The following is a 72,089-nucleotide window of genomic DNA, read 5'->3' as shown; positions in this document are numbered from 1 at the left end:
GACCTTCCTCACTGGGTCTGTACACATCAGATGGTGTGACCTGAGTAAATGACGTCTGAACCTGGTTGGTTCCCCATCATCCTCAGTAACCCGAGAGCGGGTGGGTGTGGGCTGAGAGATGTCGGGAGGCTAGGTGGGAAAGGGTATGGTGGACTAGGAGGAGCAGCGGGTGGAGGGAGCAGGGGTGGGGTCTTAGGTCAGGTGGCCCGGAGGTCCCTCTCCCTCCTCCTCTCCCTTTGTGACCACCGGCAGTACATTATACATTCTCAGGGAAGAGCAGGCCTGCTTGCCATGGAAATAGATGCAAATGGAATACAACTCTACAGTAAGAGATTTGGTGAACACTACACTAGATACAAAAATATTCCAAGTACCCTTGAAAATAACTGTAATTAAAAATGAATATGTTTTGTATTCAATCTAGAGGAGCTTGATAGTGAACTCAACTTCAACCAGGAATTCAACAAGATTCTATCCCTTCACAAACCACAACACTTATGCATAGTCCCAAGTCCCGATCATATCAACACTAGTAACCCAAATGTACCTTATACACAAGAGGTTGGTGGCACCTTAATTGGGGAGGACGGGCACATGGTTTGGTGTCATTCCATTTACTCCAATCCTGCCATTATTATGAGTCGTCTTCCCCTCAGCAGCCTCCACTGGCCTTATACATATTGTAATTCCAGATTGAATAGCTAACGTATATGGAATAAATTAGATAAATTAGATCAATTCTAAAAGATAGAACACCTATGTGCAACAGTAATTACAGGGTATGGCGTGGCCTTCGATAATTTAATTTTTTTGAGTCATCCTTAAAGCTTTTCTAACTGGGTCCAGATAGGCAACGGAGAGAGTGCCATGATACCAAAAAGCCCAGTTGTGACCGTGGTCATGTCCTTGTGGGTAAACATCCTTAACAGAACAATAAAGAAGAGAGGAAGGAGAGTCAATCTGCAGTGCTAGCGGCACACTGCAGAATACACCTCAATAGGAAGTGGTCGTTTTCTCTGGCTATCTTCAAAACACCTTCCTAACCTTAATCAAATAGATTATATTTTCCTTGAGAAACAGGGTTTATGTGCATGTGGAATTTAAAGTGTTCATTTTCAGACACTGTTGATGAAACATAAATATGAATCTGAGAGGATACAGGCTCTTACTGTAACTAAATATAGATATGTTACATACAGAGCACCAAACTGTTGTGTGGGAAGGTGAAGGATATATTTGATGTAATCTTTTCATCACTTTTTCTGACAGACATTACTAATGAAAAATAAATATGACTATAAATACTTTAAGATGTCCCAATAATAAACAACTTATTACGAATTGATGCATTGCACCATCTTTTTTTTATACATTGTAAATAAAAACATGACTTCTAATCAATGCACTTTCATATCTAATTTAAAAGTCTCCTGAGGCGCAGCATTGCAATTATAAAACATTAAGTGAATCATCCTGGAGGACATATCCATTGACTTTTGATGATTTATAAAGAAAGTTATTTCTCCAAAATAAGGTTGCTGGAGGGAAGAGAAAAGAGAATGGTGTCATTTAAGGATTAAAAGAAAGGGACAAAGGCGAGTGGCATTGTTGAGGACAGATCAGATGAGAGCTCTGCAGGGGTAAAATAGGTCCTTCACTTGGGTGCAAAAAGCTCCCCCCCCGAAACAAGGAACAGTAATTTGGGCCAATCTCTCAGAGGGATTGTATGTTTGACAGGAGTGAATGTATTCCAGAGGTTACTACTCCAAACAGATGATTACTTCCTGCTGTTCCATTTAGGTCATACAGACCCAAAAGACTGAAAGAAAGAGAGAGATGAGAATCAATCAATACAATGTGTTGAAAAAGTGTGTGTGAGCTTTCACAGACTTTGTGTGTGTGTGTGTGTGTGTGTGCATGTGTGCGTGCGTGCTTTCGTGCGTGCGTGCATGTGTGTGTGTGTGTGTGTGGTTGACGCCACTTTTGTGGAAGCAAAAAAAAAATGATGTTGGAAGAAAATGGACAAGAAATTGCCTCCAGGCACACTTGATTGATACTCAATGGCGCATGCACACACACACACAGACAGACAGACAGACAGACAGACAGACAGACAGAAGGGCATGCCTGTCTCCTGCCCTTCATGTAAATAGATGGCTTTGCCTGATGATCCTGACTCTACATCAAAAATAAGTAGAGACGCCCAGATGAGCCCTGTGGAGAAGAGGAGAGGAGAGCTGCCTGGGAGGAAAGGAGATGAGAGAGCAGAGGTTGGGAGGAGAATAGAGAGCTGCCTGGGAGGAGAGATGAGTAGAGAAGAGAGGAGAGAGATGCCTGGGAGGAGAGATGAGTAGAGAGGAGAGGAGATAGCAGCATGGAAGGAGACGAGAGAGCTGCCTGGGAAGAGAGGAGGGAGCTGCCTGGGAGGAGAGGAGAGAGCTGCCTGGAAGGAGAGGAGAGAGCTGCCTGGAAGGAGAGGAGAGAGCTGCCTGGAAGGAGAGGAGAGAGCTGCATGGGAGGAGAGGAGAGAGCTGCCTGGAAGGAGAGGAGATAGCTGCCTGGTAGGAGAGGAGAGAGCTGCCTGGGAGGAGAGGAGAGAGCTGCCTGGAAGGAGAGGAGATAGCTGCCTGGTAGGAGAGGAGAGAGCTGCCTGGGAGGAGAGGAGAGAGCTGCCTGGAAAGAGAGGATAGGAGCTGCCTGGGAGGAGAGAGGACAGGAGACGAGGAGAGATCTGCCTGGTAGGAGAGGAGAACTACACCGGCACACTCATTCGTCATAGGTACATACATAGATGTAGGCCAGCCCAAGCCAGGTGTTGCTTCTCTTATTCTGTGTTGGCCAGGGTGGGCCAAGGTTAGTAATGACCTTACTGCCGGCAGCTAAACTTTGACCTCATGTGTCAGGTGAAGGTGAGTGGAACAGGTCACGTCTGAGAGCTGGAGGGGGGACAAACAAAGAGGCATGGCTCGGGCTAGGGCGGGCTAGAGCGTCAGCGCGTGATCTTTCACTCTGTCACCCCACGGCAGGCAGGTGGCTGAGTGTGTTTACGGAGCTGTCAGTCACACAGCCAGGCAGACCAGCCTCTCTCCCTGGGGAGCTGGGCCACCACGATGGGAAAACAATAGCCTCCTCTGTCAGAGCTCTGCGGGACAGGGCCCTGACAGATACCACAGGGAATTAGAGCCAGCCTCCTGGACCGCCCTGTCCTGTCACACACTTAAACACAGCCAGAATGGACACACAAGCAGGACAGCGGAGTAAAAACACCACATCGCCATTGATTATTTCCAGTGGTGTAAAGTAGTTAAGTACAAATACTTTAAAGTACTACTGAAGTCGTTTTTGGGGTATCTGTACTTGAATTTACTATTTATATTTTTGGCAACTTTCACTTTTACTTCACTACATTCCTAAAGAAAATTCTGTACTTTTTACTCCATACATTTTTCCTGACACCCAAAAGTACTCGTTACATCTTGACAGGAAAATGGTCCAATTCACTCATTTATCAAGAACATCCCTGATCCTCCCTATTGCCTCTGATCTGGCGGCCTCACTAAACACGAATGCTTCACTTGTAAATGATGTCTGAGTGTTGGAGTGTGCCCCTGGCTATCCGTAAATAAATAAAAATATATAAAAAATGGTGCCGTCTGCTTTGTTTAATATAAGAAATTTGAATTGGTTCATACTTTTACTTTTGATACTTAAGTACATTTTAGCAATTCCATTTACTTTTGATATTTAAAGGTATTTAAAACCAAATACTTTTAGACTTTCACTCAAGTAGTATTTTATTGTCATTTTCTATTAAGGTATCTTTACATTTATTCAAGAATGACAATTGAGTACTTTTTCCTCCACTGCTCATTTCTGCCTGTTCGGCGTGAGGTCCTGAAGTAGTAGTCTGATGAGAAAGTCTATACACATTCGCCGTGCTATAGTGGTTCTCTGTCTCCTGACGCAAACCGCATGACGACAGGCTTTTATCTATCTCTCCCTGGCATTGGCCTATATTACTATACAGAGATGGCACTGTCTAACGTACAGCTACTTTATAAATGAGCTATAGCCAGTGGTGATCAGCAGACTAGAGATGAAAACCACTGCTTAGTCAGTAAAACCAGATGTTAAATCAGGCTGGGAGGCCGTTAAAGAGGGTGAAAGATAGCCTGGTAGTGCTTGCCGTCATTAGTATGCTCAGAAATCATGAGGCAGCATCTGTTTTGTGCACATTTGCCCACATCAATCCTTAAAGCCATGCAGCCTGGGGGAGCCACCCCAAGGAGGGCTATTCCCCTGTCCCTCACCATGAATAGCAATCTCTATCTCCAGGTAATTAGAGAGGCAACCGTCATCCACCAGCCAGGCCATACTGAACCATCACTAACACACGCATCGATTGCACGGAGCACGTGGACGCACACCAGCCGATGTAGGTCTGGTCTCACACTGTAACCAGGTCTTTATATCCTTTCTATTACATAGACTCATCTACAGTACGCATGGCTTGTAGCTCTATATACTGTATATGGAGGTCTGTTGTACTTGCCTTGCACCTTTAGTGCTTTTGTCCTTGACTTTGTCTCTGCTGGACGCCAGCCCCCAGGCCACCTCACTGTTGACCTGATCACTGCTACAGCCTCCAGCTGATCCCTCATCCCCAGACAGACGGACAGAGAGACACAGACAGACAGGCAGGCAGACACACATTTTGACTTCTGCATCAGATCTGGTTAATAGAATAGGTCTAAATTATAACACTGTAAGCAACCCTTGCATCTGAGAAGAATGGACAAATTCTGTCTAGAGTCCACTGGTTCTCAATCCTGGTCCTGGGGACATTTTTGTTTTTGCCCTAGCACTACACACCGGATTCCAATCATCAGAGCCTTTTGATGAGTTGATGATTTGAATCAGCTGTGTAATGCTAGGGCAAAAACAAACATGTGCACCCCTTTGGGTTCCCAGGATTGAGAACCAGTGTTCTAGACGACATTGTGTACTCTTCCTAATCCAGTTTGGAGCTAGGTATTGACATCAGACAAGCAGCCACAAGCAGCCACTGCTGACCAGGGACCATATCCTCCTCTGTGTTGGAGGATATCTGGCGAGACAAACATTTACCCACCAAACACAAAGAACAATGCAAACACAGAAGTGTCCATATTGGAAATAGTGAATCCTAGTCAATATGGACGACACAAATGTGACCTTGATGTGACTGTCTCTCTTTGGTTGTTCTTGGTGGATTACTTATCTATTCAAATCCCTATGCTTGTTTTATCAGACTGCTTTGCCGGTGATATTCACCCAGGTATGTGGGAGCTCGTGTCAAGGCTGAAGATTGAGAGCGTGTCTCATCCCATCTCCTTTGTCGTGTTATCATGTGAGAGTCTTTCCCTCTGCACACTGATAAGTAGAGTAGAGCAGGGGTGAGCTAGTGGTGAGCCACCAGCTCTTTGAGAGAGAGGAATGAGGAGAGGGATGAGGAGGAGGAAGAGGAGGAGGATGAGGAAGAGAAGGAAGAAGAGGGTGCTGAGGCAGGAGAGGATGAAGGGCAGGGAAGTCCTCTCCAGGGAGAGATATGGTTCTCTCTGCCACAGAGCAGCCTCAGCCCCTCGCTTCACCCAGTTCCAGGCCGCAGGAAGGACAGTCCCGACTTAAAAGCCTGTATTTAAAAGCGCCGGGCAGGGATGAAAAATACCCCAATTACAGCCCAGCACCCCCGCAGGGACACAAGCTGTTTTATGACATTATAACCTGCTAAATTATGCAGCACCTTGCCGCTTGTAGAAACACAAAATGATAGAGCAAAGATATTTCTCCAAATGCTGGATGTGTTTAGAAAACAGGTGCTGACACAGGAGGTTTGGTCAGTGTGAAATTACACTGTGTGGTATGAAGACAGGCAGCGGTGGAGGGGACAGGATGAGAGCTTCTAACACGATACCAAAACACATGCTGCAGACGGATACACTTTATTACATGTGTTTACTAACCACTTTAACCTGAAACAAATGACTGTAATGACAAAATAATTCAAAGGTGGAAAAAGCTTCAATAACATCCCATATACCAGTACCACCCTGAAGCAGTGATTGAGATAATCAGCAAATAGCTCTGTAATGGTACATTAGATTGATATCTGTGAAATGAAGAGATTACTAGAAGTGGCATGACTGTGTGGGCCGGTGGTTGACAATGAACCTAACACAGTCACAGAGGGAGTAGCATAGAGAGAGCTGGCTGCTGCTAAACAATGAAGATGTGTAACAGAGAGAGGCTGACACACACACACACACACACACACACACACAGTGTTATGTTTTAGGAAGGCAAACTTAAGGTGTTTAAAAACACGGTATTAATCTTCATGTAGTGCTGCTGGCGGATTTTCCCGAGGACTGAATTTCTCCTTGAGAACTAGCAAAGAGATGCCTTCATCCAAGCCTCTGATCACCTCCTTCATTTCATTCACCCTCTTACCTCACTCCTCCATCATCCTCTCTCCTGGCCTCTGATCACCCCCTTCATTTCATTCACCCTCTTACCTCACTCCTCCATCATCCTCTCTTCCCTTTTTCAGCCAATTGTTCATCCAGTTCTCTTCTTCAGTCACTATCAGTCCTTATTCTTCTGCAGGAGTGGTCTGATTAAAAATATATTGTATTCTTCATCACTTTGTTAAGAATTCAGTACAGTGACTAAAGCAGTACAAGACTAAAGCAGTACAAGACTAAAGCAGTACAAGACTAAAGCTTTGATTTCAAAAGGAAACCACAATGATCTCAAAACGTGATGAAGAAAAGCCGGTTGGATTTAACAACACTCTGATAAAAACACCTGACAAGTGGGGGGGGGGGTTTCACCAGACCCCTCTTCGTAAATCCACCCTCCATATAGCTAGAATTGTTGAATATGGCTTTCCATAGTTTTTTTCTAGTTTTTCTAGCATGGCTGCCACCTGCTGTGCAGATGTGTCCGACCAGACCATTCACCCCGGTCCTACTATTCTTGCTCCAGATCTGACTAATTGACTCGCCACAGAGGTTGACATGAAGACAGACATGGCATACACATGGTATTATATAGAAGTAATGAGACCTGCCACCAGCCCCCAAGTACTGGACTCCCTGCAGGAGAGGGTCAGGGGGGTCAAAGTGAACAGGGTCTCCCTCATGTCAGGCCCACAGCCTCAGGGGCGCTATGGTGATGAGCCGTGGAGGACAGGAGACGAAAGGTTTTCAATCAGACAGACCACCTCAGAGGACACATCCTCATCAAGTTCCTATCACAGCAGTACAGCCTTGCAATGAAAAAACAGGATAAATAAATCGGCAGCAGCCTTCAGGCCATTCAAACATCTGGACAGTCATTTGAGGATGAGGAACAATATTCACTTCCCCCATTGTTTCCCCACCTGCACCTGTTGATACAATTTTGTTTTAGGAAAGATGCCGATTGTCAGTGCAGTTTGAGGTATAGTTTTACCAATTCAAGAAATAGAGCATTAACTTCAGGCAATACAATGTTCAATACCAAGTTCCTTCCACACAGATAGAAGACAAATTATACAACAACTTTGTAAAGGCAATGTCCCAACGACAGCTGAAGCTGTAATTGTATGCACCAAACCTTGTATACCTTTCACAGAATCCTTACGGGCAAAGCTCTCATTGTTGTTGGTTTTGCCCAATGAATTCGATATCTAAATCTTTTTAGCTGTCTCTCTTTTCCAAATATCACTAATCCTGCCAGATGAAATCTGCTGATGTTCTCTTTTGGCTGCCACACACCTACATTCCTAGTCGGCCTGATAAGCCTTAGATTTACCATTGAGGTATATCTGGTCTGCCTCTCTGGATCATAGAGATGTACCCAGGCAATGAGAGATACAGCCAGGGCTTCACTGTGGGCACACCCACCAGCCATGTCCAACAATCACACATACGCTTGGCAAGAGAGTAATGTGAGTTTCATTCTCCTCATATCTCTCTCTCTCCCTCTAGCTTCCATCGTGTATCTCTGCTCGTGTTTCGGGACCATTCAGCTCCATTGTGATCCAATATGTTCTGGTTGGAACATCAACAGATTGGGCCTAGAAGCCTGCAGTGGACACAGCCAAGCCACATTGACAGACAGGGCAGAGTAAGAAGACTACACCTGAGAAATATCCTCAGGACAACTAATCTGGCAGCAAATATTTGCACTGACAATAAAATAAGCGGGGGAACAGAAGATTCACATCAATCAATAATGTAATAGAATTATAATTTCTGTGCAACATAGGCTCTCAGTGTTCACACCTTTCATAAAACCATTACAAAAACAGAGAAGCCCTCTCCATTGCAAAAAACCTAATCGCATTATTTTGCCATAAATAATGCATACTCAGACATTATTGGAATTCAATGAGATTCACATGTAGCGGGATGGATATTCCATCACCTTGGTGAGAGCTCTACACCTCACAGCCCGGCAGGCAATAAAGATGAGTCAATTCTATAATCAGATTGATGTCTCATACTTTTTACAGCATATTAAAATGTATAAATATATTCTATTGACTTGGGTCTTTGATAAAACTTTACTTTCCAGTGTAAAAATTGTCTGCACTTCAGAGCTTAATTGCTATTAAGAAATATGTTTTCAGAAAAAGTATTGTCATAGTCTCTAGACAGATGGGTTGCCTACCACAACATAACCAATGTTTCTAGTGCTGTTGAACAAAAAACGATTACTTTTGTTAGTTGTTGTTTTTAGCCAATGAGGGTGAGGGACCTGCAATTCATGGATCACCAGTAAAGTCAACAGAAAAGTAGGAGTTTACAGGCTACTGCTCACAGTCCAGTGGAGAAGGTCATAGCAGCACAGAGAAGGAGAAAGGAGAAAGTGGAGACAGACTGATGGGAAATCAGGATATGGTTGTTCAGGTCTGTAGAAGGCGTGTTTGGATTCGTCAAGAAAGTGTCTCCAAAATGCTGAACTCATTGAAGTGAGTAACATATTCCTCTAAGATCACACCAGAGCTTGATTGCATGAGGAAGCAGAGCAAGGGTAAAAAGTGTGATTTCACAGCAGACTGACTGGTCCACCTGACCACAGAAATCCCTGCAGCCGTGTTTAAATCCTAATCCAGAAGGAATTCAGCCGGTGGGATTAGTAGTGGTCACACTTTGGGGGTCTCAGAGCAGAAGATTCTAAAAGTTTGGCACAAACATGAGACCTCAAATCAAATCAAATTTGATTTGTCACATACGCCGAATACAAGAGGTGTAGGTAGACCTTACCGTGAAATGCTTACTTACAAGCCCTTAACCAACCATGTAGTTTGAGAAATAGAGTTAAGAAAATATTTAGTAAATAAACTCAAGTTAAATTTTTTATAAAAAGTAAAAACTATAAAATAACAATAACGAGGTACCGGTACCCTGTTGGTACCGGTACCTCGTTATTGTTATTTTATTGTTTTTACTTTTTATAAAAAATTTAACTCTATCCTTTTTACATGTAGGTAGGGGTAAAGTGACTATGCATAGATAATAAACAGCGAGTAGCAGCAGTGTAAAAATGTCAATGAAAATAGTCCGGGTGGCCATTTGATTAATTGTTCAGCAGTCTTATGGTTTGGGGGTAGAAGCTGTTAAGGAGCCTTTTGGACCTAGATTTGGTGCTCCGGTACCGCTTGCCATGCAGTAGCAGAGAGAACAGTCTATGACTTGGGTGACTGGAGTCCTTATGGTCGGATGCCGAGCAGTTACCATACCAGGCGGTAATGCAACTGGTCAGGGTGCTCTCAATGGTGTAGCTGTAGATCTTTTTGAGGATCTGGGGACCCATTCCACATCTTTTCAGTCTATTGAGGGGGGAAAGGAGTTGTCGTGCCCTCTTCACGACCGTCTTGGTGTGTTTGGACCATGATAGTTTGTTGGTGATGTGGACAACAAGGAGCTTGAAACTCTTGACCCGCTGGACTATAGCCTCGTCGATGTGAATGGGGGCATGGTAAGCCCTCCTTTTCCTGTAGTCCACAATTAGCTCTTATGTCTTGGTCACGTTGAGGGAGAAGATTTTGTCCAGGCAGACCTCCTCCCTCCCTCATGCTTGTCGGTGATCAGGCCTACCACTGTTGTGTCGTCAGCAAACTTAATGATGGTGTTGGAGTCGTGCTTGGCCACGCAGTCAAGGGTGAACAGAGAGTACAGGACGGGACTTAGCCAGAACCCCTGAGGGACCCCTGTGTTGAGGATCAGCATGGCAGATGTGTTGTTGCCTAGCCTTACCACCTGGGGGCTGGCCGTCAGGAAGTCCAGGATCCAATTGCAGAGGGAACTGTTTAGTCCTATGGTCCTAAGCTTAGTCAATGAAGAGCATTCTCACATACAATTGATGTCGGAATGTTAAATTACACCTTGGCCAAATACATTTAAACTCAGTTTTTCACAATTCCTGACATTTAATCTTAGTAAAAATTCCCTGTCTTAGGTCAGTTAGGATCACCACTTTATTTTAAGAATGTGAAATGTCAGAATAATGGTAGAGAGAATGATTTATTTCAGCTTTTATTTCTGTCATCACATTCCCAGTGGGTCAGAAGTTTACATACACTCAATTAGTATTTGGTAGCATTGACTTTAAAGTGTTTAACTTGGGTAAAACATTTCGAGTAGCCTTCCACAAGCTTCCCACAATAAATTGGGTGAATTTTGGCCCATTCGTCCTGACAGAGCTGGTGTAACTGAGTCAGGTTTGTAGACCTCCTTGCTCGCACACGCTTTTTCAGTTCTGCCCACACATTTTCTATAGGCTTGAGGTCAGGGGTTTGTGATGGCCACTCCAATACCTTGACTTTGTTGTCCTTAAGCCATTTTGCCACAACTTTGGAAGTTTGCTTGGGGTCATTGTACATTTGGAAGACCCATTTGCGACAAAGCTTAAACTCTCTTGATGTTGCTTAAATATATCCACAATTTTGTCTTGAGATATTGCTTCAAAATATCCACATAATTGTTCTTCCTCGTGAGGCCATCTATTTTGTGAAGTGCACCAGTCTGTCCTGCAGTAAAACAACCCACAACATGATGCTGCCACCCCCGTGCTTCACGGTTGGGATGGTGTTCTTCGGCTTGCAAGCATCCCCCTTTTTCCTCCAAACATAATGATGATCATTATGGCCAAACAGTTCTATTTTTGTTTCATCAGACCAGAGGACATTTCTCCAAAAAGTACCATCTTTGTCCCCATGTGCAGTTGCAAACCGTAGTCTGGCTTTTTTATGGCAGTTTTGGAGCAGTGGCTTCTTCCTTGCTGATCGGCCTTTCAGGTTATGTCGATATGGGATTCGTCTTACTGTGGATATAGATACTTTTGTATCCGTTTCCTCCAGCATCTTCACATATTGTTCTGGGATTCATTTGCACTTTTCGCACCAAAGTACATTCATCTCTAGAAGGCAGAACGTATCTCCATCCTGAGTGGTAGGATGGCTGCGTGGTCCCATGGTGTTTATAGTTGCGTACTATTGTTTCTACAGATGGACGTAAAACCTTGAGACGTTTGGAAATCGCTCCCAAGGATGAACCAGACTTGTGGAGCTCTACAATTTTTTTCCTGAGGTCTTGGCTGATTTCTTTTGATTTTCCTGTGATGTCAAACAAAGAGGCACTGAGTTTGAAGGTAGGCATTGAAATACATACACAAATACACCTTCAAATGACTAAAATGATGTCAATTAGCCTATCAGAAGCTTCTAAAGCTTTGACATAATTTTCTCTAATTTCCCAAGCTGTTTAAAGGCACAGTCAACTTAGTGTATGTAAACTTCTGACCCACTGGAATTGTGATACAGTGAATTATAAGTGAAATAATCTGTCTGTAAACAATTGTTGGAAAAATTACTAGTGTCATGCACACAGTAGATGTCCTAACCAACTTTCCAAAATGATAGTTTGTTAACAAGAAATTTGTGGAGTGGTTGAAAATTTAGTTTTAATGACTCCAACCTAAGTGTATGTAAACTTTCAACTGTAGGTATTCCTTTTCTCCAGGTCCGCGCATTCTCAGTACATGTCCTGGTAATCCGTCTGGCCCGCGGCCTTGTGAATGTTGACCTGTTTAAATCTCTTGCTCACATCGGCTACGGAGAGCGCGATCACACAGTCGTCGGGAACAGATGGTGCTCTCATGCATGCTTCAGTGTTGCTTGCCTCGAAACGAGCATAAAAGACAATTAGCCCGTCTGGTAGGCTCGCGTCACTCAGCAGCTCGCGGCTGGGTTTCCCTTTGTAGTCAATAATAGTTTGCCAGCCCTGCCAAATCCGGTGTAGTAGGATTCAATATTAGTACTTTATTGGCGCTTTGCCTGTTTGATGGTTCGTCTGAGGACATAGCATAATTTTTTAGAAGCTTCCGGATTAATGTCCCGCTCCTTAAAAGTGGAAGCTCTAGCCTTTAGCTCGCTGCGGATGTTGCCTGTAATCCATGGCTTCTGGTTGGGATATGTACGAACGGTCATTGTGGGGACGACGGCATCAATGCGCTTATTGATGAAGCCGGTGACTAAGGTGGCATACTCCTCAATGTCATTGGATGAATCCCGGAACATTTTCCAGTTTGTGCTAGCAAAACAGTCCTGTAGCATAGAATCCGCGTCATCTGACCACTTCCGAATTTAGCAAGTCACTGGTACTTCCTGCTTAATCTTTACATGTAAGCAGGAATCAGGAGGATATAATTGTATTTTATTTTTTATTTCACCTTTATTTAACCAGGTAGGCTAGTTGAGAACAAGTTCTCATTTACAACTGCGACCTGGCCAAGATAAAGCATAGCAGTGTAAACAGACAACACAGAGTTACACATGGAGTAAACAATTAACAAGTCAATAACACAGTAGAAAAAGAAAAAAAAAGAGAGAGTCTATATACATTGTGTGCAAAAGGCATGAGGAGGTAGGCGAATAATTACAATTTTGCAGATTAACACTGGAGTGATAAATGATCAGCTGGTCATGTACAGGTAGATATACTGGTGTGCAAAAGAGCAGAAAAGTAAATAAATATAAGCAGTATGGGGATGAGGTAGGTAAATTGGGTGGGCTATTTACCGATAGTCTATGTACAGCTGCAGCGATCGGTTAGCTGCTCAGATAGCAGATGTTTGAAGTTGGTGAGGGAGATAAAAGTCTCCAACTTCAGCGATTTTTGCAATTATGGTCAGCTTTGCCAAACGGAGGGCGAGGGAGAGCTTTGTATGCATCTCTGTGTGTGGAGTAAAGGTGGTCTACAGTTTGTTTCCTCTGGTTGCACATTTGACATGCTGGTAGAAATGAGGTAAAATGGATTTAAGTTTACCTGTATTAAAGTCACCGGCCACTAGGAGTGCCACTCCTGGATGAGCATTTTCTTGTGTGGCCTTATACGTACAGCCTTATACAGCTCATTGAGTGCAGTCTTAGTGTAAGCATTGGTTCGTGGTGGTAAGTTGACGGCTACAAAAAATATAGAAGAAAATTCTCTAGGTAGATAGTGTAGTTTACAGCTTATCATGAGGTACTCTACCTCAGTCGAGCAATACCTCGAGACTTCCTTAATATTAGACATTGGGCACCAGCTGTTATTAACAAATAGACACACACCCACGCCTTGTTTTACCAGATGTAGCTGTTCTGTCCTGCGGATGCACGGAAAACCCAGTCAACTGCATATTATCCATGTCGTCTTTCAGCCACGACTCGGTGAAACATAAGATATAACAGTTGTTAACCTCTCTTGAGTAGGGGGCAGTATTTTCACATCCGGATGAAAAGCGTTACTTAGGCCCAGAAGCTAGGATATGCATATAATTGGTAGATTTGGATAGAAAACACTATATTTTCTAAAACTGTTCAAATTATGTCTGTGAGTATAACAGAACTGAAATGGCAGGGGAAACCCCGAGGACAAACCATCCCAAAAAATAAAATTCAGCCTACCACTGTTTTCAATTGCTGTCACTTTTATTATAAGCCAAAATCCTCCCAGATTGCAGTTCCTAGGGCTTCCACTAGATTCTTTAGAAAGAGTTTCATGCTGGATTTTGGAAAAATGAGCCAGAAATTGTAGTTTTTCTAGGTGGCTCCCATTTTGGCTGTAGTGTTTCCAAGCGCGTGGAAGATATTTTTCTCTGGTAAAGACAATAACGATACTCCGTCTTAAATTTTATCATTTATTTACATATTAGGAAACCTAAGGTTTGATTATAAATGTCGTTTGACTTGTTTGGAAAAGTTTATTAGTAACGTTTGGGATTCATTTTGTATGCATTTTGATGGAGGGAAACTGGGTGGATTATTGACTGAAGCGTGCCAGCTAAACTGAGGTTTTATGGATATAAAGAATGACATTATCGAACAAAGGAACCATTTGTGATGTAACTGGGACCTTTTGGAGTGCCAACAGAAGAAGATCATCAAAGGTAAGGCATTTATTATATCGCTTTTCCTGCTTTTGTATGCGGGACGCTGTCCTCAGATAATCGCATGGTGTGCTTTCGCAGTAAAGCCTTTTTGAAATCTGACATAGCGGCTGGATTAACAAGAAGTTAAGCTTAATTTTGATGTATTACACTTGTGATTTTCTGAAAGTTAAATATTTATAATTCTGTAGTTTGAATTTCGGGCTCTGCAATTTCACTGGATCTTGGTCAGGTGGGACGCTAACGTCCCACCTGCCCATAAGAAGTTAATGTCCCATTGGTAGGATAGTCTCAAACAGAGATCATCAAGTTTATTCTCCAGTGATTGCACGTTGGCCAATAGACTGGATGTACCCACTCGCCGATGAATTCTCAAAAGGTACCCCGATCTTCGCCCCCCTTTTCTTCACCCGATCTTTGCCCGTCTTTTCTTCAGGCAAATCAGGGATTTGGACCTGGTCTTGGAGAAGCAGCATTTACATTGCATCAGACTCATTAAAGAAAAATCTTTGTCCAGTTCGAGGTGAGTTATCGCTGTTCTTATATCCAGAAGCTTTATTCAGTCATAAAAGAAGGTAGCAGCAACATCATGTACAAAATAAGTTACAAACAATGCGAAAAAAAAACACACAAAATAGAACTGTTTGTTAGGAGCCTGTAAAACGGCAGCCATCTCCTCTGACGCCATTATCTACCTCGAGCTGTCCTAATGTCAGCGCAAACAGAATCCACACACACACTCAAACACTTGGATGAATATACGATGTGCCATAGATGAGCCTGATTATACTGTTGTAAACCTCAGTGCCAGTATTATACAGAGCATTCTGAAAGTATTCAGATACCTTGACTTTTTCCACATTTAGTTGCGTTACAACCTTATTCTAAAATGTATTAAATTGTTTTTCCCTCATCAATCTACACACAATACCCCATAATGACAAAGCAAAAATAATTATTTAGAAATATTTGCACATGTACATTTTTTTGTTCCCTTCCATAGATCTTTCATGCATGTTAACATTAGAAGTCCCTAAATGTGTTTTGTTCACAGCTTTAGCACACTCTGACAACCCGGATGTCCTAGCCGTGTCTGAGTCCTGGCTTAGGAAGGCCAGCAAAAATCCAGAAATTTCCATCCCTAACTATAACATTTTCCGACAAGATAGAACTGCCAAAGGGGGCGGAGTTGCAATCTACTGCAGAGATAGCCTGCAGAGTTCTGTCTTTACTATCCAGGTCTGTGCCCAAACAATTCGAGCATCTACTTTACAAAATGTACCTTTCCAGAAACAAGTCTCTCACCACTGCCACTTGTTATAGACCCCCTTCAGCCCCCAGCTGTGCCCTGCACACCGTATGTGAATTGATTGCCCCCCCATCGATCTTCAGAGCTCGTACTGTTAGGTGACCTAAACTGGGAAATCCTTAACACCCCGACCATCCTATAATCTAAGCTAGATGCCCTCAATCTCACACAAATTATCAAGGAACCTACCAGGTACAACCCTAAATCCGTAACCATCGGCACCCTCTTAGATATCATCCTGACCAACTTGCCTACTAAATACACCTCTGCTGTCTTCAACCAGGATCCCAGCGATCATTGCCTCATTGCCTGAGTGTGTGATGGGTCCACTGTCAAATGACCACCCCTCATCACTGTCAAACGCTCCTTAAAACACTTCTGCGATCAGGCATTTCTAATTGACCAGGCCCGGGTATCCTGGAAGGATATTGACCTCATCCTGTCAATAGAGGATGCCTGGTTGCTCTTTAAAAGTGCTTTCCACTCCATCTTAAATAAGCATGCCCCATTCAAAAAAATGCAGAACTAAGAACAGATATAGCCCTATGTTCACCCCAGACTTGACTGTCCTTGACCAGGACAAAAACCTCCTGTGGCGTTCTGCATTAGCATCGAACAGCCCCCGCGATATGCAACTTTTCAGGGAAGTCAGGAACCAATATACTCAGTCAGTTAGGAAAGCTAAGGCTAGCTTTTTCAAACAGAAATTTGCATCCTGTAGCACTAATTCCAAAATGTTTTGGGACACTAAAGTCCATGGAGAATAGGAGCACCTCCTGCCAGCTGCCCACTGCACTGGGGATAGGAAACATTGTCACCATGATAAATCTACGATAATTTATCATTTCAATAACCATTGTTCTACGGCTGGCCATGCTTTCCACCTGGTTATCCCTACCCCGGCCAACATCCCCCTGTAGCAACTTCCCAAGCCCCCCCCCCCCCCCCCCCCCACTTCACATTCACATTCACCCAAATCAAAGACAGCTAAACCAAATCTGGATCTCTACAAATCAGATGGGCTAGACAATCTGGACCCTCTCTTTCTAAAATTATCTGCCGAAATTGTTGCAACCCCTATTACTAGCCTGTTCAATCTCTCTTTCGTATCGTCTGAGATAAGATTGGAAAGCTCCCTCTTCAAAGGGGGAGACACTCTAGACCAAAACTGTTATAGACCTATATCCATCCTGCCTTGCCTTTCTAAAATCTTCGAAAGTGAAGTTAACAAACAGATCACCAAACATTTCGAATCCCATCGTACCTTCTCCACTATGCAATCTGGTTTCCGAGTTTGTCATGATTGCACCTCAGCCATGCTCAAGATCCTAAACGATATCATAACCGCCATTGATAAAAGACAGTACTTTGCAGACGTCTTCATCGAGCTGGCCAAGGATTTAGAGTCTGCCAATCACTGCACTCTCATCGGCAGACTCAAAAGCCTTGGCTTTTCAAATGACTGCCTTGCCTGGTTCACCAACTACTTCTCAGATAGAGTTCAGTGTGTCAAATCGGAGGGCTTGTTGTCCAGACCTCTGGCGGTCTCTATGGGGTTGCCAGAGGGTTCTATTCTCGGGCCGACTCTTTTCTCTGTATATATCAATGATGTCGCTCTTGCTGCGGGTGATTCTCTGATCCAGCTCTACGCAGACGACACCATTCTGTATAATTCTGGCCCTTCTTTGGACACTGTGCTAACAAACATCCAAACAAGCTTCAATGCTATACAACACTCCTTCTGAGGCCTCCAACTGCTTTTAAATGCAAGTACAACTAAGTGCATGCTCTTCAACCGATTGCTGCCTGCACCCTCCCACCCGACTAGCATCACTACTCTGGACGGTTCTGACTTAGAATATGTGGACAACTACAAATACCTAGGTATCTGGCTAGACTGTAAACTCTCCTTCCAGACTCACATTAAGCATCTCCAATCCAAAATTAAATCTAGAATCGTCTTCCTATTTCACAACAAAGCCTCCTTCACTCATGCTGCCAAACATACCCTCGTAAAACTGACTATCCTACCGATCCTTGACTTCGGCGATGTCATTTACAAAATAGCCTCCAACACTCTACTCAGCAATTTGGATGTAGTCTATCACAGTGCCATCCGTTTTGTTACTAAAGCCCCATACACTACCCACCCTTGCGACCTGTACGCTCTCGTTGGCTGGCCCTCGCTTCATATTCGCCACCAAACCCACTGGCTCTAGGTCATCTATAAGTCTATGCTAGGTAATGCCCCGCCTTAGCTCACTGGTCACCACAGCAACACCCACCCGTAGCAAGCACTCCAGCAGGTATATTTCACTGGTCATCCCCAAAGCCAACACTTCCTTTGGCCGACTTCCCTTCCAGTTATCTGATGCCAAAGACTGGAACGAATTGCAAACATTTCTGAAGATGGAGTCTTATATCTCCCTCTCTAACTTTAACCATCAGCTGTCAGAGCAGCACAGAGTAGCACACCCAACTACCTCATCCCCATATTGTTACTTATCCTCTTACTCTTTTGCACCACAGTATCTCTACTTGCACATCACCATCTGCACATCCATCACTCCAGTGTTAATGCTAAATTGTAATTATTTTGCCTCTGTGGCCTATTTATTGCCTACCTCTCTACTCTTCTACATTTGCACACACTGTACATAGATTTTTTCTATTGTGTTATTGACTATATGTTTGTTTATGTGTAACTCTTTGTTGTTTGATTTTGTCACACTGCTTTGCTTTATCTGGGCCAGGTCGCAATTGTAAATAGGAACTTGTTCTCAACTGTCCTACCTGGTTAAATAAAGGTGAAATAAATAAAAATAAAAATCTGTGCCTCGACACAATCTTGTTTCAGAGCTCTACAGAAAATGACTTGGTTTCTGCTGAGAGATGCACTTTCAACTGTGGGACCTTATATAGACAGGTGTGTGCCTTTCCAAATCATGTCCAATCAATTGAATTTACCACAGGTGGACTCTAATCAAACATGTCAAGAATGATCAATGGAAACAGGATGCACCTGATCTCAATTTCAAGTCTTAAAGCAAAGGATCTTAATACATGTAAATAAGGTATTTCTGTTTTTTGTAATATACATTTGCAAAAATGTCTAAAAATCTGTTTTCGCTTTGTCAAAATAGGGTAGTGTGATGAGGAAAAATATGAATTTAATCAATTTTAGAATAAGGCTGTGTCGTGTCTTTGGCTATGCCGGATTAAGTGATATGACATGCTATTCTATAAAATATTTTCTCTGTAATTAATATTACCTGATTAATCTAATCGTGTAAATGTAATTAACTAGAAAGTCAGGGCACCACGAAATAATGTTTATTGAGCTGTTATCTTCCGAATAAACTCTTAAAGACTTGGTAATCGTGGTTATCTTCACGAACCCTGGTTTAACAAGTTGAATCAGCAATACAACATTTGGTTTAATTATTTATTTACTAAATACCTAAATAATCACACCGAATTACATCTACACAGAATGGATCATACATTGATTACAAATTATGTCATAAAGGAAAACGTCCCTAGCAGACTGAACAGATCTGACGGCTGGTTACACAAAGAAAGGGGGTTGGGTTTTAATGAAAGAGCGGGAAGACTGAGGAACAAATAGATTTTGTGTCTCTATCGGGCCGTAGGCAGCTATGCTATTGTAAATACAGCATTCTAAACAACCTCCCATTTGGAAAAGGAAAATGCAATAAATATTTACTCTGAGCTGCACTTTGGTTGTAGATAGAAGGCCGGTTGGTCGTAGATAGAAGGCCGGTTTGTCCAGCATGGATCTCTTGTGGTAGAACTAATACTTTGTAGTACCGTCATCGTGTGGTAGAACAGTTACTTTGTCCGTCCTCTCCTAGCCCACGTTTACAGTTGCTGCGGCTAACTCAATCGGCTAGGAGGTATCACTTCTTTAGTGAATAAGAGTTCAAAGTTCATACCAAGTTGCCATGCTATATGCTCATGCTATATTCTGGCTGGTATAGTCGAAATTCATCCTTTCGGCATGTCGATCGTCATCGTTGAAATTCGATGCTAATTTTGTTAGGTTCTTATCTTAGCCCTTTCAGCGTTTTGACCGTCGTCCTCCCGTCCTCGGAACACGAAGTTTAATTTTCGTCAACGGGCTTATATCGTGGTGAAGAGAAGGGCGTGTTTCATAGTTTACAAACAATGTCTGTTAACTTGGGCGGGGCCTCTGAGTGAGCAGAGTTTTCTCTATGACATACCGTTCTCTCATTAAGAAGCTAAAATTATATTTAATATTTTCACAAATAGTATCATATTTAAACATTTAAATTACACAACAATTCCATGTGATTCTGATAACTAGAATGTGTAGACTTTCCAAAATACAGTTTATGTCATACTATCATTAGTAGTAATGTCTCAGACAACAACTGACCTGACATCATATTCATTAACTTCTCTAGGGTAAGGGGCAGCATTTGGAATTTTGGATGAAAAGCATACCCAAATGAAACGGCCTGCCACTCGGGCCCAAAAGATATGATATGCATTTAACTGGTAGATTGGGATAGAAAACACTCTAACGTTTCCAAAACTGTTACAATAGAGCCTGTGAGTATAACAGAACTGATTTGACAGGCAAAAACCTGAGAAAAATCCATTCAGGAAGTTATTTTTTTTTTGTAGTTTTCTATCAAATTGCAGTTCCTATATGCCTTCCACTAGATGTCAACAGTCTTTAGAAATTGTTTCAGGCTTCTATTCTGATAAATGAGGGAGTAAGACTAGTCTGAATGAGTGGACACGTGTCACAGAGCTTTTTCATGCGCAATCCAGAGAGAGTGCCTTTCTTGTTTACCTTTTATATTGATGACGTTATTGTCCGGTTTAAATATTATAGATCATTTAGACTAAAAACAACCTGAGGATTGAATATAAACATTGTTTGACATGCTTCTATGAACTTTACGGATACAATTTTGATTTTTTTGTCTGCCTGTTTTGACTGCGTTTGAGCCTATGGATTACTGAAGAAAACGCGCGAACAAAACTGAGGTTTTTGGATATAAAGAGACTTTATCGAACAAAAGGAACATTTATTGAGTAAATGAACGTCTTCTGAGTGCAACCATATGAAGATCATCAAAGGTAAGGGATTAATTGTATCTCTATTTCTGACTTGTGTAACTATTCTACTTGGCTGGCTACTGTTTGTAATGATTTGTCTGCTGGGCTATGTTCTCAAATAATCGTAAGGTATGCTTTCGCCATAAAGCATTTTTTAAATCTGACACCGTGGTTGGATTCACAAGAAGTTAATCTTTAAACCTATGTAAAATATGTTTTGTTTTCTGAATTTTTATAATTACTATTTCTGTATTTGAATTTGGCGCTCTGCAATCTCACTGGATGTTGGTCAGGTGGGACGCTAGCCTAGAGAGGTTTTAAGTACCAACACATATTTTCAACTGGTTGGATTACCGAAATATGGTTGCGTTTCCCACCTTCTGATGTTACCAGACTCTATGTTAACAAAGGCTTTCCAAGAGTCAACTCTATAAAGTAGAGAGAGAGAAAGGGGTAAAGGTATTTATGGGGGTCATAAACCTAACAAAATGTGGAAAAGGTCAAGGGGTCTGAATACTTTCCGAATGCACTGTATATCTTTTAATGTAACTGCAATGGCAAGGTTCCCTGAGGGAAGAGAAATATGTCACAGTAGAATTGGCTGCTCTGGAACTTAGTGTTGAGCATTACTTGACAGAAAGACACAGAGAAATGATCTGCCCTTGCTCAGATGACATACAGTACCAGTCAAAAGTTTGAACACACCTATTCATTCAAGGGTTTTTCTGGTTGAGGGAATGCCAAGAGTGTGCAAAGTTGTCATCAAGGCAAAGGGTGGCTACTTTGAAGAATCTCAAATATAACATATATTTTGACTTGTTTTATGTGCTATTATGTGCTATTTCATAGTTTTGATGTCCTCACTATTATTCTATCATTTAGAAAATAGTAAAAATAAAGAAAACCCCTTCAATGAGTAGGTGTGTCCAAACTTTTGACTGGTACTACAAAAATATAAATGCAACATGTAAAGTGTTGGTCCCATGTTTCATGAGCTGAAATAAAAGATGCCGGAAATGTTCCACACGCACAAAAAGCTTATTTCTCTCAAATTTTGTGCACAAATGTGTTTCTCCAAACCCAAAATCATCTATCCACCTGACAGGTGTGGCATATCAATAAGCTTATTAAACAGTATGATCATTACACAGGTGAACTTTGAGCTGGGGACAATAAAAGGCTACTCTAAAATGTGCAGTTTTGTCACACAACACAATGCCACAGATGTCTCAAGTTTTGAGGGAGTGTGCAATTGGCATGCTGACTGCAGGAATGTCCACAAGAGCAGTTGACAGAAAATGTAATGTTATTTTCTCTACCATAAGACGCCTCCAACGTCGTTTTAGAGAATTTGGCAGTGCGTCCAACTGGGCTCACAACCGCAGACCACATGTAACCACGCCAACCCAGGACCTCCATATCTGAATTTTCATCTGCAGGATCGTCTGAGACCAGCCACCCAGACAGCTGATAAAATTCTGGATTTGCAAAACCAAAGAATTTCTGCACCAACTGACAGAAACCATCTCAGGGACGCTCATATGCGAGCTCGTCCTCCTCCCCAGGGTCAGGACCTGACTGCAGTTCCGCATCGTAACCGACTTCTGTGGGCAAATTCTCTCCTTCGATGGCCACTGGCATGCTGGTGAAGTATGCTCTTCACGGATGAATCCTGGTTTCAACTGTACCAGGCAGATGGCATACGGTATGGTATGGTGTTGTGTGGGCGAGCGAGCGGTTTGCTGATGTCAACGTTGTGAACAGAGCGCCCCAATGTTGGCGGTGGGTTTATGGTATGGGCAGGCATAAGCTACGGACAATGAACACAGTTGCATTTTATCGATGGCAATATGAATTAACAGAAATACTGTGATGAGATCCTGAGGTCCATTGTCATGCATCTGTGACCAACATATGCGTCTGTATTCATGTGAAATCCATAGATCTATTTCAATTGACTTATATGAACTGTAACTCAGTAAAGTCTTTGAAATTGTTGCATGTTGCGTTTATATTTTTGTTCAGTGTACATCAACAAAACTCATTGCTCGGTGATACTCAATGCTATGGAGTTCTAGAGTATACACAATCAAATACATCTTATATTGTACATTGCACTCAAAACAAACCACACATTGATGACCTGCAAAGCAACCACATAAAGATGCCATATAGGCTATGGTTATAATGGTAGACACATCTAAGTAAGGTCATTCTTACTGTAGATAGTGGATCAACATCTTGATATTGCATGTGAAATTCAAAGCCTTCTGTAGTAGCTCAATGTATTGATTGTCTCATAGTCCCCAATGCAATACCCTGTATGATCCATGACTTTCAACGCAGCAAGCTACATTGTTGGGATATGGTAATTGCAAATCACCAACGTGCAATGAAAAATGCATGAATTAAATGCATATGACATGAAGACATTTTAAATAAAGCAATACACATATTTGCATAATACAGGCACAGAGTAATATACATCCCCCGGGTATATTTTTATATAAGAAGTGACTCAATATTTGGATATTTTTATTGGAAAATATGTGTCTAAGGACATAGTCATACGCAAAATGAAACATACCAAATCCATTAAATACACGAGAGAATCTTAAAGATAAAGATAAAGCTGGAAATGAGTTAAGTCCAAATAGACCGGAGTCTTTGCTACAATGACAGTCAGTCATACTTCATTCCCTTTCATGACAAGACACTCCAAGCGGACAGTTGAAGAAACTTTCAGCACCTCACCGAGAGGACAGCTCAACTCCTTACACTTTAAACGACGATGGCTATTTGTATTTGGTTCAAATGGACATTCTAGTATACATCCTCGTTTACATGCAGAGGCATCATATAGGCTACCATGGGCACACGGACTGCGGAGGATAGAAAGATGCCAGCTCTGTGCTTTTATGCCAGCTCGTGCTGGCTTCACTAAGAATGATCAATAATGGTTTACATTCACCATTTAACACAGTGATGTAAGATTTCACAAGATTGACAACAAGTGGGAAACTTTACACGCACAATAAATGACATTGGCATCAATGACTACTACAAAACATGTGCTGGGTGTATCAGATTTCACAACAATTAAAGTTTGAAATGAAAGCAAAAGGCCAGAGGATGCATCCGTACAGCCATGATGAGGCTCCAGAACAGTATGCATCTCAAGCTGCTGTTAAAACGGTGTCCACACCTGAATATGTTTTAACCAATATGTATGTAGGCCTATGTACATTTGCCTAGGCTACAGTTCCTTTTGGGACACAGTGAAGTAGCCAATAACTGACAGGCTTATGGTTGCGGTGTGCTTTCTTTTGATTCTTAAAAAAATATAGTTTAAAAATATCGTCTAATTAGGAATATACCTTAAATGTACTGAAATGTTCCGTTTTGGAAAGAACACTAATGTGTAAAAACAAACACCATTAAAACATTGCCCAGACAGGCTACATAGCCGAGCTACAAATGAGGAACGAATGCATCACTAGCTGCATCTCTCATACTGTGAGCAAACCAACAGTGCAGCACACACGTAAAACTCACAAATAAATGACAACTTACCAAGTTTTCCAATTTCTGTGGTATTAACTGGTCTGTGTGCTTGTCTAAATCAAAAGAAGAATAGGTCCATGCTCATATGAAAATGTGAGAAACTTTCCTGTGTAGCCCACGTTACCTCGCAGCGCAAACACCATAGAATAGCGAATTAAAACGATAACTGCCAACTGGACGAGTTGAGCGGATATCGGTACTTCTTCTCTGCTTGTAAAAACAAAGGAGCGGATACTGGAATCAAATCAGTTATTTGGAGAAGCCTAATCCTCGAGAAGATGGGAATCCTAGACCGTTATCTATTGAACAGTTAAATCAGAGATGGAACAGCAGCGCATACAACTCTGTCCATGCCTCTTCTCTTCTCCTGCAGCGGAACAGGTAGCCAGCCAGACTCCCTGGGTCCTAAAGCTGCGCTAAATATTCTCTGCCACAGGAGGAGTAAACCCGTGAGTCCGATTTGATCTGACTGCAGTGGGTGAAATGAATGTACATTCTGAATGTTGACTTGTCTAAATTAACCCATAGTGGATGTTCAACATGGGGAACGAGAATTTCAAGCTCCAATCCATTATCCGTGGTAGGCTATTCCTGGGCTGTGATAATAAGGTCTGTGATAGGCCTGGGCTAATGTGAACCTGCAGTAGCCTAATCAAGACCAGAAACTAGCATTAGTCATGGCTGTTCTCGCCTGTCTTCTACGATTCTCTATTTTGTGTCGACGTGACTTGAGTAATAACATCAAATCAAACATGAACAAACATTAACTGTTTTTTCCCTGCTTGTACACTACTCGAAGAGCTCTCCGTTTCAGTCACATAAACTGCGAATTTGCAATAAGGAACTAACTGTGTCATCATCTTCTTGTTTCTCGTGGCAACCTCCTGTTTGATCAAATCGGAATGGAAGGATGCGGGGAGCAGGATGGGCCAAATACGTGTTAGTTCACCCATGTAATGATAGTTTGACCATTTCCTTTTTTCTAACTAATCCCAGAAAATATTTAAAATGTATGAGTCATTTATATACAAAACTCATAACCAGTTCAAGATGAAAATCCACATGACCTCAGGATTATAACTACAAGCATGTTTAAAACAGAAACACACACTTGTGTCCACTTTCAGGCATGCTTGCACACATTTTCAGCAAATAAATTACCAGATTCCCCCAGGTACAAATCTAGGTATTTGGGAGGAAATAGGCAAAATATGGTTTCTTCAAGATCCTGGTCATTGTCAATTATAAAGGAGAGTTCAGCTTAAGCATAAAGTGATCTAATTATAATAACTGCCACATTTTGACTATTCAGTAAAATATGCTTTATACTGTATGTAGCCTTCTGGGTGGAAAATACTTTTTTGAACAACGTGTTAGCTTTTAACTTGCCCTCTGCTGAAAAGTCAAATCATGCAATGATAAAATATTCTATTTGGCCACAAAATGTAATGTCTCTATTGATGCATTTATGTATTTCCATCATGGCTTTGGACAAGTCCATCAATTCATGCATTGGTCTTCCCATCTCTTCTCTCCCTCTGTTTGTAGATTGAATATGAAGCCATTTCGCACTCAGCATTTTTTAACAATCTCTCGTATTTCTAGAAGAATAACTAAGGATAAGACCTCCCCATTCTGTCAATCACTTTAAGGCTGGCTGTTTTAAAATGGATTGTGTTGACATGTAGGGCCCTGCCGGCTAACCTTCCCTCCCCTGCATATTAACATGCCTGTCTGGGCTGAGTGTGCTGACCAGTGTGGGAGTGGGGTCAAGTCCAGGGGGAATGGAGAACGCCAATCAGTCCTAATTATCCCCACATACTCATCATCCCACAATGCACAGCTACACACTCCTCCAAGGGCCTATTCTTCTTCTCTATGTATATATTGTTAATAAGGGTAGTAGTAGTCATTACTGGGATGGTAGTCCATTCCAAATTGATTTAATTAAATAGGGGGTCATTTCTGCATTGTTTTTAGATGGGCAGATATTTAATTACAATTATGCTTGATTGTATTGTGGTATAATTATGTTCAAGGTCCCTGTCTAGATGGCAGGTTAACATGATGAATGACTCTCAAAAAAGGAATCTACTGATGAGATGTGTAGGAGTATAATACACTATTAAAGCCTAACAATCAACAGAACAGGTATTGAAATGAAATCATTAAATAGGGGCATTTGTATAAGAAGTGCAAAGCGCAAACAGCTGGGATGCTGTTAATTCAATTCCAATAATGTAAACCCAGAACAGTGTAATCGTCATGGCGGTGGCCCTGTGTTTCCCACTGCAGTGCTGTGGATGGTTGTGCAGTGTGTCAGATCCTGAGAGCCATTCATAGTTCAGAACCATTTACATTCACTGGGTGTGCCTGGAACGGAACAGAAAACTGAAGAGTCAGCTGCTGAATCCATGGTGATATCCGAAGGACAAGCGCCTACATCTGCAACCTGCTAATGATAATACAGAGAATGCAATGACGCACAATGGGGTCGACGGAGAATAAATAAAACCCTGGTATTGTCTTGTCAAAGGGTACAGGTGTTGATTCAGTGAACTACATCTGGCTGGGAAAACCAGTGATAAACCATGTTTCGTCAGTTCATGTCGTTACACACCCTGGATGTATTCTATATAGCTATGCTGTAGATATTGAGTGGTGTTTTTAAACCAAAAACATGGTAATGGTATTCTACTGTTGCAGTGACAGCTGGTTAGTGGGAGAATGTTAGAGAGTTTAACTTCTCACTGATGCTGATGGGACTTTGGGACTGTCATGATCATACTCACACTGCATGGTACCACTCTCTGAAACAAATGAGCTACACGTCATGCATACCGCCACCCTCTTTGTCCTTGAGTACTGAGCTCAGAAGGACGTTTTAAACGAGTACACAGGGGAAATATTACTTAAGAAGACCTTTAGCTCTGTTAAGCTGGCTTCAGGCTCACATAAGAAATCTTGTCTGTGGAATCAAAACAAGCCAAGAGAGTGAGGAGATGCAGGGGAAAAGCATGTCCAGATGGACAGAAACCAGAAGCAACATTCCTTGAGCATTCAGGGCATCTCCCATCTGTCCTAATCTGCACAATCCTTGGATGTCGGCTACACAAACATGGAACAGAACTTGTTTTGGAGAAAACTAAATCAACCGATGGAATATTACAATTAAACTGACAAATATCACATATATTGAGTGAGTATTGTTTGTGCCCCTAGTAGTCAAGGTGTAATGAAAGCAAAGTTTTACTCAATTCTGTGTACTATAGTTTAACTGTACACTGCACTCTCTGCTCTTCACCACCTCCCCAGTGCTAAGGAAAGGACATGCACCATTGGGATAAAGAGAGAAAATGTGTGTCAGAGGTATCCATCTACCTGCCGCTCTTCCTCTCATCTCCTCTTCTCCCCCGTCTTCTCCTCCCCTGTCCTATCCTCCCCACCCCACCCCTCTCCTCTCCTCTCCTATCCTCCCCACTCCTCTCCTCTCCTCTCCTGTCCTGTCCTGTCCTGTCCTGTCCTGTCCTGTCCTGTCCTGTCCTCTCCTCTCCTCTCCTTTCTTCTCCTCCCCTCTCTCTGGCTTAACAGAGAGCAGCTCCTGCCACATAAGCTCTTCCTGTGGTGTGCTCTTTCTCCCCATCAGGCAGTTCTAGAGGAGCAGGAACCACAGTCATCACCATGTCCTCGCACTCTGAATAACATGATTATCAAGCGCGATCAGGGGGCCTCTGAGCCGATTCCAGACTCTCTGGCTCCCTTAGCCTACACCTCTGTTCCTAATGGCTTATACGATGCTGTCGTCTCACCTCACGCCAAGCTCTAGCCAATCCCACTCAACCAGGGATTGCATTTGACATGGCACAGGAACAATACTCTCTGATCGTTTCACACCCCACACACCAACACAAAATGTAACGACCCCTCCCAGTCTCCTTTTCTACTACAACATTCTGTATATCGCTTCAACAGACACAAGCCATTGTGGTTACATTTTTTTTTACCAATCTTTCATCACATTTGTAAATGAAGACAAATTACCCAGGTGCACGGTGAGTCAATTCATTCAATCTTGTTTGAAGATCGTTGATTAAAAGTAAAACATATATTAATTTGGATTCAATGGTGGCTGGTTGCAATTTAAATGGGGAGGATGGGCTCATAGTAATGGGTGGAACGGAATCAATTGAATAGTATCAAACACAAACACCTGGTTTTCCATGTGTTTGATACCATTCCATTAATTCCATTCATGATTATGAGCCGTCCTCTCCTCACCAGCCTCCTCTGCCATCACCGTAGCTGCAGCCAATTTGTGTTCAATCTGACATTTCCATAATTCATTGGATGCCTGTACAGTTTGATATGCAGAACAGAATGTAATATAATTAGACAGACGTAAGCCCTTCAAACAGCCCCAGCAGGAAGCTACCCTCTCACAACAACGCCACCCACCTCGGAGATAAAGTCAAACGCATCCTACAAGTCAGAGCATAGTGTTACCAGGCAGGGGGAAACGAGGAAGAGAATATAATGCAGAAGAAATCCACTGAATTCTATACTGGTCATAAATGTTCCTCAACTCTAGATTGGGTTTTCAATTCCGTTTTCCACAGCGCACACAAAAATCCTTGTGCCTCATCTATTTATATGGGGAGTGTGAAAGGTTTACCATTCACCTGGGATGGGCATGCACCAATCCCCATCTACCCAGCTGATAGTTTCTCGTAATGGAAGTTAATTCTGCAGTGGAAATAAATTATAAACCATGTCCAAACAAATTAACATCAAGCCACAAGCAGGTGCTTTTTTGACAGGCTGAGGGCACTAGCAATCTAGCACAGGAGCTCTCTGTATCTCCAGCTCAGGTGCCCCAGCTTAGATGTAATGTCCCCCCTGTTCCCATTTTAGAAGCCATCAGGGTGGAGGCAAAGGGAGGGGACAGATTAATGTGCTATTTGAACCTCTGTAGAGTAGAATACTATATACAGGGAGGGTTTCATCCACCTCCCCTGAGTCACACACAGCAGAACATATTATCACATACATCTCACAGGAGGATTTGTCAGTTAAAACATGTACTCTCACATTCAATTACTATTTACCCCTTCAGGAAAAATGCCTCCATGTTTCACATTACCTTAGGCTATAGAGATAAATAGAGCTTGGTATATGTTTTGATTTCACCAGGCAAATAATCAAGAGATTAAGAAAAATGTCAACACACCTCAAGCCTCCACACAAGTTCAGGCAAGCTGAGGGCTGGGGCTTGGATGTGGCTGGGGCTTGGATGTGGCTGGGGCTTGGATGTGGCTGGGGCTTGGATACATGTGAATAAGGGTCTTTCTAGACATGGATTGATTGATTGGAGGACAGAGTCTCCTCCATACCTCCGTGGGAGACCCAAATAGAGCAGACAGATCAAATCAGCCCAGAGCAGACCAGAGCAGAGCAATCAAGACCAGACTAGACCAGACAAGTCCAGACCAGTCCAGGCCAGGCCAGACCAGACCAGACCAGACCAGAGCAGTCCAGACCAGAGCAGACCAGTACCATTCAGTCCCTGCTGCTGCTCCTCCTCAGGGAGTTCACCTCCCCAGACACTGTCCATCTATTGATCCATGAGGAGGTAAAGACAGATGGTCCAGCTATTGATCCATGAGGAGGTAAAGACAGAGGGTCCAGCTATTGATCCAGGAGTAGGTAAAGACAGAGGTATTAGCTATTGATCCATCAGGAGGTAAAGACAGAGGGTCCAGCTATTGATCCAGGAGTAGGTAAAGACAGAGGGTCCAGCTATTGATCCAGGAGTAGGTAAAGACAGAGGGTCCAGCTATTGATCCAGGAGTAGGTAAAGACAGAGGGTCCAGCTATTGATCCAGGAGTAGGTAAAGACAGAGGTATTACCTATTGATCCATCAGGAGGTAAAGACAGAGGTATTACCTATTGATCCATGAGGAGGTAAAGACAGAGGGTCCAGCTATTGATCCAGGAGTAGGTAAAGACAGAGGTATTACCTATTGATCCATCAGGAGGTAAAGACAGAGGTATTAGCTATTGATCCATGAGGAGGTAAAGACAGAGGGTCCAGCTATTGATCCAGGAGTAGGTAAAGACAGAGGTATTAGCTATTGATCCATCAGGAGGTAAAGACAGAGGTATTAGCTATTGATCCATCAGGAGGGAAAGCAGGTTTAACTGATAGTCGATCCATGTGACTGCTTTCCCAGGATTAAATATTTCAATCAAACAATTACACTTGGCTGCAGGTTATCCAGTTCACACAGCATGCAGCAGATATGGCCAACTTCTATATACTACAGTGGCTGCAGGAGATGTAGAATATTATTACTGAATATGGAGGTAGGGGTTTCCAATTACTATTCTGATGATGGATCAGAAATAATCTACCTGCTCAAGAAGGGATTTAAGAGAAATCCCATCACAGACCAATGCTCTACTCTTGCCCTGACATCAATGGTTAGAGCGTTGGACTTGTAACCGAAAGGTTGCAAGATCGAATCCCCGAGCTGACAAGGTAAAAATCTGTTGTTCTGCCCCTGAACAAGTCAGTTAACCCACTGTTCCTAGGCCGTCATTGAAAATAAGAATTTGTTCTTAATTAACTGACTTGCCTAGTTAAATAAATTAAAAATTAAATTAAAAGAATCTGAGGATGTACCTCCTATATTCAGGTCAATCACAAGGAGATATTTTTTCTTTAAAAAAAATCTCTACTACAACATCTGATGACAAATTATCTAGTCAGCTGGAGAATCCAACCTTCTAGTTCAGCAGCGTTGTGGTGTCAACTCTGTGTGAAGGTCATGTCTTGTTCTTCCCCCATCCGTATCCTTCACTTAAAAGGGAAACGCTGGGTGGAGGAGTCACACGCATACTAACAGGGTCCCCGGTTCAGCCGATGCTGTGAGGGAGGAGGGGTGGAGATGGGTGGGGGGTCACGAAAGCCTGTTTAATTATGCCAACAGAAAAAAAGCACCACTTGTTAAGTAAATAAGGCATAATGAACATGGCAACAGGAGAGTTTGTTGCTTGCAGCCTCCATAGAGCCTAATGGAAGCTGTTTCGCTTTGTTCTTCAGGGGTTTTAATCATTTAAACAGGCTAATGAGCCAATTTGGTAAAACTTTTAAACAAGAATGCATTAGCAGCCAAGGGGTTATTCAGAGAGAAGGCAGGGGTACCTTATCACACCGTCTGTCTCCATCTACAGTCTCTCTCATTCTGCTCTCTGTTTGTCTCTCCATCTCTTAGCAAATACAAGGCAGGTGTTGTTTCAACCTCCCTCTGATGTCATGTCAATAACACTGCATTTGCATTCTCACCTCTCCATTGTGATGCTTAACGGCCTGCGGCGCAAGACCAAGTTCAGAGTTCATACTTCAGACTAACCCGTTATATAAAGTCCTGGAGAGGCAGGGGGGATACATCCTCAGCACTTGAGGTGTAGTGGTTACAGACAGACAGACAGACAGACAGACAGACAGACAGACAGACAGACAGACAGACAGACAGACAGACAGACAGACAGACAGACAGACAGAGGAGATGGAACCAGAACCAGTCAGGACCTAAACAGAACAGGTGTGTGGCAGGATCGTGTGTGAAGAGGGGCTTTGGCCCTTTGATAAAGAGCAGATGAAGGGTGAGGATAAGAAATGGTTATTGATCGACACTCACTTTATCTGCCTCGACCCTGACGACCAGACAACGCAATCAAGCTTTGGTGGAGAGGTGCAAAGGGTGGCAATGGCTTTTCAGACCACTTTATTCTCATTTATACTCTTTTAGCATCCCCACCATGTTATCCTCCATTAGAAAATCCCACTCTTCTCAAGGTCTGCCCTCTCCCCTCTCTCATTCCTAACTGCGTATTGTGTCTTGGTTGGAGGTTACAACAGTTTAAAGGAGTACCTCGTCAACAATCCACTGGGCTAAAATAACATTCATTTTGATTGCATTAGACTGATACATTATCATGTATACACACAAACAAATGTACTCTGTGCTATTTTACAGGGCAAAGCCACATTTAGCAGAAAACAGAATGACATAATTGCTCAATATGTTGGTGAAAATTAGCAGCACTGATTCAGAAGCAGCAGATTGGATCCAAACAACACATCCATATAACCTGCGCTGAGCTACTGTACAGCATGCTAAACACATTTACACAGACACTTAGGATGGAGAGGATGGCATATGCATCCGGTAACACATTACCATTCAATGAACAGAAAGCATATAGGCATCATGGGAGAAGTGTGGTTTATAATGAGCAACCATACCACTGTTCTCTGCAGTCCCTCAGCACACACAAACGCATGGAAACACCCACGCGAGAGCACACACACACACGGGCAAACACACACAGACACACAGATACTCAAACTGTTATACAGCTGCACCATTCAGAGGATTTGACTGGATCCATGACCACTTGGTATGGTACTGCTTGGCATCCAGCCACAAGAGGCTAGAAGGTGGTACATGACTGGGGCCGAGCTCCCTGCCATCCGGGACTTCTTTACCAGGCGGTGTCAGAGGAAGCCCCAAGTTTTCTCGCTGCTACCACATCGCAAGCGGGGCTGATGTAGCAAGTCTGGAACCAGCAGGACCCTGAACAGCTTCTACCCCAAGCCATAAGAGTGGTACATAGTTAAATAGTCAACCAAATAGCTACCTAGACTATCTGCATTGACCCTTTTTGCAATCACTTTTTTTACTCATCTCATACTGCACGTTGCTGCTAATGTTGACCATCTGTCACTTTATTCCTAGTTATATTGTATGTACATACAGTATCTACCTCAATTACCTCGTACCCCTGCACACCAACTCGGTCCTGGCACTCAATGTTCCCTTTCAGGTCTGCGTGCAAACTTGCAAACTTGCAAACTTGAATGTCGTGAAAATTCTGTGCAACTACTGGCTGTGAACTGTGAACACTGAAGCTGTACCTGCTTTCAGTTACACTTTTAACAGTGGCCAAGTAGGCTACAGTGGCTATTTGATCCTACTGAAGGTCTACCAGAGTGGCCTACCATCAAAACAATGGAGAAAAATGCATCCCATAACATTTTAACATGGAAATAGCTGTTCTTTCATTCAGCCTACAGTCACAGCCAATGTACCTAACTTGCTTTTCAAAAATAACTAGAAATTCACACGTTGTGCTCCTGTTGGGAGCAACCACTCCTCCATTGTTGACTATAAATTAGCTAGAACTGGGCTAATAACTCCATAACTAGCAAAGAATATGAACAAATGTGCACACACTGCTACATGCAGCTTCACTTTCATCTCAAAACAAGCCATCTACTCGTGAACGCTCATACTGTAGCCTGAACACAGTCCAGTTCAAAGTGAATGGCACAGAAGCATACAGTTCATTCAGAAAGTATTCAGACCCCTTGACTTTTTCCACATTTTGTTACGTTACAGCCTATTCTAAAATGGATTAAATAAAGACAATAATTATCATCAAGTCATAGTCTTCTCGAGTATGAAGCTACAAGCTTGGCACACCTGTATTTGGGGAGTATGTTCAATTGGGATCAAGTCCGGCCACTCAAGGACATTCAGAGACTTGTCCCGAAGCCACTCCTGCGTTGTCTTGGCTCTGTGCTTAGGGTCATTGTCTTGTTGAAGGTGAACCTTCACCACAGTATGAGGACCTGAGCGCTCTGGAGCAGGTTTTCATCAAGGATCTCAATGTACTTTGCTCCGTTCTTCTTTCCCTTGATCCTGACTAGTCTCCCAGTCCCTGCCGCTGAAAAAGCAACCCCACAGCATAATGCTGCCACCACAATGCATCATCGTAAAGATGGTTCCAGGTTTCCTCCAGATGTGATGCTTGGCATTCAGGCCAAAGAGTTCAATCTTGGTTTCATCAGACCAGAGAATCTTTCGTCTCGTGGTCTGAGAGTCCTTTAGGTGCTTTTGGCAAACTCCAAGCGTGCTATCATGTTTATTTTACTGAGGAGTGGCTTCCGTCTGGCAACTCTACCATAATGTCCTGATTGGTAGAGTGCTGTAAAGAAGGTTGTCCTTCTGGAAGGTTTTCCCATCTCCACAGAGGAAATCTGGAGCTCTGTCAGAGTGACCATCGGGTTCTTGGTCACCTTCCTTGTTCTGTGCTGCAGTCCGAGGGGAGCTGCGTGCCCACAAAGGTGCGCCGTTTAGAGGGAATATTGCTGGCACCACTTGTATATACCCAAGTTATCTTTACATGTGTATCTATGATTGCTTGTGTTATTATACACTTGATCTATTTTCTTTTTCTCTGCATTGTTGACAATGGCCTATAAGTAAGCAGTTCACGGTTAGTCCACATCTATTGTTTACTAAGCATGTGACAAATACAATTTTATTTTATTTTATTTTACACATATACACACACAAGCACACACGAACACACACACACTCAAATGCCAGATGCACACACACACAATCACACAAATGCCCTTGTACAAACACACACACACACGTCATAAAGCCGATGTAGGCCCCAATAAAATGACTTTCTCCTCGCCTCACTGTACCGCCAGATCATTTTGGGAATACTGATGGAGTGTAGTAAGCCCATGTGGCGCGAGGCGCATATCAGTTAAAAGGATGTATGACCCCGGCTTCCTGATTGGGCCAATGTGATGTATATCATAACATACATTAAATCCCTAATTAGAAGTAAATTGGGCTGCATCCTATTGTCTGCTAATCGACAAAGTGGATTGGGTAGATAAACAACCTCGGCATCAGAGAGATGTTGTTTAAAAATATATTTATTTATTTCAACAGGAAGATATTGTTTTCTCTTTATTCAACTCAGTGTCAAGCTCCAGTCTTACAGACAGTGTTTCAGAAAAGTTTGGTGTGATTGTCTTAAATCCAAGGGCACTCACCTCTATTACAGTGAGACAGACAGTTTTCTTATTTTGAATGAATGTACTGTAACAGACGCAGAAAATAGATTTTCTCAAATGCATTATATTCCAAACAATGAGAGCATGTTGCTTTCAAAGTGAAAAAAAAGTTTTACAAATATCATAATACTATCCTTGAAATGTAACTATCTGATTATACTTGTTATGTCTTCACCATGGAAGGAGCAAAATATTGAAGTCAATCACATTATTGGTCATAACGAAGCAGAAAAAGCTTTCCACTTGACAGGGAGAGTCCCCCATCAGAGATAATTGGAATGTGTTTGACAGGCATGTGCAACTGAAAATATGTTTCTAACCTTCTTACCTGACAAAAAATGTAAACGTATTGTTATTGCTATCTGACAGATGAGCATGGAGGAATTAGAGGTGAGAACCTACTGTCCATACACACTTAAATAATGGTTCTGTATCCATGGGAATATTGTTCTCTCTCTCACACACACACACACACACACACACACACACACACACACACACACACACACACACACACACACACACACACACACACACACACACACACACACACACACACACACACACACACACACACACACCAGACCTGAGCATGTGATCTAGTGTAGAGTACTCGTTCTGGGGGGGAAAGAATTTCCCAATAAAACAGAATAATACAGTTTTTTTCGATTGCTAAACGAGTGGGCACAACTGGAGTCACATGTGCAAAACTCTAACTACAGTCTGCACTACCTACCAACAGTCACCTGAGCTAAACAGTTCACATCACCTGCAAAACTCATTCCAAGCAACACAACTCTTAACACATGGCTCAAAACACGCTCAGTGCAGCCAAACACTATGCACAACCCTCACTGAGATAACACACACTGTCACTCAGAACACACTGAGAGTAAAAACACTAGCATCAAACACCAATACAGAAAATACAAACTTTTCATCTTTACAGTTTGAACAATTTCAGTGACTTCATACAAAGTAATATTTTCTTCAAAGAAAAGAGTGACATTCTTTCACATGATTTATTAACATTTTTAGAACATAACAATTCTTTAAGGTAAATGAAAATTAGCAGTTTGCTTCAATAGTCTGTAGTAATTTACGGAATTACAGTAATGAGAAAAAAAAGGTAGAAACTAAAAGTACATACTGTAATTCGAACAAATAAGTGAGGGGCTAATCCTGCCTCTCTAGCATCAGGCCACAGGTTTTCTTCAACATCACATCTAATGTTTTCTCTTGCCATGCACCTGGGGAAGAACCTTCTGGAGTGCCTTATCCATCCCTGGCAGTCCTCTGGACTCGTTTCCTCACATCCGGCACGCATGGCTTCCAAAAGAGACATTTGGTCATGTGGGTGGTGACCAAACACTTTCCACCTCCAGGCAGAGAAAAACTCCTCTATTGGGTTGAGGAAGGGTGAATATGCAGGCAGGTACAAAACCATAAATCTGTGATGTGCTGCAAACCAATCTTTGACAGCTGCAGAGTGGTGAAAAGCAACGTTATCGCAAACTATGACAAAAACTTGGGGGTTTCTTACTGGCTCCCCCTGTTCTGCTGGCACTAGCTGAGCATAGAGCTGTTCTAGGAAAGCTATAAGCCTTTCTGTGTTGTATGGGCCAATGAGTGGTGTGTTGAGAAGCAAACCATCATTGGCCATTGCAGCACACATGGTGATATTTCCCCCCCTTTGGCCTGGAACCTCCACAGTGGCCCTTTGACCTATAACATTCCTTCCTCTGCGCCGTGTTTTGGCAAGGTTAAATCCAGCTTCATCGATAAATACAAATGAATGTGGTCTTTCCAGTGCTTCCACCTCCATTACTCTCTGAAAAACAGTAAGTGCACAGTTTTACTGTAGAAATGCTAGTGTTTTTTTTTTTACTGTAAATATTTTGTATAGCTGTGTACGTAACCTCAGACGTCTTACCTGGACATATTGGTATCTTTGCTCTTTTACCCGTTCACTGTTTCTCTCGAACGGTACAGTGTATAACTTGGTAACTTGGTGTTTCTTTAGGACTCGAGCAATAGTTGTTGTGCTGACAGAATTAACATTTTCAAATATATCATTATCAGCCGGCACTCTATCTTGAATCTCCCGCAGTTTTATTGCATTGTTGACAACAACCATGTCAACAATAGCATTTTCCTGCGCATCTGAAAATATTTTTCCTCTTCACCCTGTTGGGGGCAGCCTTTGGGTCCTGTTGTAAAAATATATTTTACAGTCAAACTTACTGTAATATATATCTGTGTAAATATTCTATAATTGCAATACAAAATAGATTCCTGTAATGTTTTCATTTACTGTAAGGATGTAACTCTTACCTGTTTGCATGATGGAAAATTCGCATTACAGATGCCACTGTGGATCTTTGCAGATTGGGTTGCACCCTCAACCCTGCCTCTCTCAATGAGAAACCATGGTTCACGACATTGTCTATAAGTGTAGCCCTTATTTCATCTGAAATAACAGCTCTTTGTCTTCTTTGTCTTCCTCCACGCATCCGCCCTCTCCCTGCCACCCTTCTCCCTCCACGAACCCATCTTCCTTGTTCCATTTCCAAAATTAGTCTTTCTGAGCTCTACCTATATGTACTGTAATATGTGTGTGTGTTCACTAACAAGTCTAAAACAAGACACCTGCTTAGCCTTTCAGCTGAAATTGCAATCAGCAGTGTTTGAAAGGCACAAGGCTGAAATCTATTCCGTTTTGAATGTGTGGTTCACAGTTTTGACAGCAGTGTGTTAGCATTTGAACAAAGTGCTGTAAATCCACAGTGTTGTGCAGGTTGTGGTTAAAGTCATGGGATAAGTGTGTAGAGTTTTGAAAACTGTGTTCAAGCAATGAAAAACGAACTAGAGTTTGGTCCACATGAACTGCTGTTGTGCAGACTGTAGTTAGAGTTTTGCACATGTGACTCCAGTTGTGTCCACTGTCGTTTAGCAATCGAAAAAAAACTGTAATACCTCAGGATCTTTTCCCTCATTATCCCCTCAAATCAAAACAGACACAACAGAAAACACAGTAAATAGTAGTAAAAAAAATGATGGGGCAACAGCTCCCATACACTGTCCCCAGATCACCACAAGTCTAAATATAATGTTACCATGGGAGGCCATTGGAAACACTACCTTCACACATCAAACATAACAAAACACTAGGAACGCATTTTATGGATTGGAGAAAAATTTGACAAGCTCTCAGCGATCGGTGGTGTCAGTATAAAGGATGATGTGTTTTATGGGGCCCAGTCCAGGCTGGGGATCTGTCTCTTTAAACATGCACTACAATTTAGCCAAAAGGTGCCTACTGGAAAGTTGATCTAATCACTCTTTTGAAACTGCTTCTCAAAATGACTGAATGCACCCACCAATACATCTGAGCAGTAGTGTACAAGAGAGTAGCGTGGTCTGTTCGGTCTGCACAGGATCACATTCATCCCAAAGAAAACTGGTTAAAGCAGAAACACACAGAAACACATTGAAATGTATTGTGTTACATGAGTATCTCTCCCTCTGCCTCTCTTTCTCTCTTCCTATCTCTCTCTCTCTCTCTTGCTCTCACTACCTCGCTATCTCTCGCTCACTCTCTCAAACTCATACTAGCTCACACACACAACCACCCACACACACACACACACATGTATTGATCACGCGTTCGCTTGTATCTTATTGGTTATCTATATGGTAATGCTGCTGGTTGCATGTCTCATTTTCTTTGACTTCTCATTACAACAGCATTTACATGTACTCTGTCTGTATCGAGATAAGGCTATTTAAATGGGTTACTCAGCCTGCACAGGGTAATCAGAGAGAAACAAGAACATCTTCTCGAACAGCGGCATTCATCATTGTAGCTCCTCATCCCTTTGTCTTTGATAGATTAATTAGCCCAAGAAACAAATGTCTGAATACAATGTTTCCGTTATGCGTCATGTTTGTCACATTCTCTAAGATTTCAGATACCATCAGACCAAGCTGCCACAACCACTGCCCATACAAAGTTTCCAGAAAATGTGCAGTAAGGAAATGCAAGGAAGCCTGCAGACTCTATTGTGTTGGGGATCATGGGAACAGCCTTGTATAAACCAGATTGATTACCGCTGCGCTATCACTCGCTATGTTTCCGTAGAGCCGAACCATGTAAGCTCGCGAGATCAGGTGGATTGGGAGGCTAGCAGTACGCTCCCTCAGCCCTGCAAACTGAAGTGTAATCACAGCTGGGATTATTCACTGACCACTCTAACAGTGATCCAAGGTCTGACCATGCATTCTGCTCTCCACTTTTTGTGTCTAACAGGCTAGACTCAATAAATCTCCAGCCCGCCAAAGGCGAATTGGCATCTGTTTAAATTGTAAGGGTGGCTCACCAGGTGATTTGTGGGTGTATATATACAAATATTAATCATTTCCACAAAAGAGCTGAGGTTTTCAACAGCCCAGCCGAGGTTTTCAACAGCCCAACAGCTCCAGAGAGACATCGTACTTCAACAGCAAACAGAAATCCTTTTATGAACAAAACAATCCAGTATATGTTTAGGCCTATCAAATCAAATCAAATGTTAAGCCCTTAACCAACAATGCTTAAGAAGTTTTCATAAAAAAAATAAGCATTAAGTAAAAAATGGATAAGTAAAAAATAGAAAATAGAAAATAAAATAAAAACAATTAAAACAGCAGCAGTAAAATAACAATAGCGAGGCTATATACAGGGGGTACCTGTTACAGAGTCAATGTGCGGGGGCATCGGTTAGTCGAGGTAATTGAGGCAATATGTACAGTTGAAGTCGGAAATGTTCCATTTGTTTTGTCTTTGTCTTACACACCTGGTTTCAATTCCCCAATTACTTGTTCATTATTTAACCCTCTGTTTCTCCATGTTTGTTTGTGAGTAATTGTTTATTGTATTGCGGTCCGTATTTGTGGCCTTGTATTTACTACAACTACTACAACCAGAGGACATTTCTCAAAAAAGTCTGATCATGTGCAGTTGCAAACTGTAGTCTGGCTTTTTTATGGTGGTTTTGGACCAGTGGCTTCTTCCTTGCTGAGCAGCCTTTCAGGTTATGTCGATATTGGACCAGTTTTACTGTGGGTATAGATACTTTTGTACCTGTTCCTTCCAGCATCTTCACAAGGTCCTTTGCTGTTTTTCTGGGATTGATTTGCACTTTTCGCACCAAAGTACGTTGCACATGGGGACAAAGATGGTACTTTTTGAGAAATGTCCTCTGGTCTAATGAAACAAAAATAGAACTGTTTGGCCATAATGACCATCGTTATGTTTGGAGGAAAATGGGGGAGGCTTGCAAGCCGAAGAACACCATCCCAACCGTGAAGCACAGGGGTGGCAGCATCATGTTGTGGGGGTGCAGGAGGGACTGGTGCACTTCACAAAATAGATGGCCTCATGAGGAATGAAAATTATGTGGATATATTTAAGCAACATCTCAAGACATCAGTCAGGAAGTTAAAGCTTGGTTGCGGGAATTTTTACGAGGATAAAATGTCAGGAATTGTGAAAAACTGAGTTTAAAGGTACTTGGCTAAGGTGTATGTAAACTTCCAAATTCAACTGTAGGTAGAGTTAAAGTGACTATGCTTAGATTATTAACAGGATTATAAACAGAGAGCATTAGCAGCGTAAAAGAGGGGTCTGGGTAGCCCTTTGATTAGCTATTCAGGAGTCTTATGGCTTGGAGGTAGAAGCTGTTAAGATGACCCTCACACTCAAACACCCACTGCACTCTCCATGAAGAGTCTGTGGATGTTTACACATACAGGCTTCGTGACATGGTCTGATGCATGTTGTGCTCAGGTCTTCTGTGTGTTCTCTCTCGCTTGTGTCATGGGAAAGAAGGGTGTGTGGCTTTAAAACCTGTTGCGACTCTAGGGGCAGTATTTTCATTTTTGGAAAAAAAACTTTCCTATTTTAAAAGGGATATTTTGTCAGGACAAGATGCTAGAATATGCATATAATTGCATATAATAGCTTTGGATAGAAAACACTCTAACTTTTCCAAAACTGTAAAGATATTGTCTGTGAGTATAACAGAACTTATGTTGCAGACGAAAGCCTGTGAAAAATCCAATCCGGAAGTGCCCCATATTTTGAAGGCGTTGCGTTCCAATGAGTCCCTATTGAGCTGTGAATGCCCTATCAACCAGCTTACGCTTTCTACGTATTCCCCAAGGTGTCTTCAGCATTGTGACGTAGTTTTACGCATTTATGTTGAAGAATAGCCGTAGGCGGCTACATTGCGTAAGTGGTCACATGATGGCTCCCAGAGAGATTATCGTGTAAAATACAGAGGTAGCCATTACTCCAATCGGTCCTACTGAAAAACGAATTGTCCCGACGGATATATTATCGATATAGATATTAGAAAAACACCTTGAGGATTGATTATAAACAACGTTTGCCATGTTTCTGTCGATATAATGGAGCTAATTTTGAATATTTTTCGCCGTTTTCGTGACTGTAATTTCCGGGCGATTTCTCAGCCAAACGTGAAGAACAAACGTAGCTATTTCGCCTACAAAAATAACATTTTGGGAAAAAATGAACTTTGGCTATCTACCTGGGAGTCTCGTGAGTGAAAACATCCGAAGTTCATTAAAGGTAAGCGATTCAATTTGATTGCTTTTCTGATTTTGTGACAAGGTTGCCTGCTGCTAGCAAGGCATAATGCTATGCTAGTCTATGATAAACTTACACAAATGCTTGTCTAGCTTTGGCTGTAAAGCATATTTTGAAAATCTGAGATGACAGGGTGATTAACAAAAGGCTAAGCTGTGTTCCAATATATTTCACTTGTGATTTTCATGAATAGGAAGATTTTCTAGGAAGATTTATGTCCGTTGCGTTATGCTAATTCATGTCAGGCGCTGATTATGCTCCCGGACCCGGGATGGGGAGTCACAAGAAGTTTTAATTAAAAGGTGTGTGATCAGTGAGTTGCCCGCAGTCTGCGGTGGTAAATAACAGCTAATTTCATCCGCTCACAACCCATACCATTCCCATCCCCAACCATACTTCGTTACTGTTCACACAGCCATCTGAGATGCCATTTTTAGCCACCTTCTCAAGTTGCCTTAGAACAATCCGCTGCTCACACCAAATATGCAGGAGGCGTTGAACATCCATTTTCTTTTATTGAAAGGTTGTTTTTTTGTTTTTTTTCAAGAAAATGTCCCACTAGGCTGGTTTTGTATAAATATAGAATACTTTGACAAAACTTTTGGGTGATGGAGGCATTGTTTGATTATGCATTGACTTGAACACAACTGGAGCGACAGCTCAGGAGGGATTTCTGGGTGGGTTTCTATCAAACTCTGCCATTCATCTGCACGTTACTCTCAATGAACAGCCTTCAGAAACTATGATGAAAACACACCTCGCTTGTAGTGAGGCCTAGAGATCTGGTTCTAATCCCCGAGCCGACTAGGTGAAAAATCTGTTGATGTGCCCTTGAGCAAGGCACTTAACCCTAATTGATCATGTAAGTCCCTCTGGATAAGAGCGTCTGATAAATGACTAAAATGTCATATAAATGTGGTGACAAATAGACATAAGCAACGTTGTATGTCTATCATTGTTGAAATCTCATTAAAATTGTATCGCTAGCAGCTCACTAGCAGCTTGCACATTCATGTTATACTTGATTCTCTGGAGAGTAATGTAATAACCCTACAATTAATTCCTGTACAGGCATAAGAGAGGATAGAGAATGGGGCACAGAAAGGTTCATCCAGAAGTTGTAAGATGGAGAAGTCAGAAAACAAAGAAAAAGGTGTAGCAGTGTGAATGTCTCCTGTCAAGTGTTTTTCTCTGGTCTTAGCCTGGTCAGTAATTCTGTGTAGCAGTGTGAATGTCTCCTGTCAAGTGTTTTTCTCAGGTCTTAGCCAGGTCAGTAGTTCTGTGTAGCAGTGTGAATGTCTCCTGTCAAGTGTTTTTCTCAGGTCTTAGCCTGGTCAGTAATTCTGTGTAGCAGTGTGAATGTCTCCTGTCAAGTGTTTTTCTCAGGTCTTAGCCTGGTCAGTAGTTCTGTGTAGCAGTGTGAATGTCTCCTGTCAAGCTTTTTTCTCAGGTCTTAGCCTGGTCAGTAGTTCTGTGTAGCAGTGTGAATGTCTCCTGTCAAGTGTTTTTCTCAGGTCTTAGCCTGGTCAGTAATTCTGTGTAGCAGTGTGAATGTCTCCTGTCAAGTGTTTTTCTCAGGTCTTAGCCTGGTCAGTAGTTCTGTGTAGCAGTGTGAATGTCTCCTGTCAAGTGTTTTTCTCAGGTCTTAGCCTGGTCAGTAGTTCTGTGTAGCAGTGTGAATGTCTCCTGTCAAGTGTTTTTCTCAGGTCTTAGCCTGGTCAGTAGTTCTGTGTAGCAGTGTGAATGTCTCCTGTCAAGTGTTTTTCTCAGGTCTTAGCCTGGTCAGTAGTTCTGTGTAGCAGTGTGAATGTCTCCTGTCAAGTGTTTTTCTCAGGTCTTAGCCTGGTCAGTAGTTCTGTGTAGCAGTGTGAATGTCTCCTGTCAAGTGTTTTTCTCAGGTCTTAGCCTGGTCAGTAATTCTGTGTAGCAGTGTGAATGTCTCCTGTCAAGTGTTTTTCTCAGGTCTTAGCCTGGTCAGTAATTCTGTGTAGCAGTGTGAATGTCTCCTGTCAAGTGTTTTTCTCAGGTCTTAGCCTGGTCAGTAGTTCTGTGTAGCAGTGTGAATGTCTCCTGTCAAGTGTTTTTCTCAGGTCTTAGCCTGGTCAGTAGTTCTGTGTAGCAGTGTGAATGTCTCCTGTCAAGTGTTTTTCTCAGGTCTTAGCCTGGTCAGTAGTTCTGTGTAGCAGTGTGAATGTCTCCTGTCAAGTGTTTTTCTCAGGTCTTAGCCTGGTCAGTAGTTCTGTGTAGCAGTGTGAATGTCTCCTGTCAAGCTTTTTTCTCAGGTCTTAGCCTGGTCAGTAGTTCTGTGTAGCAGTGTGAATGTCTCCTGTCAAGTGTTTTTCTCAGGTCTTAGCCTGGTCAGTAGTTCTGTGTAGCAGTGTGAATGTCTCCTGTCAAGCTTTTTTCTCAGGTCTTAGCCAGGTCAGTAGTTCTGTGTAGCAGTGTGAATGTCTCCTGTCAAGCTTTTTTCTCAGGTCTTAGCCTGGTCAGTAATTCTGTGTAGCAGTGTGAATGTCTCCTGTCAAGTGTTTGTCTCAGGTCTTAGCCTGGTCAGTAGTTCTGTGTAGCAGTGTGAATGTCTCCTGTCAAGCTTTTTTCTCAGGTCTTAGCCTGGTCAGTAGTTCTGTGTAGCAGTGTGAATGTCTCCTGTCAAGCTTTTTTCTCAGGTCTTAGCCTGGTCAGTAATTCTGTGTAGCAGTGTGAATGTCTCCTGTCAAGTGTTTTTCTCAGGTCTTAGCCAGGTCAGTAGTTCTGTGTAGCAGTGTGAATGTCTCCTGGCAAGCTTTTTTCTCAGGTCTTAGCCTGGTCAGTAGTTCTGTGTAGCAGTGTGAATGTCTCCTGTCAAGCTTTTTTCTCAGGTCTTAGCCTGGTGAATAGTTCTGTGTAGCAGTGTGAGTGAGAATGTTAGAGAAAAACTAAAGAGGGAGAGGTTCAATTTAACACCAACACTCCTCCTGATGATATATTACATGCTAAAATTGGACCGATATACAAGTTGTCGTTTCACTATATGTCATAATCCATACAGTTAACTCAAACCAGTCTGGCATTTAGCTAAATGGCTGTATGTATGTGTATACATCTGAGATGTGTAGCCTTTCACGAACAATTCTTACAAATACAAAACATAATTTGGTATTATTCCATAGGTCAGCAATATTCCAGGAATCACATCATGAGAGTAATTCAATGATATCTGTCAGAGGGACAAGCCATCTATAATTCCACTAACCTGGAGCTGTAAAGGTCAGGGGTAAGCCCAGTGCCTGCAGGTTTAGAGCATTGCTGAATTCTGAAACTATAACATATTAAAGTAGCCACCACAGTCAGATGTCTGGAAACATATTCACAACTCAACATCATCCCTTTTAACGGCAACACAACTGACAGGCCTGAATGTGTGCCGTATGTATAATGACAAGATGTCAATGGTTGGTATGTGGTAATCCCCATGTCTAGAGACGAGGCCAGTATAGAATATGCTAGTGTAGACTAGGCTAGCGTAGACTATTCTAGTGTAGATCAGGCTACTGTAGACCAGGCTAGTGTAGACTAGGTTGGTGTAGATCAGGCTAGTATAGATCAGGCTAGTGTAGACAAGGCTAGCATAGAGCAGGCTAGAATAGACCAGGTTAGTATAGACCAGGTTAGTGTAGACCAGGCTAGTGTAGACCAGGCTAGTGTAGACTAGGCTAGTGTAGACTAGGCTAGTATAGAGCAAGTTAGAATAGACCAGGTTAGTATAGAGCAGGCTAGAATAGACCAGGTTAGTACAGACCAGGCTAGTGTAGACTAGGCTAGTATAGAGCAGTCTAGAATAGACCAGGTTAGTATAGACCAGGCTAGTATAGACCAGGCTAGTGTAGACAAGGCTAGTGTAGACCAGGCTGATGTAGACTAGGCTAGTATAGAGCAGGCTAGATTAGACCAGGTTAGTATAAACCAGGCTAGTGTAGACTAGACTAGTATAGAGCAGGCTAGAATTGACCAGGTTAGTATAGTACAGGATAGTGTAGACCAGGCTAGTGTAGACCAGGCTAGTGTAGACTAGGCTAGTATAGAGCAGGCTAGATTAGACCAGGTTAGTGTAGACTAGGCTAGTGTAGACCAGGTTAGTATAGACCAGGCTAGATTAGACCAGGCTAGTGTAGACCAGGCTAGTGTAGACTAGGCTATTGTAGACTAGGCTAGTATAGACTAGGCCAATATAGACTAGCCCAATATAGACCAGGCTAGTTTAGACTAGGCAAGTGTAGATCAGGCTAGTGTAGACTCGGCCAGTATAGACTAGGCCAGTATAGACTAGGCTAGTGTAGACCAGGCTAGTATAGACCAGGCTAGTGTAGATCAGGCTAGTGTAGACCAGGCTAGTGTAGATCAGGCTAGTGTAGATCAAGCTAGTGTAGACTAGGCTAGTGTAGACTTGATTAGTGTAGATCTGGCTAGTGTATGACAAGAGCTACATGTATATTGATGAATGTCCACATTGGAATAATCAGCAAATACCTATGAATTAAATATTAATGAACATGTGTGCTCATTTTACCATCCCTATAGCCCTTCCTTTTTCATTCACATTCCATCCTCACACACCCTCACACCTCTGGATCCTAGCCCTCTTCCTCTCCCTTCCTTTCATTTCCCCCCTCATTCTGCTGGCTCTTATTGGCAAGAGGAGGTCAGTGGAGGTAGAGTGAGCTCGATGTGTCTGTGCTGGGGAGTAAGTGACCTCTGGTTCTGGTTCTGACCTCTGAGAATCTCATCTCTCCTCCTACTCTGGTCATCGTTCCTGCATTACGTCACTCCACACCCCAGAGAGGACCTTCATCAACACACCTGCCTCTCTTTCTCACTCTCTCCTCCCTTTCTTCCTCTCTCTCTGTTTCTGATCCCATTTACAACAGTGTCTCAGTCATCAAACATTCATTTATTCATTATTTTTGTCAAAGAAAATGTCTTCGTTGTTTTTCACCAAGAGCTGTACCCATAGGGGATAGCACATTTACATATAGGCGACAGCACCAATTACATGAGACATTATTGTATACGTAAGTTTAGTATGCAAAATTGGCATACTGTGATAACATTACAGTAAATTCTTAGCATATACAAAGCTGTTATTCCTCTCTCCCTCATTGTTCTTTATCTCCCCCTCTCTCCTCCATCTCACTCCACATCTACTCCATCTCTCTCCCTCTCTCCTCCATCTTTCCCCAACTCCTCCAACTCTCCCCCTGTCTCCTCCATCTTTACCCATCTCCTCCATCTCTCTCCCTCTCACCTCCATCTTTCCACCATCTCCTCCAACTCTCCCCTGCCTCCTCCATCTTTACCCATCTCCTCCATCTCTCTCCCTCCCTCCATCTTTCTACCATCTCCTCCAGCTCTCCCCAGTCTTTCTCTATCTCCTCTATCTCTCCTCCTCTCTCCTCCATCTTTCCCATCTCCTACATCTCTCTCCCTACCTCCATCTTTCTACCATCTCCTCCATCTCTCCCCAGTCTTTCTCTATCTCCTCTATCTCTCCTCCTCTCTCCACCATCTTTCCATCTCTCCCCCATCTTTCCCCTCTCCTACATCTCTCTCCCTCTCTCCACCATCTTTCCACCATCTCCTCCATCTCTCCCCCATCTCCTCCATCTCTCTTCCTCTTTTCTCCACCTTTCCCCATCTCCTCATCTTTCTCTCTCTCCACAATCGTTCCTCATCTCCTCCATCTCTCCCCATCTTTACCCATCTCCTCCATCTCTCCCCAGTCTTTCTCTATCTCCTCTATCTCTCCTCCTCTCTCCTCCATCTTTCCCATCTCCTACATCTCTCTCCCTACCTCCATCTTTCTACCATCTCCTCCATCTCTCCCCAGTCTTTCTCTATCTCCTCTATCTCTCCTCCTCTCTCCACCATCTTTCCATCTCTCCCCCATCTTTCCCCTCTCCTACATCTCTCTCCCTCTCTCCACCATCTTTCCACCATCTCCTCCATCTCTCCCCCATCTCCTCCATCTCTCTTCCTCTTTTCTCCACCTTTCCCCATCTCCTACATCTCTCTCCCTCTCTCCACCATCTTTCCACCATCTCCTCCATCTCTCCCCAGTCTTTCTCTATCTCCTCTATCTCTCCTCCTCTCTCCTCCATCTTTCCCATCTCCTCATCTTTCTCCCTCTCTCCACCATCTTTCCCCATATCCTCACCATCTTTCCCCATCTCCTCATCTTTCTCCCTCTCTCCACCATCTTTCCCCATATCCTCACCATCTTTCCCCATCTCCTCACCATCTTTCTCCCTCTCTCCCCCATCTTTCCCCATATCCTCACCATCTTTCCCCATATCCTCACCATATTTCCCCATCTCCTCCATCTCTCTTCCTCTTTTCTCCACCTTTCCCCATCTCCTCATCTTTCTCTCTCTCCACAATCATTCCACCATCTGCTCCACCTCTCCCCAGTCTTTCTCTATCTCCTCTATCTCTCCTCCTCTCTCCTCCATCTTTCCCATCTCCTCATCTTTCTCCCTCTCTCCACCATCTTTCCCCATATCCTCACCATCTTTCCCCATCTCCTCATCTTTCTCCCTCTCTCCGCCATCTTTCCCCATATCCTCACCATCTTTCCCCATCTCCTCATCTTTCTCCCTCTCTCCACCATCTTTCCCCATATCCTCACCATCTTTCCCCATATCCTCACCATCTTTCTCCCTCTCTCCCCCATCTTTCCCCATATCCTCACCATCTTTCCCCATCTCCTCCAGCTCTCTCCCTCTCTTCAGACAATCACACTGGGCTGTCTCTGCCTCCTTCACTTCATTTGGATCTCCTTCACCGCAAATAAATCTTGTTCATAGAACACCTTATCAAACCCAGGCCTGTGGTCTCAGGTGGACCAATTCAAATAGTATTACATTCTGTCTGTGAGAACACACAACAGAAAGGTTGGGCTCAAACAATCCTATGTGTTCACGGGTCACACATACAAATACAAACATTTACAAACACACAACCACCCTTACCCCAATCCACCTTCAATTTTTCTCACTCTCTATTTTTTCTTGGTCTCTCGCTCACTCTCTCTTTCTCCTTCCCCTCCCCTTTCTCTCTTTCCCTTCCCCTGACATTCTACTGGGGTCATTGATTGACAGCTGGACCGCTCTACCTGGTGGAATTGTTGGGAGACAGCGGATTTTTGTAATTTTCCACGTGTTCAGGAGATCATTGGCTTTCTGTGAGAAAGAATAGGACCTGGCACAGCTCCTCCACCAGATTGACCTATGTAAAATACTTATTTTTTTATTTGAGAGATAGCTGTTACCTGAGCATGCCTCTCGAGGGACTACATATCGAGACCCGAGCGGTGTGTACCTACATTATTGGAATATGAATGACTCCCAAAGCAATAGCGTAAACTTATGACCAGGTCAGAGACTCTGGGTCACACTCACCTATGCTGGTCACCTGTGGATTAATGCCTGAGAAGCGCTCCACTTTCATTTATGAACATATGCCTAGAATTGTTATTATATAAAACATCTAAATCTATAACACACGCAATAAAACACAATTAATACAAACCCCTGGAATCTCACATACTGTATCACTGCAGAATCTTGAAACAAATGATGGCTTTGGGTGAAACCCAACAAAAACATTTGAATCCCTCTACTCCTGTCCCTTATCATGTGTTGTTCCTGTGGTCCTTTCTCTTTTTACATTACACAGCAAAAACTTTAGAGCAGCACTTGTCTGGTCAATACGGAGGAGATGCTGTGATCCCCTGGCACTTTACTACACTACAGGAGGACCTAGTGGAAGAGGGAGAGAGGCTGGCAATTGTGTCATTTCCCCACAGGCCAGGGGCTGTGAGGGTTTTTTGTGGAGCCCTGCTCTCAATTGAGGACTGGACAGGCAGGCACTACAACATGAAAAGAAATAGGCAGTGAAGCAGCTGCTTGGGGCTGGAGGGCCGGAGGGAGGGCCAGACACTCAAAGAGCTGCTAACCTGACTCTTTCATGTCCTGGCTCCTCTGAGCCACTCTCTCATCCCCTCACTCTTTCTTACCTTTCTAGGCTCTACACATACATGTCCAGAAAGCAGCGCAATATAGTAATATGTATTCCAAACATGTACTCAAACTGACTTTATCAGATGTTCAACATTTTCTCTATCACACAGTACGGAACCATTTCCAAGAAAAGACAGGGAGACACAGATAATGGGACAGAGAGGCATTCTGTTTTTCATTCAGCAAGGAATTGTATCACATTTCTTGATCATTGTTCATGTTTGAAGTACTGTAGTTTAGCTCTGGCTACTGTGGAAACAGCTCTATACGGATTGCAGCCCACCTAGCTATTCTGGGGAAGCTTCACCTGATGGCATACTCTCACATAATTTGTGTTGGCATTGGAGAATTTCAATTGTGAGTAATATCCATTGTAGAAATACAAAACAATTTACGAATTTCGTAGCCTTGTTGGAATTAACGATGCAATTCATCATGTCTTTGTCTATTTTGATTTATCCTCTTATTTCTTTGTCAATAATCCAAATGATCTCTCTTTAGCATGTTTTACTGAAGTAGTGCATGTGTGATTAGAGAGGGCTGTGTCTCACAGGACAGTGTCCTGCAGAGTGGGGTTTCAGTAGGTGCCAGAAAAGACCACAATTACACTGTAACCTTAGCTACTGGTTCTGAACAGTCCAATCAAACACAGGCTCTTTCTACAGTGGGACATACCCTAGTAGTGAACAGTTCAAGTTCAAAGTTGAAACTGAGAAAGATTACAAACAGACAAGCATCCCAACACAGAGTGCAGACATGGGACTTGTGTGAAATTGGGCCCCCCAGTGTCATATATGGCATTTCAATGAAAGAAATTAGAGGGTTATGGCTGATTTAGAAATGTGCCATAATCTTTGAGACAGCAATAATCCTGCCATTCCATAGGGGAAACAATAATATTAGTAGTTCAATTTCAACAGATTGTTTATTCATTGTACAATATGTGTGCTATCTATCAGAGTGAGCAAAACAGCTGGTGGAATGGTTACTAAACGTTGCACTACTAAACTACTCAACTTTACACTCTTTCATCCACTGCCTTTAAACAAGCATGTCCTATTAATGTCTTCTGATTAGCGCTGTAATCATTTTAGCATCACCGTTCACACCAAGACAAGCTTCACTGAAAGGAGAAATCTATATCAAGCCCAAAAATAATTACACAAAGTAATGAAGCTGGGAATCGATCGTGTGTTGTAACCATGGAGCCAAAGATTAAGTCTGCTTGTGAACAAAGGAGATGCACGTTAATCCCGGATTGCTTTTGTTTGAATTCCGGTGATCTAATTGGATATGTTGAGTAAATAGCAGACAGAGAGCAATGAAGGCCATCCGGCCGGCTTCTTTATAGCTCCAGTACACCACCACTCAATGACACAGGAGCTATTTTTAATTGTGCATTTGTACAAAAGAGCATTTGGTGATTCAAATGTGTCTTTAAGTAACTCTACATGACCCTGTAAATGTTGTAAAACCACAATAACTGAAAACTCAGTATTTGTACTAAAAGTCCACCGGAGGACAATAAAAATAATTTGTGTTGTTCTCAATGCCAACGCCAGTTAAGTCTGTTCTAAACCCACAAACAACACACAGCCAGAGGTTATGGTTCCTTTTAGCTGAAGCCTTGATGTCATCAGCAGAGTCACTTGAGGTCATGGAGAAACAACGGTTGAGCTGACTGAGAGGAAACGGGCTGGCTCAACGCTACGTGTGTATGGTAATAAGAGCATTGTCTGGTGCTTTTTGAGCATGCTGAATTGCATAAGTCACCTTGTCAAGAAAGAGACACAGTCAATCCACCCACTGACCTGTTGTGGGAGATGTAATTATCCACAGTTCCTCGCCAGATTTACACATAATTGATGCTTATTTCCTCAGGAAGGGTTGAAATCTGTATTGATTGTCAATTTAAGGTGGCCAGGTTTATCACCAGGCCTTTCATCCTCCTCCCCTCTGAATCAATACAAATTTCACCCAAACAATTTCCTTCAGGCCTGCGTCAAGATTCTCAGAACAAAAGCCCCTTTCAGTCAGAACCTATCAACACAAAGACACAATGGTACCTTGAAAACAGAGGCCTACAGCCTGTGTCTCATCACACAGATGGGGTTCACCCCCAACACATTACATCTCATTACGCTGCTGTCTCACTCACTAATCTATGAAGTAATTTACCTTTGTTGAAGGCAATTCAATAGATTGACAGACTCATGGAAAACAGTCCCCAGAGCGACAACACCACCACAGCTTCCTCCTGTCCCTTGGGTTGTTTTCAGAATCCCAGTGCTTGTGTGTTAGTTAGACTACGTCACCAAGGCTGGAAGGGAAAAGTACATTATGAAAAACCTGGCCACTTACATGCTAATCAATCAGGCTATATGTAATGGAAACCTCTGTTGACGGTCCAATAAAATCTGTTTAGGCCATCTAAGCTGCATAGCTCTCCTCATCTCAACACCTTTCAACTCCATCTATAGTGTTTCAATGGTGTCCGTTTCTGCACCACCACCTAAACAACCTCTCTCTGTCACAGCAGTGACTGATAGTGAGAGAGATACAGTCCAGCACATAGAGAATGAGATAGGCCACATCCCTCCATAGTGCAGCTGCTGTAGCGTAAGTAAAGCTGTCTCCCATCTGAGTCAGGCTCTGTTGCTCTGTCTCTGTGGGCCACGTCCTCTCCATACTATAATGGTGTTCACTGAGCCAGAACCACATGGAGGAACACTGGGGTTGAGGGGTGAGCATCCCTCTGTGTCTCTGGAATGGATCCTCTCCAGTTGGATCTAGGGGACAGAGTGGGTGCTGAATTACTGGAGGTCAGTCAGAATGAGGTGACAGTCAGCTGGTTGGTGCCATCGGCTGGTCACGTAATGCGACCCCTGTGGGCCTAGTCCTAGGAGATATCAGGCTCTATCCATCATGATGTCACCTGCTCTAAAATCCTATTTTCAAACAGGGTGCAGAGGTTACACAGTGTGTGCATATACTTGTCATGTCATTGACTAAATCCTGTATCTTAAGAATATTGTTTATTTAGTAACCATATCATCATAGAAAATCTTAATTAACAAGCACAAATCTCTACAACTATGGGGACACAGGAGCAGCCGTTAGACTACAGCAAAACAAGGCCTTTGTGTTAATATTCCTCTACTGGTGGTATCTGAGGCAGACTTCATTAAGGTCCTGTAACAGTGCTGTCCTGTAACAGTGATTGAATTTGTGCAGGACACAGCAGCAGAGTCAGACATCAGAGCATACAGGGGAATCTCAGCCCCAAAATGACAGGAGAAAAGATATGTGCGGATGGCAAAGCATCGTACTCTGTGGTAACGGACTCTAATGACTCCATTTAGCCACTTCATTTTAGCGCCTCTCGCTGAATAAAACACAAACTATTTTGGTAAGGGCTTTGAGTAGAGGAGCACAATTACCCAGAAGCCATTGAACAACAGTAGAGTCAGTGCAGAGCTAATTGAATGACAGGCCAGGGGAATGGCACTGAAACAGATGTTGGACATTGCGGCTATCGCCAAATACAGACGACATGATGCAGTTCAACAGTGTTTCTCCCACTAAACAGTGTAGCACTGAGCATGCATAAGTGGCAAAGTCATTTCATGTAATTTGATCAGTGATTATGAATACATTGTTGCTTGAACAGTGTGTATTGCAAACTCACCGCTGCCTCAGTCTGTTGTTTGGTATGGATTTGACGTATTGTCCGTGTTATACTGTACAGTATTTGTTTCAGGAGGAGGATGAAAGCCTCAGGTCATGCAGCTCATCTCTGGCCCGGAGTGAAGTTCTGTTTTTCATTCCCCAAACAAAGATGATCCTTCCCATGATCCCCTATCAGGTATCCAGAACGAGAGGGAATCAGGGGAAGATCAGCTTGGCTCTTTGTCTCCTCTTTGGCTGTGAAAGAGTGAATAAATGAGAGGGAGACAAAGAGAAGAGGTCAGAGGTTACATGAGGAATAGGCATACAGCAGCTGGAGAACACTGGTCAGGATGATGAAACATTCCATCAGTGATGGTAACAGTGTTGAATTACAGTAGCTATGTGTTGCATTGTGTTAATGATTTTTAGTTGAAAACAGTCTGAAAAATCCACACAAAGTAGCCTAGCGTACCAACTGAACATAATACGCCACCTAATTCTGGTCTTTCAATGTGTGACATTGAGCGAAGTTGGTTTGCATGGCCCGGTGGCCTGGGTGGGTGGGGTTTGCTCATTTTCGACCATTCCCTTGACACTAATCTAACATCTCAAGATGTAATTTTCATACAACTGATTTGAGAACAAAAGGTGATGCACTATAGTACCTCGTTCCATTCAGGGAAAGCTCCTTGAATCAGGGTATGCCTAGGACCTTACTCCACTCACTGTGCTAAGAGACAAGGAAAAAAGAGGATTGAGAGAGAGGGAACTGTTAAGAAACACTCTGTATTCTAATTGCACAGTGCAGACCGTTGAACTGCACATCTGGCTTTGCCTGCATTTCTAATCACGCTATTCATCTATTGATCTCAGTTTCTACTGTGTCGATGGCTGTTACAGGAAACAGAGCAGGGGATGTGGCTATTACAGGAAACAGCTAGAGCAGGGGATGTGGCTGTTAAAGGAAACAGCTAGAGCAGGGGATGTGGCTATTGCAGGAAACAGCTAGAGCAGGGGATGTGGCTGTTTCGGGACAGAGCAAGAGCAGGGGATGTGGCTGTTACAGGAAACAGAGCAAGCGCAGGGGATGTGGCTGTTACAGGACAGAGCAAGGGCAGGGGATGTGGCTATTACAGGAAACAGCTAGAGCAGGGGATGTGGCTGTTACGGGACAGAGCAAGAGCAGGGGATGTGGCTGTTACAGGAAACAGCTAGAGCAGGGGATGTGGCTGTTACAGGACAGAGCAAGAGCAAGGGATGTGGCTGTTACAGGACAGAGCAAGAGCAGGGGATGTGGCTGTTACAGGTCAGAGCAAGAGCAGGGGATGTGGCTGTTACAGGAAACAGCTAGAGCAGGGGATGTGGCTATTGCAGGAAACAGCTAGAGCAGGGGATGTGGCTGTTACAGGAAACAGCTAGAGCAGGGGATGTGGCTGTTACAGGACAGAGCAAGAGCAAGGGATGTGGCTGTTACAGGACAGAGCAAGAGCAGGGGATGTGGCTGTTACAGGTCAGAGCAAGAGCAGGGGATGTGGCTGTTACAGGAAACAGCTAGAGCAGGGGATGTGGCTATTGCAGGAAACAGCTAGAGCAGGGGATGTGGCTGTTACAGGAAACAGCTAGAGCAGGGGATGTGGCTATTGCAGGAAACAGCTAGAGCAGGGGATGTGGCTGTTTCGGGACAGAGCAAGAGCAGAGGATGTGGCTGTTACAGGACAGAGCAAGAGCAGTGGATGTGGCTGTTTCAGGAAACAGAGCAAGAGCAGGGGATGTGGCTGTTACAGGACAGAGCAAGAGCAGGGGATGTGGCTCTTACAGGACAGAGCAAGAGCAGGGGATGTGGCTGTTACAGGACAGAGCAAGAGCAGGGGATGTGGCTGTTACAGGACAGAGCAAGAGCAGGGGATGTGGCTGTTACAGGACAGAGCAAGAGCAGGGGATGTGGCTGTTACAGGACAGAGCAAGAGCAGGGGATGTGGCTCTTACAGGACAGAGCAAGAGCAGGGGATGTGGCTGTTACAGGACAGAGCAAGAGCTGGGGATGTGGATGTTACAGGACAGAGCAAGAGCAGGGGATGTGGCTGTTACAGGACAGAGCAAGAGCAGGGGATGTGGCTGTTACAGGACAGAGCAAGAGCAGGGGATGTGGCTGTTACAGGACAGAGCAAGAGCAGGGGATGTGGCTGTTACAGGACAGAGCAAGAGCAGGGGATGTGGCTGTTACAGGAAACAGAGAAAGAGCAAGGGATGTGGCTTTTACAGGACAGAGCAAGAGCAGGGGATGTGGCTGTTTTAGGAAACAGAGCAAGAGCAGGGGATGTGGCTGTTACAGGACAGAGCAAGAGCAGGGGATTTGGCTATTACAGGAAACAGCTAGAGCGGGGGATGTGGCTGTTACAGGAAACAGCTAGAGCGGGGGATGTGGCTGTTACAGGAAACAGCTAGAGCGGGGGATGTGGCTGTTACAGGAAACAGCTAGAGCAGGGGGTGTGGCTGTTACAGGACAGAGCAAGAGCAGGGGATGTGGCTCTTACAGGACAGAGCAAGAGCAGGGGATGTGGCTGTTACAGGACAGAGCAAGAGCAGGGGATGTGGCTGTTGTATGAAACAGAGCAAGAGCAGGGGATGTGGCTGTTACAGGACAGAGCAAGAGCAGGGGATGTGGCTATTACAGGAAACAGCTAGAGCGGGGATGTGTCTGTTACAGGAAACAGCTAGAGCGGGGGATGTGGCTGTTACAGGAAACAGCTAGAGCAGGGGATGTGGCTATTGCAGGAAAGAGCTAGAGCAGGGGATGTGGCTGTTACAGGAAACAGCTAGAGCAGGTGATGTGGCTATTGCAGGAAACAGATAGAGCAGGGGATTTGGCTATTGCAGGAAACAGCTGGAGCAGGGGATGTGGCTGTTACAGGAAGCAGATAGAGCAAGGGATGTGGCTGTTACAGGAAACAGATAGAGCAGGGGATGTGGCTGTTACAGGAAACAAATAGAGCAGGGGAAGTGGCTATTGCAGGAAACAGCTAGAGCAGGGGATGTGGCTGTTACAGGTGACAGATAGAGCAGGGGATGTGGCTGTTACAGGAAACAGATAGAGCAGGGGATGTGGATGTTACAGGAAACAGCTAGATCAGGTGATGTGGCTATTGCAGGAAACAGCTAGAGCAGGTGATGTGGCTATTGCAGGAAACAGAGAGAGCAGGGGATGTGGCTATTGCAGGAAACATCTAGAGCAGGGGATGTGGCTGTTACAGGAAACAGATAGATCAGGGGATGTGGGTGTTACAGGACAGAGCAGGAGCAGAGGATGTGGCTGTTACAGGAAACAGCCAGAGCAGGGGATGTGGCTATTACAGGAAACTGAGCATGGGATGTGGCTGTTACAGGAAACTGCTAGAGCAGGGGATGTGGCTGTTACAGAACAGAGCAAGAGCAGGGGATGTGGCTGTTACAGGACAGAGCAAGAGCAGGGGATGTGGCTGTTACAGGAAACAGAGAAAGAGCAGGGGATGTGGCTGTTACAGGACAGAGCAAGAGCAGGGGATGTGGCTGTTACAGGACAGAGCAAGAGCAGGGGATGTGGCTGTTACAGGATAGAGCAAGAGCAGGGGATGTGGCTGTTACAGGACAGAACAAGAGCAGACACACCTTGTGTTTGGACCCCTCAGACGTACTCACTTAATCTGTATTCTGATCCTTAACTACAGTATTTCTGACAACATTTATTTATTTTTATTTAACCAGGTAGGCCAGTTGATAAGTTCCTATTTACAACTGCGACCTGACCAAGATAAAGCAAAGCAGTATGACGCAAACAACAACACAGAGTTACACATGGAATAAACAAACGTACAGTCAATAACACAATAGAAAAGTCTATGTACAGTGTGTGCAAATAAAGTAAGATTAGTGAGGTAAGGCAATAAATAGGCCATAGTGGTGAAATAATTGCAATTGAGCAAATAAACACTGCAGTGATAGATGTGCAGAAGATGAATGTGCAAGTAGAGATACTGGGGTGGAAAGGAGCGAAAAAAACATGTATAAATAAAATAAATAACAGTATGGGGATGAGATAGTTAGATGGCTATTTAGAGATGGGCTATGTACAGGTGCAGTGATCTGTAAGCTGCTCTGATAGCTGATGCTTAAAGTTAGTGAGGGAGATATGAGTCTCCAGCTTCAGTGATTTTTGCAATTTGTTCCAGTCATTGTGAACATAGAACTGGAAGGAAAGGCGGCCAAATGAGGAATTGGCTTTCGGGGTGACCAGTGAAATATACCTGCTGTGGTGCGTGCTACGGGTTGGTGCTGCTATGGTGACCAGTGAGCTGAGATAAGGCGGGGCTTTACCAAGCAAAGACTTATAGATGACCAGTGGGTTTGGCAATGAAAATGAAGCGAGGGCCAGCCAAGGAGAGCATACAGGTCGCAAGGGTGGGTAGTATATGGGGCTTTGGGGACAAAACGGATGGCACTGTGATAGACTGCATCCAATTTGCTGAGTAGAGTGTTGGAGGCTATTTTGTAAATTACATCGCCGAAGTCAAGGATCTGTAGGATAGTCAGTTTTACGAGGGTATGTTTGCAGAACGAGTGAACGATGCTTTGTTGCGAAATAGGAAACCAATTCTAGATTTAATTTTGGTTTGTAGATGCTTAATATGAGTCTGGAAGGAGAGTTTACAGTCTAGCCAGACACCTAGGTATTTGTAGTTGTCCACATATTCCGAACAGATTGATGGCTGGGAGGTGGGGGGGGGGGGGGGTGCGGGTAGCGATCGGATGAAGAGCATACATTTAGTTTTACTTGTATTTAAGAGCAGTTGGAGTCCACGGAAGGAGAGTTGTATGGCATTGAAGCTCATCTGGAGGTTAGTTAACACAGTGTCCAAAGAAGGGCCAGAAGTATACAGAATGGTGTGGTCTGCGTAGAGTTGGATCAGGGAATCACCAGCAGCAAGAGCGACATCATTGATGTATACAGAGAAAAGAGCCGGCCCGAGAATAGAACCCTGTGGCACCCCCACAGAGACTGCCAGAGGCACTCCGATTTGACACACTGAGTTAAGCAGGGTCCTGTGGGTGGCTGGGTGGAAGAGGTGCTGGATGATTTTACCTCTCTTTGTCTGTAATGAGCCTGGGGACCGGGAGAGAGGGGCAGCCCACTGTGCTGTGGAGGGCTTGGGGGGGCTGGTGGGCAGGCACCCTTTGATGGCTGCTGATGAGTGGCGAGCATCTCCAGACACTGGGATGAGAGCTGGCAGGGCCTGGGTCTTTCCAGATGGGGCCTCATCTGGCCTTACCTCCCCAGCCCTCCCCTGTCCTCAGATCCTCTCTACTGAAGAGTGGAGTGCAGCCCAGTAAAGCCCCGCTCATTTCAGCCCAAATGAAGATGAGAGGTGTCTGGTAGATCAAAAGTGGAGACTGACTGCCAGACAGTTCAAAGAGATCCAAGGCTGACATTTAGGGTTTGACTACAGACCGGGAGGGGCGGTGGAAAGGTTAGGTTTTGGGGTTTGAATAACGTACAGAAAAAGTGACAGATGGGAACAGTGGAATATGAATTGTTGAATATCAATCAAGAATACATAGACAAAGAGTAGAGATGTGAGGGACAATCCTAGAGGGGAGCGGAGGAAAGACTATGTTATAAACTGAGTGGTTCGAGTCCTGAATGCTGATTGACTTTTTACTGTTCTAATTACATTTGTAACCAGTTTATAATAGCTATAAGGCACCTTGGGGGGTTGTGGTATATGGCCAATATCCCACGTTTAATGGCTGTATCCAGAGAAAACAGTCCCTCAATTGAAATGCTAATACAATATTCCCTTTCTGCTCTGAATATGCCAGACATCTTCCTCGTCATTAACCCTCAAATCCCCAAGCAGCATAGAGGAGCGTATAGGGTTGGGGAGAGGAGAAAGGATGCTCTTGGAATTCCACCATTTAGCCGGCAGTAGGCAGTTGACTGGGGCTGATTGGAGCATTATAAACTCTGGATAGAAAAAGAACCTCCTTTGTGTTTGCCCTCACCTCATTTGTAAAGCTCTCTTCAAATCTGTTTCCCATTTGCCCATGATAGCAATCACAAAATAGTGGATGCTGCTGACTGTTAATCAAAATGAACTTTCTTCATTCCAAATAACAAACTGCCCCTGGACAATCCCATTGAGCATACATTGGTGGACAAAAAGCAATTATTGATATGAATATTCTCATACTTGTCACAGTAATTGAACTCTACATTGCTTTGGTTGCATCATTTAAAGTTGAACACAGATTAATGTGTGAATCTTCGCTTTGAAAATTGCCTGGGCAGAAGCTAAAAGCTCATTTAATGGGCACGATGATCAGTATGACACTAGGTAAGAGGTTTCCTTCTTATGGCTGCCATCCCATTAACGGGATAATTGTCATCAACAACCGCTGAATTGCATAGTGTCACATTCAAATAATATGACTAAATATATTTATATTCATGAAATCACAAGTGCAATATAGCAAAACACAGTTTAGCCTTTTGTTAATCCACCTGTCGTGTCAGATTGTGAAAATATGCTTCCCAGCAAAAGCAATCCAAGCGTTAGTGCAAGTTTATCGATTGCTCGACAAAACATTATGTACACCTAGCGTCAAGTAGCTTGGTCACGAAAATCAAAAAAGCAATCAAATTAATCAATTACCTTTGATGATCTTCGGATGTTTTCACTCACGAGACTCCCAGTTACACAATAAATGTTCCTTTTGTTCCATAAAGATTATTTTTATATCCAAAATACCTCCGTTTGTTGGGCGCGTTATGTTCAGAAATCCACAGAAAAGAGCGGTCACGACAACGCAGACAAATTCCAAATAGTATCCGTAATGTCCACAGAAACATGTCAAATGGTTTTTATAATCATTCCTCAGGTTGTTTTTAAAATATATAATCGATAATATATCAACCGCAACTGTATATTTCAGTAGGAGAGGGAAAGGCAATGGCTGCCCAAACTCTGTTGCGCGAGCAAAACTCATGCGAACACCTGATGCGATGTTATCTTTCTGGCTCATTTTTCAAAATAAAAGCCTGAAACTATGTCTGAAGACTGTTGACACCTTGAGGAAGCGATAGGAAAAGGAATCTGGTTGATATCCCTTTAAATGGAGCAAATGCAGGCTATGGAATATGGAGTTTTCAAAATAGAAGCCACCTCCTGGTTTGATTTTCCTCAGGGTTTCGCCTGGAATATCAGTTCTGTTATACTGACAGACAATATTTTGACAGTTTTGGAAACTGTAGAGTGTTTTCTATCCAATACTAATAATAATATGCATATATTAGCAACTGAGACTGAGCTGGCCGTTTACTCTGGGCACCTTTTCATCCAAGCTACTCAATACTGCCCCTGCAGCCATAAGAATTAAGGTGAAGGTTCTTTTCGGCCAGCTTTTCTCTCCACTCAGTAGAGAGGGGCCTAAAGAGAGGTGCTGTCTACTCTTCAGGACATTATTATTTATTGACGACCATTTACAATCACTCAAATAATGGTGACTATGAGTTTAGCAATCCTTACAAGTACAGTACATGAACAAAGAGGAAAGAACATGTTATAATAAATTAAGGCCTGCAACTGCATAATTGTATGACTCAATCCAGTGCTGTCATTCCCCTCCATACTGTCCTTTCAGAGGAGCAAAGATTTCCAATGCATGGTAGATTCCTCCATGGAGCTCCTTGTAAAGCCCCCCTCCCCTAATCCCCCTGGACAGAGAGCTAAGCAGCATCCCCCATGGGTCTGGTCTGTGTGGAGGGAGGTTGTGGCTGGGCTGCCTGTCCAAGCCCTGGGAGTCAATCGATGCAAATCACTGGAAACCTCTGAGGAGAAAAGAGTAGGAGAACACAGCCATAACTATGCACTCAGTGATGCCCTCCATCTGTCCTGCTCATCAGTAAACTGACTATCTCTATCCCACAAACCGCATAACACCATCTCAGATCACCCTCATATACATTTTAGTAATTTAGGAGACACTCTTATCCAGAGGGACTAACAGCGGTGAGTGCCTACGGTTTTAGTACTAGTGCATGGTGGGCATTGAACCCACAACCTTTGCAATGCAAGCGCCATGCTCTAGCAACTGCTCAACACGGGACCCTCACATCAAAGACTATGTAATAATTGTCAAAAACAGTGTGCTGGGTAATCAACCTGGGTGTAGATTGTCAGGTGCATTCATATTCAGAAAAGAAAAGGATCAAATCGACATCTTAAGATCCTAACAAAAATTCTAAGCATGTTCCTCTAAGATGGTATGCTGTGCATTCAGGAAAGTATTCAGACTTGTTTACTTTTTCCACATTTTGTTACGTTACAGTATAATTCAAAAATGGATGCTTTTTTCCACACATACCCAATAACAACAATGTGAAAACTGATTTTTTGCATTTTTTACAAATGTATTAAAAATAAAAATAAACAGAAATCCCTTATTTACATAAATATTCAGACCCTTTGCGATGAGACACAGAATTGAGCTCAAGTGCATCCTGTTTCTGTTACGGTGCGTGAATGAGGACCCAAAAGCGAATTAACTTAAACAGAGCTTCTTTAATTACCAAACATAGGTAGGCTCAGACGGACCGGCAGATTCCGACAGGACAAGACAAGGTTACAGCAAACATGACGACAGTCTGGTTCAGGCATGAAACACAACAAACAAGAATCCGACAAGGACAGGAGCAGAAACAGAGAGAGATATAGGGACCTAATCAGAGGGAAAAAGGGAACAGGTGGGAAAAGGGGTGACGAGGTGGTTAGGAGGAGACAAGGCACAGCTGGGGGAAAGAGGGGGAGAAAAGGTAACCTAACAACGACCAGCAGAGGGAGACAGGGTGAAGGGAAAGGACAGAGACAAGACACAACATGACAGTACATGACAGTACCCCCCCACTCACCGAGCGCCTCCTGGCGCACTCGAGGAGGAAACCTGGCGGCAACGGAGGAAATCCTCGATCAGCGCACGGTCCAGCACGTCCCGAGAGGGAACCCAACTCCTCTCCTCAGGACCGTACCCCTCCCAATCTACGAGGTACTGGTGACCACGGCCCCGAGGACGCATGTCCAAAATTCTACGGACCCTGTAGATGGGTGCGCCCTCGACAAGGATGGGGGGGGGGGGGGAAGACGAGCGGGGGCGCGAAGGACGGGCTTGATGCAGGAGACATGGAAGACCGGGTGGACGCGACGAAGGTATCGCGGAAGAAGAAGTCGAATTGCGACAGGATTAATGACCCGAGAAATACGGAACGGACCAATGAACCGCGGGGTCAACTTGCGAGAAGCCGTCTTAAGGGGAAGGTTCTGAGTGGAGAGCCAAACTCTCTGACCGCGACAATATCTAGGACTCTTAGTTCTACGCTTATTAGCAGCCCTCACAGTCTGCGTCCTATAACGGCAAAGTGCAGACCTGACCCTCTTCCAGGTGCGCTCGCAACGTTGGACAAAAGCCTGAGCGGAGGGGACGCTGGACTCGGCGAACTGAGATGAGAACAGCGGAGGCTGGTACCCGAGGCTACTCTGAAAAGGAGATAGCCCGGTCGCAGACGAAGGAAGCGAGTTGTGGGCGTACTCTGCCCAGGGGAGCTGTTCTGACCAAGACGCAGGGTTGCGAAAAGAAAGACTGCGTAAGATGCGACCAATAGTCTGATTGGCCCGTTCTGCTTGACCGTTAGACTGGGGGTGAAAGCCGGAAGAGAGACTGACGGAAGCCCCAATCAAACGGCAAAACTCCCTCCAAAATTGAGACGTGAATTGCGGACCTCTGTCCGAAACGACGTCTGACGGAAGGCCATGAATTCTGAAAACATTCTCGATGATGATTTGTGCCGTCTCTTTAGCAGAAGGAAGCTTAGCAAGGGGAATGAAATGAGCCGCCTTAGAGAACCTATCGACAACCGTAAGAATAACAGTCTTCCCCGCTGACGAAGGCAGTCCGGTGACAAAATCTAAGGCGATGTGAGACCACGGTCGAGAGGGAATGGGAAGCGGCCTGAGACGGCCGGCAGGAGGGGAGTTACCGGACTTAGTCTGCGCGCAGACCGAACAAGCAGCCACGAAACGACGCGTGTCATGCTCCCGGGTGGGCCACCAAAAACGCTGGCGAATGGAAGCAAGCGTACCCCGAACGCCAGGGTGGCCGGCTAACTTGGCAGAGTGAGCCCACTGAAGAACGGCCAGACGAGTAGGAACGGGAACGAAAAGAAGGTTCCTAGGACAAGCGCGCGGCGACGGAGTGTGAGTGAGCGCTTGCTTTACCTGCCTCTCAATTCCCCAGACAGTCAACCCGACAACACGCCCCTCAGGGAGAATCCCCTCGGGGTCAGTGGAGGCTACTGAAGAACTGAAGAGACGAGATAAAGCATCAGGCTTGGTGTTCTTAGAGCCCGGACGATAAGAAATCACGAACTCGAAACGAGCGAAAAACAGCGCCCAACGCGCCTGACGCGCATTAAGTCGTTTGGCAGAACGGATGTACTCAAGGTTCCTATGGTCAGTCCAAACGACAAAAGGAACGGTCGCCCCCTCCAACCACTGTCGCCATTCGCCTAGGGCTAACCGGATGGCGAGCAGTTCGCGGTTTCCCACATCATAGTTACGTTCCGACGGCGACAGGCGATGAGAAAAATACGCGCATGGGTGGACCTTGTCGTCAGAGAGGGAGCGCTGAGAAAGAATGGCTCCCACGCCCACCTCTGACGCGTCAACCTCGACAACGAACTGTCTAGAGACGTCAGGTGTAACAAGGATAGGAGCGGATGTAAAACGATTCTTGAGGAGATCAAAAGCTCCCTGGGCGGAAACTGACCACTTAAAGCACGTCTTGACAGAAGTAAGGGCTGTGAGAGGAGCTGCCACCTGACCGAAATTACGGATGAAACGACGATAGAAGTTCGCGAAGCCGAGAAAGCGCTGCAGCTCGACGCGTGACTTAGGGGCGGGCCAATCAATGACAGCTTGGACCTTAGCGGGATCCATCTTAATGCCTTCAGCGGAAATAACAGAACCGAGAAATGTGACGGAGGAGGCATGAAAAGAGCACTTCTCAGCCTTCACAAAAAGACAATTCTCTAAAAGGCGCTGGAGGACACGTCGAACGTGCTGAACATGAATCTGGAGTGACGGTGAAAAAATCAGGATGTCGTCAAGGTAAACGAAAACAAAGATGTTCAGCATGTCTCTCAGGACATCATTGACTAATGCCTGAAAGACAGCTGGAGCGTTAGCGAGGCCGAAAGGAAGAACCCGGTATTCAAAGTGCCCTAACGGAGTGTTAAACGCCGTCTTCCACTCGTCCCCCTCCCTGATGCGCACGAGATGGTAAGCGTTACGAAGGTCCAACTTAGTGAAAAACCTGGCTCCCTGCAGGATCTCGAAGGCTGAAGACATAAGAGGAAGCGGATAACGATTCTTCACTGTTATGTCATTCAGCCCTCGATAATCTATGCAGGGGCGCAGAGACCCGTCCTTCTTCTTGACAAAAAAAAACCCCGCTCCGGCGGGAGAGGAGGAGGGGACTATGGTACCGGCGTCAAGAGCTACAGACAAATAATCTTCGAGAGCCTTACGTTCGGGAGCCGACAGAGAGTATAGTCTACCCCGGGGGGGGGTGGTTCCCGGAAGGAGATCAATACTACAATCATACGACCGGTGTGGAGGAAGAGAGGTGGCCCTGGACCGACTGAACACCGTGCGCAGATCGTGATATTCCTCCGGCACCCCTGTCAAATCACCAGGCTCCTCCTGTGAAGAAGAGACAGAGGAAACAGGAGGGATAGCAGACATTAAACATTTCACATGACAAGAGACGTTCCAGGAGAGGATAGAATTACTAGACCAATTAATGGAAGGATTATGACAAACTAGCCAGGGATGGCCCAAAACAACAGGTGTAAAAGGTGAACGAAAAATTAAAAAAGAAATGGTTTCACTATGATTACCAGAGACAGTGAGGGTTAAAGGTAGCGTCTCACGCTGAATCCTGGGGAGAGGACTACCATCCAGGGCGAACAAGGCCGTGGGCTCCTTTAACTGTCTGAGAGGAATGTCATGTTCCCGAGCCCAGGTCTCGTCCATAAAACAGCCCTCCGCCCCAGAGTCTATTAAGGCACTGCAGGAAGCTGACGAACCGGTCCAGCGTAGATGGACCGACAAGGTAGTGCAGGATCTTGAAGGAGAGACAGGAGTAGTAGCGCTCACCAGTAGCCCTCCGCTTACTGATGAGCTCTGGCCTTTTACTGGACATGAAGTGACAAAATGACCAGCGGAACCGCAATAGAGACAGAGGCGGTTGGTGATTCTCCGTTCCCTCTCCTTAGTCGAGATGCAGATACCTCCCAGCTGCATGGGCTCAGCACCCGAGCCGGCAGAGGAAGATGGTAGTGATGCGGAGAGGGGGGCAACGGAGAACGCGAGCTCCTTTCCACGAGCTCGGTGACGAAGATCAACCCGTCGCTCAATGCGAATAGCGAGTTCAATCAAGGAATCCACGCTGGAAGGAACCTCCCGGGAGAGAATCTCATCCTTTACCTCTGCGCGGAGACCCTCCAGAAAACGAGCGAGCAAAGCCGGCTCGTTCCAGCCACTGGAGGCAGCAAGAGTGCGAAACTCAATAGAGTAGTCTGTTATGGATCGATTACCTTGACATAGGGAAGACAGGGCCCTGGAAGCCTCCTCCCCAAAAACAGATCGATCAAAAACCCGTATCATCTCCTCCTTAAAGTCCTGATACTGGTTAGTACACTCAGCCCTTGCCTCCCAGATTGCCGTGCCCCACTCACGAGCCCGTCCAATAAGGAGAGATATGACGTAGGCGACACGAGCAGTGCTCCTGGAGAAAGTGTAGGGCTGGAGAGAAAACACAATATCACACTGGGTGAGGAACGAGCGGCATTCAGTGGGCTCCCCAGAGTAACACGGCGGGTTATTGATTCTGGGCTCCGGAGATTCGAAAGCCCTGGAAGTGGCCGGTGGATCGAGGCGGAGATGGTGAACCTGTTCTGTGAGGTTGGAGACTTGGGTGGCCAGGGTCTCAACGGCATGTCGAGCAGCAGACAATTCCTGCTCGTGTCTGCCTAGCATCGCTCCCTGGATCCCGACGGCTGAGTGGCGAGGATCCGAAGTCGCTGGGTCCATTCTTGGTCGGATTCTTCTGTTACGGTGCGTGAATGAGGACCCAAAAGCGAATTAACTTAAACAGAGCTTCTTTAATTACCAAACATAGGTAGGCTCAGACGGACCGGCAGATTCCGACAGGACAAGACAAGGTTACAGCAAACATGACGACAGTCTGGTTCAGGCATGAAACACAACAAACAAGAATCCGACAAGGACAGGAGCAGAAACAGAGAGAGATATAGGGACCTAATCAGAGGGAAAAAGGGAACAGGTGGGAAAAGGGGTGACGAGGTGGTTAGGAGGAGACAAGGCACAGCTGGGGGAAAGAGGGGGAGAAAAGGTAACCTAACAACGACCAGCAGAGGGAGACAGGGTGAAGGGAAAGGACAGAGACAAGACACAACATGACAGTACATGACAGTTTCCATTGATCATCCTTGAGTTGTTTCTACAACTTGATTGGAATCCAGCTGTGGTAAAGTCAATTGATTGAACATGATTTGGAAAGGCAAACACCTGTCTATGTAAGGTCCCACAGTTGACAGTGCATGTCAGAAGAAAAACCAAGCCACAAGGAAGAAGGAATTGTCCGTAGAGCTCAGAGACAGTATTGTGTTGAAGCTCAGATCTGCAGAAGGGTACCTGTTGCAGGAATTCAATTCCTCTATGTTTTAACAACCAATTAAAATTAAACACTCTGTCAATTCATAAGGATATGTATGACCCTTATTAGTATAAAAATGGACAGAGCCCAGTCTTAAAGTCAAACAGCAGCCTTTATTCACGAGAGTACTGCTCCTTACACATTTTACCACAGGTTATAAACTGAAAATGATGTCATTAGTTTCAATACCAACCCGTGCCATCTCCGCTCTAATACAAAGGCTGTATGGTTCTCACATCAGCTCGCCCTATTAAGATGATATATGACTTGAGCTTCGGACAGCTGGTGTAGTAGATAAGCCTTCTAGCCAGTCTGGCTATGAGTTCATTCATTTCTACCATAGTACAGACAGTCATTGTTCTAATTCTTGATTATATTTGCACACATTATATTCAGTACTAAGATTAAAAAGAAAATTCATACATATACAGTAACATAATAGTATTCTGATTAGTCAGTCCTGATTGAAATGTATACATAATTAGTCATCATTGATAAAAATTCCCTTAACAGTAGCAAAAAAAATTCTGCAGCATTGAATATCCCCAAGAACACAGTGGTCTCCATCATTCTTAAATGGAAGAAGTTTGGAACCACCAAGACTCTCCCTAGAGCTGGCCACCCGGCCAAACTGAGCAATCGGGGGAGAAGGGCCTTGGTCAGGGAGGGGAGGAGACCAAGAACCCCATGGTCCAAAGTTACTCTGTGGAGATGGGAAAACCTTCCAGAAGGACAACCACCTATGCAGCACTCTACCAATCAGGCCTTTATGGTAGAGTGGCCAAACGAAAGCCACTCCTCAGTAAAAGGTACATGATTGCCCGCTTGGAGTTTGACAAAAGGCACCTAACGGACTCTCAGACCATGAGATGCAAGATTCTCTGGTCTGATGAAACCAAGATTGAAGTCTTTGGCCTGAATGCCAAGCATCACGTCTGGAGGAAACCTGGCACCACCCCTACGGTGAAGCATGGTGGTGGCAGCATCATGCTGTGGAAATGTTTTTCAGCGGCAGGGACTGGGAGACTAGTCAGGATTGAGGGAAAGATCAACAGAGCAAAGTACAGAGAAATCATTGATGAAAACCTGCTCCAGAGCACTCAGGACCTTAGACTGTGGCAAATGTTCACCTTCCAACAGGACACCGACCCTAAGCACGCATCCAAAACAACACAGGAGTGGCTTCGGGACAAGTATCTGAATGCCCTTGAGTGGCCCAGCCAGAGCCCGGACTTGAACCCAACTGAACATCTCTGGAGAGACCTGAAAATAGCTGTGCAGCGACGCTCCCCATTTTATTTTTTTATTTTTCATATGTTTGCAAAAATGTCTAAAAACCTGTTTTTGCTTTGTCATTATTGTGTGTAGATTGATGAGAGAAAAAAATATTTTATAAATTTTAGAATAAGGTTGTCAGGTAACAAAATGTGAAAAAAGTCAAGGTGTCTTAATACTTTCCAAATGCTCTGGATAATGTACGTATTATACTCAGTCTAGTTATGGCACAAGTTCACAATGAAGCAGCATCAAGCTCACACAATTAACCTGCTGCCAGAAAATGGACACAATCAACCTCCGCCAATCAAAATTATAAAATTAAAATGCAAATGCTGAAGGCTTTCTCCAGACAGTTAAGCGTAATGAAAAGTAACTTAATATTGTATTAATTTTTAAATGCCAGGAATAGGAGATGCATGTAAGAACGTCTTCAAAGTGGACAAGTGAACTGCTCTGCCCACAACCGTAAGGCTCTCCAGAGGGTAGTGAGGTCTGCACAACGCATCACCGGTGGCAAACTACCTGCCCTCCAGGACACCTACACCACCCGATGTCACAGGAAGGCCATAAAGATCATCAAGGACAACAACCACCCGAGCCACTGCCTGTTCACCCCGCTATCATCCAGAAGGCGAGGTCAGTACAGGTGCATCAAAGCTGGGACCGAGAGACTGAAAAACAGCTTCTATCTCAAGGCCATCAGACTGTTAAACAGCCACCACTAACATTGAGTGGCTGCTGCCAACACACTGACTCAACTCCAGCCACTTTAATAATGGGAATTGATGGGAATTGATGTAAAATATATCACTAGCCACTGCTACTTAATATAATGTTTACATACCCTACATTATTTATCTCATATGTATACGTATATACTGTACTCTATATCATCTACTGCATCTTTATGTAATACATGTAACACTAGCCACTTTAAACTAGCCACTTTGTTTACATACTCATCTCATATGTATATACTGTACTCGATACCATCTACTGCATCTTGCCTATGCCGCTCTGTACCATCACTCATTCATATATCTTTATGTACATATTCTTTATCCCTTTACACTTGTGTGTATAAGGTAGTAGTTTTGGAATTGTTAGCTAGATTACTCGTTGGTTATTACTGCATTGTTGGAACCAGAAGCACAAGAATTTCGCTACACTTGCATTAACATCTGCTAACCATGTGTATGTGACAAATAAAATTTGATTTGATTTGAAATGTACCACGACTTTGTTTCAGAGGGATTGAGTGTGCATCACCCATAGCATTGATCATTCCACGCATTGCGTCTCCGCACAAAATTAAACCTAAACAGCAAATGAAGTCTGTGGTTGTCTTGGTAGCCATCTGGTAATTCTCCTAGTGAAAATGTGAGTGTTAGAGATGTGGTGGAGGAGCGTGTGCCTGTTGTCTCATCTGTCCTGGTGAAGTTTGGAAGAGTTGTCTCTCGCCTTGACACTGTCATGAAAGAACTGAAACTAAGCGTGTCAGGGTTTGGGGGAGCTGGGGGTGTATTTTGCTTTGCAGATTACCGAGGGGTTCCTTGGGCGTTATGAAGAGTGAGGAGTAGTAGGATCTCTAAGAAGTAAAGGGTTAATCATGTGCCTCACTGAGCAGTGAAGAGACAAGAAGAGGTCCAAACAGGTGGTGCAGCTTCTCTATCAGAGACTTCACACCAGACAGGGCTGGTGAAGGGAGAACGTCTCATAATAATGAATGGAATGGAGTAAATGGAATGGAATCAAATGCATGAAAAGCAGGTGTTAGATGTGTTAGAGACCCTTCCATTCAGCCATTACTGTGAGCCCGTGCTCCCCATTTAAAGTGCCACCACTGTTTCACACACACTCAGCATTTTGCAACCACACTCAGTCGTCCTGGCTCTGTGAAGAGGCACACGTTCACTGATTATTTTCCACAGTTGATATTCAAAGATTGTTGCTAGGATAAAGGCTTGAATTTGGTCAAGTGAATAGATACATAATGATTAAGAGCAAAGCAGTTCTTCTTTAGTATGAAGCCTGTGATACAATCAGAAGAGAAGCTGCTGATCAGTGTGTCAATGTAAAATGTCAGTGAACCTCCGTAGGGTTAGGGTTAAGGCTAGGGTTAGATCTGAGCCGGGATGTGGACAGGAAGCTGGGGTTAGGGTTGAACTGGGATGTGGACATGACGCTAAGGTTAGGGTTGAACCAGGATGTGGACATGAAGCTGGGGTTAGGGTTGAACTGGGATGTGGACATGACGCTAAGGTTAGGGTTGAACCAGGATGTGGACATGAAACTAGGGTTAGGGTTGAACCAGGATGTGGACATGAAGCTAGGGTTAGGGTTGAACCAGGATGTGGACAGGAAGCTAGGGTTAGGGTTGAACCAGGATGTGGACATGAAGCTAGGGTTACATGCTGATCAGACCGGACACATCGCGTGCGCAAGCATCACAAAATACATTTAGAAATCCATGTTATTCAATTATTGCACCCACACTGCTCGTGCTACGAGCATCTGCATTGCCAAGGGCTAAAATAGAACTCCTTTCTATTTCTATGCAGATCGCGCTGAAAGTCCTGCCTCTCCCATCTCCTCATTGGTTTATAGAAGCAGGTACCCAATTGCCATCTCCTCCCTGGTTATACCCACGTGGGTGATTGAAAGACGAACTGTTTTGCCGGTGGTTGTGGTAATACTATGAAAGTTTGAATGCTATCACCATATAAGTTCAAAGATGAAAAAGCCTGGAAGGAGGAGAGATGACTAGAAACGATTTGGTTGGCCGTTTTGTGTGGAATAATTGTCGGAGTATAGAACTTGTGCTTTTCAGGTAAAATAACAACTCAATGTTTATATCCCAGGACAAATTAGCTAGCAACAGCAAGCTAGCTAAATAGGACTAATTAGCTAGCAAGTGCAAGCTAACAAGCTAAATTGCCATACATGTTTAATGCTTTAAGGCCTGTCCCCATATTAATGTCATTGGTTCAGAGTTTGTTTTGATATTTTTACCTGCGTGTCGTGATTGCTTTTGTTGTAGGGGGGCAAAATGCATTTATGCACGATGGCGCATGCGCGCAGCCGGTTTGGGTTCCGTGTAGGGGTTTAACCAGGATGTGGACATGAAGCTAGGGTTAGGGAGGTTTTAACCAGGATGTGGACATGAAGCTAGGGTTAGGGAGGGTTTAATCAGGATGTTGACATGAAGCTAGGGTTAGGTAGGGTTA

Source organism: Oncorhynchus clarkii, chromosome 27, assembly GCF_045791955.1.
Source record: "Oncorhynchus clarkii lewisi isolate Uvic-CL-2024 chromosome 27, UVic_Ocla_1.0, whole genome shotgun sequence".
In the NCBI taxonomy this organism is placed as follows: domain Eukaryota; kingdom Metazoa; phylum Chordata; class Actinopteri; order Salmoniformes; family Salmonidae; genus Oncorhynchus; species Oncorhynchus clarkii.
This window is presented reverse-complemented; position numbering follows the sequence as displayed.